Source organism: Malania oleifera, chromosome 1 (assembly GCF_029873635.1).
Source record: "Malania oleifera isolate guangnan ecotype guangnan chromosome 1, ASM2987363v1, whole genome shotgun sequence".
Classification (NCBI taxonomy): domain Eukaryota; kingdom Viridiplantae; phylum Streptophyta; class Magnoliopsida; order Santalales; family Ximeniaceae; genus Malania; species Malania oleifera.
This window is the reverse complement of record NC_080417.1, coordinates 24,988,841-25,060,929: the sequence shown is the minus strand read 5'-3', so window position 1 is coordinate 25,060,929 and position 72,089 is coordinate 24,988,841. Positions and strand designations below refer to the sequence as shown.

General features: G+C 34.7%; 2 protein-coding genes across 5 annotated transcripts in view; one reads left to right on the top strand and one right to left on the bottom strand.

Moving 5' to 3' along the window:
* Positions 1–25,871: 25,871 nt before the first annotated feature.
* Positions 25,872–32,975, bottom strand: LOC131159381 (wall-associated receptor kinase-like 14). 2 transcript variants are annotated; one of them, XM_058114260.1, is made up of 4 exons: positions 32,601–32,975; positions 31,494–32,358; positions 28,256–28,330; positions 25,872–27,324 (listed from the first exon to the last, which is right to left on the bottom strand). In XM_058114260.1, the coding sequence occupies exons 2-4, from the start codon at positions 32,206–32,208 to the stop codon at positions 26,036–26,038; spliced, it is 2,079 nt and encodes a 692-aa protein (XP_057970243.1). In that variant the 5' UTR covers positions 32,209–32,358; positions 32,601–32,975; the 3' UTR covers positions 25,872–26,035. The 2 variants fall into 2 exon arrangements, with proteins under 2 accessions (XP_057970243.1, XP_057970251.1); XM_058114268.1 differs by having other exon boundaries at positions 31,494–32,921.
* Positions 32,976–71,969: 38,994 nt separating this feature from the next.
* The window catches only part of LOC131157612 (uncharacterized), a 5,584-nt gene continuing 5,464 nt past the window's right edge, over positions 71,970–72,089 (top strand). For 2 of the 3 annotated variants that reach the window (XM_058111909.1, XM_058111901.1), the window contains exon 1: positions 71,995–72,089. This exon is cut by the window's right edge and continues 44 nt beyond it. In XM_058111909.1, the coding sequence (XP_057967892.1) occupies positions 72,080–72,089 (10 nt within the window). In that variant the 5' untranslated portion in view covers positions 71,995–72,079. The other variant, XM_058111919.1, reaches the window with a different exon arrangement.

Below are 72,089 nucleotides of genomic sequence, written 5' to 3'. Positions count from 1 at the left end.
TGATAGTTGTGAAATTTAAAAACCTTTACAGTCATTCCATTAAGACCTGGGGCTTTTTCTCCATTCAGATATAGAATGGCTTCATGTATTTCCTTTAGTCCAAAGGATTTCTTGTCTCAACCTATTATGTGTTGAGAGGATTCTATATTTAAAGGTTGGCAATTCACTAATTAATAAGCTATTTGCATGAAAACATGAATATATAATTAATTTGAAGATGTTAATTTGAAAACGAACAATTGTATTTCTTCAAATTGCCTAACTAAGATGAAGCTCATACCCTTCAATGAAATTCCAAGATAGGTTGCGGGGGGGTTTCAATATTTAAAAGTTGTTAATTTACTAAGTAATAAGTTAATTGCATGAAAACTAATTGGAAGGAGGACATTTGTTTTCGTCAAATTGCCTAGGTGAGAGGAAGCTCATACCATTGAACGGAATTTCGAATAAGATGTGGGGTGGATTAACTAAAGGTCGGTAATTTGTTAACTAATAAGATAATTACATCAAATCATCGATAATTGATTTGATAATGGTAAGAGATTATGTTTCTTTAAATTGCTTCAACTCTGGTGAGATGAAGTTGCTTGTACCTTTGAATAGAATTCTAGATAAGGTGTGGGCAATAATAGTTATGATTTAATTGCATATCATTTGATTCAACCCGAAACAACCCAAGGTTAAATTTGGTATAGTTTGAAAAAAGAGTGTGTATAGATCCTCATACCTTCTCCTTAAATAACCGCACTCCCAAACTTAGATATGACACATAGATCTTAACTATCAACTTCATTGGATTTAAGTATAGCTTAGAAATTAATAAACTTGTAACACCCCAAAAAATAATATGCATAGAAGTGTTAAAAAAAAAATTAATAATTAATTAAATTAAATTAAAGTGAATAATTAATTAATTAATACTAATTAATAGAATATAATATTATAATATTATAATAATAATTTATTTTATATATATATATATATATATATGTTATCATCCTGAATCAAATTGAAATTGAATTCAAAGCCTCCCCAAAGCTGAATGCTCTCTCTCTCTCTCTCTCTCTCTCTCTCTCTCTCTCTCTCTCTCTCTCTCTTCAATTTCTCTCCATTTGTAAGTCAAAACGAAAAACAAACATCATATCTGGATCTCAGCTCCACTCATGAACGTTTTAACCGGAGTGAATTCATCATTTGGACGTTGTAGGCACCACTCCAGGGTTAAGGTAAGGGGAATAGATTATGTTAGTTTATTTTAAAATACTTCCAATTAAATTTAAGTAAGTGAATTTAATTAGCTCTATGTTAATTAAAATATGTCTGAGTTAAATTAAATTGTCGGAATTTGATTATATCATTTTTTTTTTTTTTTGGAATATTTTGGAATTAAATCAAACTGTGGGAATTTGATTATATCGATTTTTTTGAATTATTCAGGCATATGGAAACAATGTTTTTTTTTATAGTTATTATATATGTATTTGGAGGAAAATCAAAGTAAGTAGGGAAATCATCTCCCGTTTTCCTAAAAAATATATATTGTGAGTTAAATAAAATTATGGAGATGATCAGACATTTGTTTCCTGCAAAATATATTTTCCTCGAACAGTTTATTATATTATGGTATAAGCATTTAAATTGTGTGACATGAGAAAAATTTGTTATAATTGCATAATTAAATCTGTTGGAATCTCTTTTATGATATTATACAGTGAAATTGTGATTTAATACATAAATGTGATTTTATGCTGAGCGTGAATTTTATAATGAGTTATGAACATATATAGAGTTGTGATTTTATAATGGGTTATGATTGTATACAGAGAATGTGGTTTTATATTGATCAATGGAATTATTAAGAATACTGTGGAATTGTGAGAAATGAATGTTTTATACCGAGTTGTGAAATTGAGATCATGATACTGTGTTTATCATGAAAATTGCAATATAACATTGGCGAGAGATGAGGAGGTCATTATATTGTTATTATATACTATTATGAAAATTGTAATATGACATTGGCAGGATATTAGAAGGTCATTATGTTGTTATTATATCATATTACATAAATTGCATTATATGGTTTAAGAACCCTGATGGACCAGAGATAAGCTCGGTACCGAAGCTATAGAGATATGTCAGTGCAATCACACTACTTAGAAAGAGTGTTGGTAATGGAAGTCAATTTGGCCTACAAAGTGTTGTGGACCACCCCTGGAGTTTGGACCAAGCTGTGGTAGCCAAATTGTATTGCAAATAAGGAATTTGACTTAGTTTGGGGGTAGGTTAGTCAAGACTAAGTCCCGCATTTAGGCCGCACAACCTAATCATGTGGGGTGATTACATGATGTTATATGATTATCCATTTCGAGAGGTTCTTTTATGCATATATGTGAATTTACGTATACAAGGAAATTTATTAAGTCATAGCATGTTTTGAGAAGAAAGTAAGTATTTTTAAATATATAGGTGTGAGTGCAATTTTACAAGATTTCTCAATTAAAGTTAAGTTAAATATTGGATATATTTTGACTACACTAAAACTCATGTTGTCACACACTGATAATAATCTATTCCATCTTACTCAAAGGTGTCTCACCCCATGATTATCCAATATTTTTCAGATGCCATGTGGAGTATAACAGTGACCAGAGTAGCGCAATAAAGCGTGAGTGGGATAGAAGGTCGTGTGTAGAATTGTATTATTTTATTTACGTTTTTTAATGAGTTCAGATTTTTATTGTGATAATGGGATTGATATTGTTATATTGGAATAGTTTAATACTCTGGTAATTTGCATTTAAGGTTTTCCGCTGTCTGTATTAGTGATTATTATAATATGAAATATTCAGGTTATTACAAGTGATATCAGAGAAATTGAGTGAATTTTTACGGGTCGCTACAGTTGGTATTAGAGCTTAGGAAATATGTTCAGTAGACTCTAGGGATGATTATTACCAACGTATAGGTATGAAGTAGGATGAGGATAGAAATAGGTAGTGTAACCACCTGCTATTTAACTTGGGTTTTTTTTTTTTTTTATATACTATAACATTTATAATGCTCTGATACCAAACTGAATTAAACCCAGCCATCAACCTAACCAGCGAGAAGCAAAAATCAAATAAACATAACCATATATAATTATACGCAATACCAGTAATATAAACCATCACCTTTCTCCTGTTGCTTAACATTTCTGAAATTTAGGTTTCTACTCAGAATACTTCTAATATATATATATTATGTCTCTGTAAATCTATATAAATATAGTAATAACTATAAACTTCCCTATGGATAACCGTGTGTCATGATTTATCCCCTCATGATAGGGTTGTGCGGCCCGTAGGCGGGATCTACCCTGGCTGGCCAATCAGGATAAATCACTATACTTCATAGGTTTGATCAGCCCTCCTCAACCCATATCTGATGGGGAGCCTGTCCACTTGTGGGTTCTATACAATCGACCTTTATACCACGTATTATTTGAATAAGTGGTTGCACTCTATATACTGTATGTAGCTATGGTACCGTGCTCTGTAAACTATATGGTCCAGCAGGGTCTGATACTATATAATACATCTCTATATACAACTATCTGTTTTACCATAATTCTGTAATAATTGTATAAACCATGACGATGTAGAAAACGGTATCTATATCAACTGTGTTTTTGTAATTAATTGTAAATCTGTATGTCATGGTATTGTAAAATTGTATAATCATGGTATTTCTATAATTGCTGTAAAATATATTCACTATTTGTATATTCTGAAAACATAACATTGAAAAATATTGTGGAACATGTCTCTGTACTATATCTATATTCTCAAACTACACAGTAATTTTAAAACATATTAAACAAACTTAATAAACTGTTTAAATTTCTGATGTGAATAATAATATGGTAGTAACGTATAATTCATATTGAAAACATACTAAGATTACCTAGCATAGCATATTTCACTTACCTTACTATTAAAAAGCCTTTATCGTATACTGGTCCTACCCCCGCAGGGCTTCCTACATGACACCCTGAAAAAAATATTTTTCAAAACAAAATATTAATATTTCTTTGCCTGCATCATTTCCTACAACTGCCAAAAGGCCAAAAAAAGACTAAAAGGTCTTAACCTGATTTCGGGAAGAAATTCGACTTGATCCCACCGATGATCCGCCCCAACAAACTTGAAGAAAACTTCTCCAGGAGCGTCATGGTGGCCTCAGATTGTTGATCTAGTGAATGAAGGGGCCGAAATCGAAGAGAGAAGGGGAAAGGGCAGTAGAGGAGAGAGAAGAGAGAGTCTTCACTGAAATTTCTGCGTAAAACTGAGTTTAAGCATTATTTATACTGCGGGATTCGTCGACGAGCCACGTCACCTCGTTGACGAGTCTTGTAGAAAGTTCGTTGACGAACCTACACCCTCGTCAACAAATTTCAGACTTCCAAATATCCTCTCTCGGTATCTTCTCGTTAACGAAACTTGCCCTCATCAACGAGACCCTCTTGTACCCTCGTCAACGAATCCCCTATGTTCATCGACGAGGCCATGATGATTCGTCGATGAGGTCATGAGAAAATCCCCTGGGTTATTATATTCAAAATGCAATGTCGTCGATTGCCTCCTTCTATTACTGTTTCCATTTCCCTCCTTTTTTATTATTTAAATACTATTATTCTTCGGGTTGTTACAGGTAGGCTGGGTGTTGTAGGAGCAATTGGATATAGGATGCATTGTGGAATAAAATACAACGAGCAAATTAGAATTTTGAAGTTTTATCTCGCAAGCCGAAAGCAAAAATTCATCATGGGTTTTCTAGGATTTTTTTTGAAACAGTCGACAGTTCCAGAAAATTCACGGCAAACCATTGACTTTTTTTTCTCAGAATGCTGCACTATGATCTTGTCTTGTGTAAATAGTCACTGCAAAGAATGAGCTACATTTGTAATACTGGAATATCTGAAATAGAATTTTGTACATATTTTTGGAATGTGTGCATCTATGCACATTAGAGTAGACTCTTAGTTTCCTATGGTTTCCTTATGATTTAGTGTGCATTAATATGAGAGCAATCGAAAGAATGTTAATGGTTACCCTCAAATTTAGTTGTTTAGAAATCTCAGGAGTTCCTTAATGATAAAGTTCTTAGGGATACTGGTTATCCTAAGGTTTTACGAAAAGTTATAGTCATTTGGTGTATGTTATTCTCTCTCGTATTTCTTGTGCTTAAATAAAATATTCAATCTTTCCATAAGTCAGCCATGGGTCTTTAGATCACTTTCTAAGGAGAGCATAGGGTCAAAATTCAATTCCAGACCGCAATAAAAATGTCACGGAAGTAAATGTAGATTTTATTCGAGCAAAAGAGGGATAGAAAATATTCTTTTAGCGCATGAGTCAAGCATCCAATGACTTTAGATTTTCAATGAGTGAGGATGTAGTGATTTCAAAAAAAAAATTATTTAACTAATTAATTAATAATATTTATTAATTAAATAAAATAAATAATATATTAATATGATATAATATAACAATATTATAATATAATATTATATATATATATATATATATATATATATATATATATATGTTTAGGTAACCTAAGGATCAAAAGATCCTTCAAGTTCAACATTCCAGAGAACCCCCCAGAACGTAATTTGCTCTCTCTCTCTCTCTCTCTCTCTCTCTCTCTCCTCTGCTCAACTCTCTCTCTCCTCAATTTCTCTCAATTTTTTTTCCAAATCAACGATCGGACACCACCACGAGGTCCCAGCTTCAATCCTTAGCAAGTTAATCGAAGCGGATTTTAGGCTTGCGCTTCCAAGACACCACTTTAGGGTCAAGGTAAGGGGAATAAATTATGTAAGTTATTTTAGAAATTCACCCAGTTAAATCATGATATGTGATTACTAGAATATTGTATATGATTTTCTGAGTAATTTTATGAGTATGAAAATTAAGGTTTATTTATTGAATTGTATGATTTGATTAAATTAGATTTTGGGAATATTTTGAAATTAAATCAAACTGCAAGAATTTGATTTAGTGAGATTTTTGAGAATATTTTTGAATTAAGTTAAATATAGGGATTTGATTAAATTAGATTTCAAGGAATATTTTGGAATTAAGTTAAACCGCAGAGATTTAATTATATCAAAATTTGGGAATATTTTGGAATTAAATCAAACTGTAGGGATTTGATTAAATTAGATTTTGGAAAATATTTTGAAATTAAGTTAAACTGCAAGGATATGATCAAAATGAGTTTTTGGGAATCTTTTGGAATTAAGTTAAATTGCAGGGATTTGATTATATCAGATTTTAGGAATATTTTGAAATTAAATCAAATTGCAAGGATTTGATTAAATTAAATTTTTGAGAATATTTTGGAATTAAGTTAAATTGCAGGGATTTGATTAAATTAGATTTCAGAGAATATTTTGGAATTAAGTTAAACTATAGGGATTTGATTAAATTAGATTTCGAGGAATATTTTGGAATTAAGTTAAATTGCAGGAATATGATCAGAGTGGATTTTTGGGAATATTTAGTAATTAAGTTAAACTACAGGGATTTGATTATATCATATTTGGGGAATATTTTAAAATTAAATCAAACTGCAGGGATTTGATTATATTGGGTTCTTGAAATATAATGAGATTTAAATTAAATAGGTGAAATTGATCATACACTTGTTTTCAGTAAAAATATATTTTTCCTGAGCAGTTATTAAATTATGATTTATCAGTCAAATCGTGTGACATGAGAATAATTATTGTTGTATGATTAAACATGATGATTTTTATATCATTATGAAATGATAGTTATGATATGGTAATTTAATAATGAGTTGTGAATTTATACTAAAATCATGAAATGTTGGGAATAATGTGCTTTATAAAAAGACAGTGTTAAACCAATATGATTTGTTGTTATGAAATGCACAGTGATTTGCAGATCATACAATTATTGAGAAATACGAATTGATGAAATTATTACTATATCATGACTTGTGTGAAGGGTCACGAAAGGGGTGAATTGGTCATATTATGTGTGAAGGGCCACAAAAGGAGTGAATTGACCATGTTATATATGAAGGGCCACGAAAGGGGTGATTTGGCCATGTAATGTGTGTAAGGTCACAAAAGTGGTCAATAGACAATGTTATGTGTATAGGCCCACAAAATGGGTGAATTGGTCATGTTATGTGTGAAGAGTCACAAAAGGGGTAAATTAGTTACGTAATGTGTGTAGGGCCACAAAAGGGGTGAATTGGACATGTTATGTGTGTAGGGCCACGAAAGGGGTGAATTGATCATGTTATGTGTGAAGGGTCATGAAAGAGGTGAATTGGTCATATTATGATGTGATATGTCGATTTTATACCGAGATAGTTATGATATGACAGTTTTATACCGAAATAGTTATGATACGACAGTGAAAACACACTTTATATAGATTTATGAAATGATGATTAAGAAATGATATTACGTTATTAGTTTGTTATATAAATTGTACTATATGATATCAGAACCCTGATGGACTAGATATGTTCAGAGCATGGTACCGTAACTAGCTAATAAGATCAGATAGTGTAATTCCCCTGTGTACCGACCCGAGAAGTGTTGAGAGGAGTAGGATGGGTAGACCAGGTTGGGTGTATAGCCGGCAGTACTACCACACTATACAGAAAGTGTCGGTGTTGGAGCCTATCAGCCCTAAAGTGTTAAGAAGCGTAGGATGGGTGGGCAATCGTGCGTAGTTATGTTATGTTTGACTTAGCCTAATAGGCCAGTCATGGTTAAGTCCAGCCCTCGGACCGCATAACCCGATCATGTGAGATTAATTCATGATGTTATGCTAGAACCATCAAGGGGTAGAAAAGGAAGTATCTTGTATTGTATATATGTAATTTTATGAAAACAAAATTATCTATTACGTTAGAGTATGTTTGAGAAGAAAATATGTACCTTGAAATGCATAGGTGTGAGGTATGATTGTTATACAGATGCTTTTCAATAACAGTTTAATTAATAGCTATGTTTAAAAATGTAAAACTCATCCGCCATGCACTGACAATAATTTATTCGGTCTTACTGAGAAGTGTCTCACCACAATAAATATTTCAACATTTCAGGACCACGATAGGATCGAGTCTAAAGCTATAGGACATGACATAGATAGTATTATTTAAAGTAAGTGCTAGTGAGATTAGTTATGCATATAATGATATTTTTTATACATCTAGGAGTCGTATTGTAGTATTATTTTTGGAAAGTAACCTATGTAATTATGATGACATTAGTGTTATAGTATTGTATCTGGGATATTATGTGTATGATTCCGTTGTATGGTAGATATATGTGATGAGTGGGTCAGCTTGGTACCCACTTAGGGTTCAGAATATTATAGCATGGTATCAGAGTTTAACATGTGGGAAAAGAAATATAGCAGAATTTGCGAGTCGTCACAGTGTGGTATCAGAGCTTAGGTTGCTAGGTTCTATTAACCCAAAGGGTCATACCCTGTTTTGATTATGACAAATATTAAGGTATTTAATGGTTGTCAAGTTTTTGTACAGGCTCTTATTGGCAAATACTCATATAATGGCATGTGACAACTTGAAGTGAAGTTTGAAAATCCTGAAGATTCTATTTCATATTGTAAAGTCAATTAATGTAATATGGGTCTGTAATAGTAACTAGGGATATGGTCTGTAATAATCTCCGCATGTCATGCATGTAGGTTTATAAGCTCAGAAATGTCATAGAATGACCATAGGGACCGAATGACCTTAGGGCACCTTTCGGTCGACTGACGTCGGATTTTTGGGACTATCTCAAAACGGCCTCAGTAAGACCCTAGTATAACTTTAGGTCCCAACACTCATGCACATATATCATACAAAATACAAAAGTGTTAAAAATGCACTAAATTGAATAATATTAGGGAAATTAGGAGAACTGGGGCGACCCACCCCAGGAGTTCAAAACTCCTCGGATGCCCGAACTGTTGAAAAGTCAACAGTTGACTTAGGCTCTCGGGCGACCGACCGATATTGTGCACACCTTCCACGGGCGCCCGAACCCTTCAAAAGGGACATTCCACCAACTCGGGCTACTGAGAGATATAGCTCAAACAGAGCCTCGAGCGACCGAACATACGAGTTTGGGCTATCGAACCTATGACCGGGCACCCGAAGTTACGAAGCAAAATTTTTGACTTTGATTTGAGCACTGAACTTGAACTCGAGCTGCTGAACTGAATTTAATAACTTTTATTAATGTGTCTTTTTAGGCGACCGAACCACGGTTCAGCCACCTGAACCTCGGCGGGTTAAAATTAATTTAACTGTGGTCAAAATGGGTTAAGTTGGGTTAATGGTGTTTTAACTATTTGAAACTTTTTTAATAATTCCCAACAAGTTCCAAACGGTTATATTTTTTACCTTGCCTATAAATATAGGCTCATTTGTGAGGATTAGCAAGAATTAGCAAGTTGATTAGACAAAAAATCCTCTCTTTTCAAAATACACTTTTTGTCCAAGTACTCTCGAATCTTCACTTCATTGATATATTTTGAGTTTGTGAGAACATATTTTGAGTGCTAGTGATTGCTACACCTTACTAGAAACTCTCATTTGATTGATTGATTGTGATATTATTTATGGGGAGTTTAGCTTAGGTTTATCCCACAGATTTTTATATTATAAATCTTATGCTGGGATAAATTGAGTGAGCTTGGGATATTTGCATTATTATTGCAAGTGTCCAATAGCTTGGATTTTTTTTTGTGCAAAGCTTTTTCAAACCAGCAAAATATTTTCAAACTAGTATTGTGCTTATTTCATTGAGAAAAATCTTCTTGAACTAATTTGATTATCTGATTCATATCTTTGGAATATTGATTTGCTACTGAACTGTGCTTTGCTTAGATTCCAAGATATTGCTTGTATTGAACACTTTTGAGCATCTCACCGATTATACCATATTGAGTGTTGTTAGCACAACTATTTGCATCACTAAGCTTACATGACCTATATTGTTAATGTCTATGTGATTGCGCATATTGGGTACATCACTGCACTAATTGATTGAGAAAAATACTATTGTATTTCCAAGCGTGGCCTGAGGGGGCTTGATCTAGCCCAGAAGGATTAGATTAGGGTCAGCCCTGTGAATTTGACCTATGGCCTTCTTCGCCCTGTATGTAGAATTTGTAAATGTTGAGGTCAGCCCTGAGCTAATTGACCTGATTGTAATCAGTGTCCACCTGTTAAGTGAACATTAGTGGAATCCTCGGGCTTGCAAGTTAGAGGCGGGGACGTATGCACAGTTGGCCGAACCCCAATAATATTTCTTGTGCGTGCTTTTAATTTTTGCTTTTTAAATTTCAGCATATGAATGTTTATATTTTACTATTATGAATGATTGGGTTTATAATTGCATAGACAGACCCTAGGTTGAGTAATACTACTATTAAATTGATTGACCCAGGAATTAATTTTTTAAATACCCAATTCACACCCCCCCCCTTTCGGAATACAGCAAAGCTAACAGGTTCTGTAGACTTTAGTGCACAGTGGAAAACAATACCAGAGTGTAGGAATGGATCTTGGTGAAGGTAGAAAATGGGTAGATTAGGATTTTAGTAAGTCATTACTGGAGGATAAGATTGAAATTTAGGATTCTATCTCGCAGCTTGGAGGTAGGAACTTCGTGGTGGTTCTTGTGATTTTCCTAAAAAAATGGTTTCAAGAAATTCATGGTAAACGATCATCGGTTTTTGTTTCTGAGTCGTAAGACTAAACCATAAATTAGGGAATAAGGACGTTAAGTTGATTGGTTGTATAAGGATATCTTATGGTTCTTAGTTAGATAAATGCGTTAGTTGTGTTATGAAGTTAGGAATCTCATACTATTCTGTTCTATCTTTAGGATGGACCCTAGGAATATAAATGGACACACTGGTGGTGGTAATGATGCGGGGCCTTCTCGTATGAGCGGTAATGATTCTGATGCAGTATTGCGTACTGTCGCCCGACAAGTTATGGCAGAGATATCAAGAAATTTAGGGGAACATGGCTAACCAAAAGCTCACCAAGGCTACACGATTGAGTAGTTTACTCATATAAATCCCCTATTGTTCTCGGGAGGAGCCAACCCATTCATGGCAAAGAACTATGTCCAGGAGATTGAGGAGACATTGGTAGTTCTCCCTTGCACTGAGGAGTAGAGAGTGTCATTTGCTACTTTTAAGATGACAGGGGAGGCTAAACGCTAGTGGAGATTAGTGAGGTACTGTAAGAATAGAGACCAGTACCTATAGCTTTAACTTGGAGCTGCTTCAAGGAAACATTCTTTAAATGGTACTTCCCCACTACTACCAGGAATGCTAAAGCAGCGAAATTTCTAAATTTGACCCAAGGGCACTTGACAGTTCAACAGTACGCAGCTAGATTCATTGAGCTCCCCCGTTTTGCCCAGTATATGGTACCAGATGATGAAAAGAATGCAAGGAGATTTGAGGGAGACCTAAGACAGAGTATGTATAAGCAGGTGGTCGCATTCCAGGTCCAAGCCTTCTCGAAGTTAGTAGATAAAGTCATAGTAATAGAGACTAGCCTACAAAGAGGTGCTGGGATGTAGAGTCAGAGAAAGAGGCCTACACCTCCTGAATACCGAGCAAGAACTAGTCGAAGCCCATGGACGAGAGTCAGAGAAAGGAGATGGGGAATCGAGCTTATCAGGATGATCCATCATGCCCTCTTTGTCATAGGTGTAATATGTGACATTGGGGTGCCGGGTTGAAGAAGTTATTTGCTATCGGCGGGGTAAGCACGACCACTTTGCATGAAAATGTCATGGGCCATTGGATAATGCACTCACTCCTGACCATTACCAGGGAAACAATCAGGCATCCCAATAAATATTTTTACATTTCAAAACCTTTAGAGGATCGAGCTTAGCACTTCGACGCAGGACTTATTGCGTAACTTGGTAATGTCTATATATATGTGTGTGTGTGTGTGTGTGTGTGTGTGTGTGTGTATTTTGTTACTAGGTGATGTAATAATGATACTGGGATGTACTTGTGTATTTTGTGGAAATCTAGTACTCTGGTATAGTAACTGATGATTTATGGTTCCCCCATGTGTGTTGATCTTTGAGTTCCTACCTTTATCCCTTTTAGAGGAAACTATCGCTTTTATTCCAAAATCATAAGTTACCAACATAGAGAAACAAATGAGGGTGTGTGAATGATGAAAAGTAGGCACAGACAACACTGCCATCAATACCATCATGTTTTTCTTTTTCCTTTCACTGTTATGATTTTTGCTTCCAAAGAACCATCCCAGTGTGACTGGATTTGCTTCCTTGCAAGGAGATTGTTTAAGTCATTAAGTATATACTATGACAATTCTCTATGAAATGAAGAATAGATGGATTGGTTACTAAGAAGTTTACCCAAGCATGCGTTGTAGATTATTTTTTGGCTTCCTCTCCTGTTGCTTAATTAAGTTATGTTAATACATTCATGTTAATCTTGTTGACAGTTAATTTCGATTGGGGCTTTCTAGTGGAATTTTATGCTAGGAGCTTTTAAAGGAATATCCAAAACATATAGTCTGCTGAGAGATAAAGGTTAAGTCTATGATAGATTTTGCGAAACTGAAAATGAGAATTGAAGTTGTTGGATGTTGATGTTGTAGTAGGGGGTATTAGAGTAGGATGACTAATCCATCGGATCATGTTAATTACGAGTTTTAATAGGGTTGTTTGCGAGTTTAACTTAAACTTGTTGGGTTAAAGATGAATTTTATTTGGAGTTATATTTAGTAAATTTCGAGGACGAAATTTTTATTCCCATAACGTAATTTGCTCTCTCTCTCTCTCTCTCTCTCTCTCTCTCTCTCTCTCTCTCTCTCTCTCTCTCTCTCTCTCTCTCTCCTCTCCTCAACTCTCTCTCCTCTCAAATCTTCGGCCAAATCGATGATCGGACACTAGCATAAGATCCCGGCTTTGATCCTTAGCAAGTTAATTGAAGTAGATTTTAGGTTTGGACTTCCTAGATACCACTTCAGGGCTGAGGTAAAGGGAATAAATAATGTCAGTTATTTTAGAAATTCACCTGATTAGATCATGGTATGTGATTACTGGAATATTGTATATGATTTTCTAAGTAATTTTATGGGTATGAAATTTATGGTTTATTTATTAAATTGTAGGATTTGATTAAATTAGATTTTGGAAATATTTTGGAATTAAATCAAACTGCAGGGATTTGATTAAATTAGATTTCGATGAATATTTTGGAATTAAGCTAAACTGCAAATATATGATCAAAATGGGGTTTTGGGAATTTTTGGGAATTAAGTTAAACTGCAATGATTTGATTATATCGGATTTTGGGAATATTCTGGATATAAATCAAACTACAGGGATTTGATTAAATTAGATTTCGGGGAACATTTTTGGAATTAAGTTAAACTGCAGGGATTTGATTATATCAGATTTTGGGAATATTTTGGAATTAAATCAAACGGCTAGAATTTGATTAAATTACATTTTTGAGAATATTTTGGAATTAAGTTCAACTACAGGGATTTGATTAAATTAGATTTCGGGGAATATTTTAGAATTAAGTTAAACTGTAGGGATTTGATTAAATTAGATTTCAGGGAATATTTTGGAATTAAGTGAAACTACACTGATATGATCAGAATAGGTTTTTGGGAATCTTTTGGAATTAAGTTAAACTGCAAGGATTTGATTATATTAGATTTTGGAAATATTTTGGAATTAAATCAAACTACAAGGATTTGATTATATCGGGTTCTTGAAATATAATGGGATTTAAATTAAATAGGTGAAATTGATCATACGCTTGTTTTCAGCAAAAATATATTTTTCCCGTACAGTTATTATATTATGATTTATCAGTCAAATCGTGTGGCATGAGAATAATTATTGTTGTATGATTAAACATAATGGTTTTTATATAGTTATGAAATGACTGTTATGATATGGCAATTTAATAATGAGTTGTGAATTTATATTGAAATCATGAAATGTTGGGAATAATGTGATTTATAAAAAGACAGTGTTATACCAATATGATTTGTTGTTATGAAATGCACGATGATTTACAGAGTATATAATTATTGAGAAATATGAATTGATGAAATTATTACTATATCATGACTTGTGTGAAGGGCCACGAAAGGGGTGAATTGGTCATATTATGTATGTAGGATCACGAAAGGGGTGAATTGGCCATGTTATGTGTGAAGGGCCACGGAAGGGGTGAATTGGTCATGTTATGTGTGTAAGGCCACGAAAGGGGTGAATTGGTCATGTTATGTGTGAAAGGCCATGAAATGGGTGAATTGGTCATATTATGATGTGATATGCTAGTTTTATATCGAGATAGTTATGACATGACCGTTTTATACCGATTATGATATGATAGATATGATATGACAGTGAAAACACATTTTATATAGATTTATGAAATGATGATTATGAAATAAGATTACGTTATCAGTTATGTTATATAAATTGTACTATATGATATAGAACCCTGATGGACTAGGTATGTTGAGAGCACGGTACCATAACTAGCTAGTAAGATCAGATAGTGTAATTCCCCTGTGTGCCAACCCGAGAATTTTTTAGTAGAGTAGAAAGGGCGGACCAGGTTGGGTTTATAGCCAGCAGTGCTACCACACTATTAGAAAGTGTCAGTATCAAAGCCGATCAACCCCGAAGTGTTGAGAAGCGTAGGACAAGTGAACCAGGTTGGGTGGGCAATCGTGCGTAGTTATGTTATGTTTGACTTAGCTTGACAGGCCAGCCATGGTTAAGTCCAGCCCTTAGACCGCATAACCCGATCATGCTGGGTTAATTCATGATGTTATGCTAGAATCACCAAGGGGAAGAAAAGGAAGTATCTTATATTGTATATATGTAGTTTTATGAAAACAGAATTATCTATTACGTTAGAGTATGTTTGAGTAGAAAATATGTACCTTGGAATGTATAGATGTGAGTTATGATTGTTATACAGATGCTTTTCAATGACAGTTTAATTAATAGTTACATTTAAATATGTAAAACTCATCTGCCACACACTAACAATAATTTATTCCATCTTACTGAGAGGTGTCTTACTGCAATAAATATTTCAACATTCAGGACCACGAGGGGATCGAGCTTAGAGTTACAGGACTGGACATAGATAATATTATTTAAAGTAAGTGCTGGTGAGATCGGTTATGTATATAGTGATATTTTTCATACATCTAGGGGTCGTATTGTAGTATTTTTTTTTTTGGAAAGTAACCTATGTAATTATGATGACATTAGTGCTCTGGTATTGTATCTAGGATATTATGTGTATGATTCTGCTACATGGAAGATATATGTGATGAACAGGTCAGCCCGGTACCCACTTAGGGTTCGGGATATTATAACACGGTATCAGAGTTTAATATGTGGAAAAAAAAAATATAGCAGAATTTTTGGGTCATCATAGAGGATTTTTTTTAATTAGTTAAAGAAAACGAGGCAAAAATAATGGGATAAATTTAAATTAAATGGGGCCACACACAAAAGGATAGAGAAATAATTAATTCAGGTGAGTGTGAGAAGATCTTGCAATAAGAAATCATATTACTAGCCCATAGAAATGCGTGCAATACCTAAGGAAATATCAACATGTAAAAGAGACTATGATGCATAAGATGTCTCAAGACTCGTCCCATGATCAATCAGGCTAGTCATCTCAAATTTCGAAGTTACAATTCTTTCATCTGTTTAATAAGATAATCTAGTATATCAAGTTGATAAGTTAAGAAAAAATTTGGTTGGAAACCATCAAAATTCTTTAATGTATGGAATTAGGATTCAAATAAACGAGCACACATATATAGTATAGAAGCAAAACTTCCACAAAATAGTGTCAAATTGAAAGAGAACCCTTTAATTTGCATGTAGAAAAGTTTGGATAAGGTGTTTTTTTTTCACTTGGAAGAGAAAACCCAAATTTGTAGCTAATGGAGTTAGATTCCCTTATTTGGTGGTTAGATGGATTAGAGAATGTTTGCCTTCGCTCTTGAAAATTTAAGAAAAGTACTCATTACAAAAAGTTAACGAGATAAAGAGTTGGATGGGGATAAAAGAAAATTAGAATGGTAAGTTTATAGAGTTGGGTTTACAAATGAATAGTAAAGATTCTTGCAAGAGTTGTTGGTGATTGTGGGTTTGGAGAAGACGAGTATAGTTGTGGTTCAATTTGCAAACGTTCGTCCCGAGGATGGAAGGGGGTCACATCCGGTTGTTCAGATTTTGTGAACAGTGGGGGGTAATGTGGAAATTTTGGTGGTTCTGAATGAGTATCGTTCTTTGTGTTGGAGCAGTGTTAATTAGAAAAAAAAAAAAAAAAAAAAAGCCTTCCTTTTGGGTTCATTCAAAAAGAGGTTAACCAGTAAGAAGATCGAAGTTGAGGAAGTTGCTATTGAAATTGTTGAACCACTGCATTTGGGGTTCAACCCACAACATGTTGAGTTAGTTGAAAAAGAGAAATAGTTGTGGTCTTTTTCAAGTTATTTGTGGTCGTTGTTCTTCATCTTTTGCATTTTAAAGTTTGAGGTTGAATTCTTTTTTATAGTGGAAAAATAATGCAATTTGTTACCAAGAGATTATTATTAACTTTCCTAATGTTAACGGTATATTCGGTTATTTATTTATGGTGATATCATTGGGGGCAAATCTTTAGAATTCTAGGATACTATTGCTTAGGAAGCAAGAATTTAGATTATTTAGGAAATTGATATTTTTGTTTAATTGGGTATCTTAATTTAGTTTCCTTATCTTCCAAGCATAATTCTATGAAGACCCGCATACATTAGTTTTGAGGGATTGTAATGAAGAATTAAAGTTGTTGGATATTGATCTTGTATCACTACATGTAGGAAAGTTTCTTTGTCTTATAGTTATGTTTCCATACCAGGGGTTTCCAAAATCTTTAGTGAGGTGATGCAAGATAACGAAGGCTTCGGATACCTTAGTTTTGGTAAGTTTTCTTTTCATATATCCTTAAATCTAATGTTACAAATTGAAGCATCTATTATAAGGGTCATGGAGGTGCACCATTTCCTTGTGTTTTAGAAGTTGAACTGGAAGTCGATGATAAGGTTTTGGTTAAGAGTTATTTTACAGATAAACCAATCGTATTGGGGAAGACTATAAATGTGGACAGAATATGCAGACATGCATTTTAAATATTGGTGGAAATGACTTCCCAGTTGACTTATTAACATAGATATTATGGATTATGATGTAATCCTATAAATGGATTGGTTATCTATTTATCATACACTTAGTTGATTGTTTCCAAAAGAAAGTAGTAATCGGAGATCCAAATGGAGTAACGGTTTCTTTCCAACTAACAAGCTCTCATATTTGATATCTTGAGTGCTTGTGAAAGGATGGACATTGGGAACATGTTTGGGGTTTGTAACAGCAATGAAATAAAATGCACAAGTTAATGAAACCCAAACTTCTTTACCCATAGGTGATGAATTTCTAGATATTTTTCCATATGGTTTTATCGGGGCTACCTCCAAAAGGAGATTGAATTTAATATTGATTTGGTACTAGGAACAGAGTCTATATCAACTATTTTATATAGAATGACATTAGCTAAACTAACGCAACCTAGAGTGCAACTAGAAGATCTCCTCGACAAAGAATTTATTCAATCTAGTGTATCACCATGGGTTGCACTTGTGTTATTTCCTAAGAAACATAATGGGTCATCGAGGTTATGCATTGATTATTGAAAGTTGAATCAATTACATTAAGAATTGGTATCGACTTCCAAGAATTGGTGGATTAATTGACCAAATGGCAAAATCCCAAATTTTTTGAAGATTGATTTGCAATCAAATTATCACCAATTGAGATTTGGGAATTAAACATCCCAAAGGCGGAGTTTAGTACATAGTATGATCACTATAAGTTTCTTGTGTTACCATTTGGGATTACTAATGCACCTTACATTTTCATGGATAAGATGAATCAAGTTATTCAACCATACTGGGATCAATTTATTATAGTTTTTATAGATGATTTTTGATATATTTAAAGACTCAAGAAAAGCATGAACAACATTTATGATTAATTTTACAAACATTATGGGAGCATCAGTTATATGCTAAATGGGAAATGTGAGTTCTGGACAACTAGTGCTAAATTTTTGGGTCATGTCATAATCAAATAATGGTTATCTATTGATTCTTCAAGGTTGATGTTGTATTGAGTTAGGAAACCCTCAAAATGTGGTTTCAATCCATAGCTTTCTAGGTTTGACAACGTATTATCACAAGTTTGTGTGGAACATTTTTCTAGATGTCTGTGACCCTGATCAAGTTGACAAGGAAAAGGTGGTTGCCTAAGGATCATGACACTTAAAGCCCCATAAGTGCAATTATCTGACCCCATGACTTGGAATTAGCTGCTATTATATTTGCATTAAAATTATACGTTCATACTTATATGGAAACAAATTTGAACTATATTCGGATGATAAAAGCCTTAAATGTAGCGACCCAGAGAAATTATAATATTTAAGTAATAAAAGAGGGAGAAAAGGAAATTAAAAGGGGGGAACAGACGCGATATATTGAGCTCGTCGACAAGGGTGTTCTTCGTCAATGAGAAAATACCGAGAGAGGGTTTTGGGTGATTCTAAATTTCGTTGATGAAGAGAGAGTTCATCGACGATTTGTCTTCATGACCTCGTCGACGAGGTGATGTGGCTTGTTATCACCTCGTCGACGAGGGCCAATGTATAAATAGTGTTTAACTCCATTTTCGGCAGAATTTCTTGCGTAAAACCTTTCTCTCTCTCCCATTTCAGTTTCCATCCCTTCTCTCTTAATTTCTAGGTCCGTTCTTCGTCGGATTGACGATCCAAAGCCACCACGAAACTCCTAGGGAAGTTCTTTGCATATCTGCTGGAGTGGATCATCGGTGGGTCAAGTTTGGAAATTCATCCCAAATTCAGAGTAAGGTTTTCTACTCAGTACTTGACTTCTTGACAGTTGTAGAAAGCGTAGTATACGTAGAAATACTAAAGTTTAGTTCTGAAAAATATCATTTTCACAATGTTGAACGGGGAATCCTGCAGGTGCAGGACTATTTATCTTATGAGCTTTTTAAGAATCAGGTAAGGGGATAAACTAAACTAGATGCTTTATGAAAATAAGTATAAATTTTATAGAATTTGATTTCAAGGAAATATATATATATATATATATATATATATAATTATGCATTATTTTGGGAAATACTGCTGAAACTGATGAGATATTATGAAATTATGAAAAACCCATTTTGCGTGGCATGAGTAAAATTTATGATAAAATATTGTTTTCTAGGAGTATGATAATGATGTGGATTTTTATAATAAAATAGGCCTACAAGCCGAGAGTTTTTATATGTTTTGTTGGCGTATGGGCCGTGCTATGGATATGTTTTGCCAGCGTACGGGCCGAGCTATGGATATGTTTTGCCGGCGTATGGGTGTGCAATGGATATGTTTTGCTGGCGTATAGGCTGAGCTAAGGATATGTTTTGCCGGCGTATGGGTCATGCTATAGATATGTTTTGCCAGCATATAGGTCGAGCTATGGATATGTTTTTCCGGCATACAGGTCATGCTATAGATATGATTTGCCGGCATACGAACCAAGCTATGTTAAATATGAAATGTCGGCGTACAGACCGATGATTTTCATGATGTATATAAATATGCAAATTGATGTGATGATATTGATTTGGTAACTAATAGTATGAAATATCCATGTATCACAGTTTGATCATATGCTATATGTTATCAGAACCTGATTGGCTTAGTTTAGGCTAGCACTTGCATGGTACCGCTGCTATGTGTTCATGATCATCATGATATTGCGTTAATGCTGCTGTACGGAGTAGCGTGGGGACGGATAGTCGATGTGGTTTTATAAAGTGTGAGCGCCCCTAGTGTACGGACTAGGTCTGGCAGACCCATCAGACTTATAGACTGTATTTTTGACTTGACAGTGGTCAGTCAACCATTGTCAAGTCCCGCCTTCGGACCACACAACCCAGTCATGTGGGGGTAATACATGACAACAGTCAGCTAACCTATTAGTGTTGTTTTCGTATTATTTATGATATGAGATGAATTATGCTTGTAGAAATCCAGTATGTTCTGCTATGCTATGATTAAATATGTTTTTCCCAGAAATGATTAATACAGTTACTGAATATGTTTACGTATATGATTCTATGTATAACACAACATTACTTATGTTACCACACACTAATCTTAGTTTATTTCCCTTATTGAGAGGTGTCTCACCCCGAATTACATGAAATTTTTAGGAGCCCCTGATAGGAGAATGAATAAAGCTCCGCTGGGATAGATTCAGCTGACCTGCCCTTTTTGAATGGTAAGTATTTTGTTAGGGCTAGATGGTTTTGGTGAGAAGTGGTTCTAGAATTCTTTTTGGGATGTATATAAAAACACAATGAATGTAGTAACTCTGGTACTGAATTGAATAGTGTTACGTTTATGATTATGTTTCTTGTTGCTTAGGCTTCCGTATTGTGTTTCTGGTATGTCCCTAGTACCCTCGGGTTCGGGTTGATTATGACTTACTGGATTTAATATGTTGATATTGTATTTTATTATTAAAAAGGAAAAAAAATATGTGGAAATTAAGCAGGTCATTACATTAAATACCTCTTTATTCAGAAAGAATTTTATTTTGGAGCTAAAGGATGATAAGAGGATGGTTACTAGAGATCCTAACTGTATTGCATTTTGGTTACTGAATTCTTGTAGGTACCATTTCTAAAGAAGGATCCAGAATATATTATCTATTGAGAGAGAGAAAGGTTGTGTTGGTGTTAGATCTTTAGGAACTTGAAATGAGAATTAAAGTTGTTAAGTGTTGGTTAGCAAATTTGAGAGCGAAATTTTTATAAGAGGAGGAGAATATAACGCCTCAGAAAATAATAAGCATGGAAGTGTTAAAAAAAAATTTAAAAATTAATTAAATTAAATTAATTAATAAGTTATTTAATTAATAATAATTATTAATTAATAATATAATATTATATATATGTTATTAGGATGCTTCTCAAGGAAGCATTTTGAATCAAATTGAAATTGAATTCAAAGCCCCCCTGGAACCGAATGCTCTCTCTCTCTCTCTCTCTCTCTCTCTCTCTCTCTCTCTCTCTCTCTCTCTCTCTCTCTCTCTCTCTCTCTTCAATTTCTCTCCGTCTGTAAGTCAAAATGAAAAACAAACACCATATCCGGATACCAGCTTCGCTCTTGAACGTTTTAACCGGAGTGGATTCGTCATTTGGACATTATAGGCACCACTCCAGGACTAAGGTAAGGGGAGTAGATTATGTCAATTTATTTTAAAATACTTCCGATTCAATTTAAGTACGTGAATTTAATTAGTTTTATGTTAATTAAAATATGTCTAAGTTAAATTAAATTGCCAGAATTTGATTGTATCATATTTTTTTGGAATATTTTGGAATTAAATCAAACTGCAGGAATTTGATTATATCGAGTTTTCTGAATTATTCAGGCATATGAAAACGATGTTTTTTTTTATAACTATTATATATGTATTTGGGGGAAAACCAAAGTGAGTAGGGTAATCATCTCCCATTTTCCTAAAAAATGTATATTGTGAATTAAATAAAATTATGGAGATTATCAAACCTTTGTTTCCTGCAAAATATATTTTCCTTAGGCAGTTTATTATATTATGGTATAAGCATTTAAATTGTGTGGCATGGGAATAATTTGTTATAATTACATAATTAAATCGGTTGGAATCCCTTTTATGATATTATACAGTGAAATTTTGATTTTATACATAAATGTGTTTTTATGCTGAGTATGAATTTTATAATAAGTTATGAACATATACAGAGTTGTGATTTTATACTGAGTTATGATTGTATACAGAGAATGTGGTTTAATACTGATAAATGGAGATAATGAGAATACTGTGGAATTGTAAGAAATGACGGTTTTATAACGAGTTGTGAAATTGAGAACATGCTACTGTGTTTATCATGAAAATTGCAATATAACGTTGGCAGGATATAAGGAGGTCGTTATATTGTTATTATATAATATTACATAAATTGCATTATATGGTTTAAGAACCCTGATGAAATAGAGATAAGTTCGGTACCGTAACTATAGAGATATGTCAGTGCAATCACACTACTCAGAAAAAGTGTTGGTAATGGAAGTTGATTTCGCCTGCGAAGTGTTGTGGACCACCCCTGAAGTCCGGACCAAGCTCCAGTAGGCAAATTATACTGCAGATAAGGAATTTTGACTTAATTTGGTGGTAGGCCAGTCAAGGCTAAGTCCCGCATTCAGGCCGCACAACCCTATCATGTGGGGTGATTACATGATGTTATATGATTATCCATTCAGGGAGGTTCTTTTATGCATATATGTGAATTTACGTATACAGAGAAATTTATTAAGTCGGAGCATATTTTGAGAAGAAAGTAAGTATTTTTAAATATATAGGTATGAGTACAGTTTTACATGATTTCTTAATTAAAGTTAAATTAATTATTGGATGTGTTTTTACTATACTAAAACTCATGTTGTCACATACTGATAATAATCTATTCCATGTTACTCAGAAGTATCTCATCCCATGATTATCCAATATTTTTCAAATGTCATGTGGAATATAACAGTGATTAGAGTAGCACAGTAAAGCGTGGGTGGGATAGAAGGTCGTGTGTAGAATTGTATTATTTTATTTATATTTTTTAATGAGTTTAGATCTTTGTTATGATAATAGGATTAATATTGTTATATTGGGATAGTTTAGTACTGTGATAATTTGTATTTAATGTCTTCCGCTGTCTGTATCAGTGGTTATTATAATATGAAATATTCAGGTTATTACAAGTAATATCAGAGAAATTGAGAGAAATTTTACGGGTCGCTACAAAACTTGTAGTTATTTATTTGATATTCTAACCTCATCTAAGATGAAGATAGGTTAGTGACGACTTTATGGATTATGTGTTGCCAAATTTCATCTTGTTTTTGGCTTTTTCATATGGAGATTGCCTCCTGAAGGTGATTCAAAATTCACCCCCTTCAATAGAATGTGAACCTAACGTTGCGAAAATATCCCACCCAAATTTTGGATGTGATACCAGAAACTTGAACAATGTATTAGTCATAAAATATCCCTACTATAGACAAAAATCCTTAAAATAACATATTAGAACTATGTGCATGGCATATATATGAGCAATAGTGTAAAGAAGATAAGCCTCCAATAAGCATCCTACAAATTAATTTACTTTAAAGGACCTACATGATATTATTTTATTGGAATTCGGTTATATTATTAAATATTTTTAGGTAAATTAAGTACTAATTTAATGGTTTTGTATATATTATTTAATAAGTGTTTGTGATAAACATAAAAAGAAGGTTGTACGTATATACATTCCTACATTAAAAAGGCAACGGGGGTGAAGAGGGAAGGCTTGGACATTCAATTTTGGGTTTGGGACATATGCAAAATTTCAATTTTCATGAAATAGATAGTTAAAGGTATTATTTTTATTGCATTTTTTGTCACTTTGAGCACAATCAAAATGTTCCCTTTAGTCTTTTAGGAATAGTTTAAAAACTTAAAATTAATTATAAATAAAAATAGATAAAATGTCTAACATGTTAAAGTTTTAATGAATCGCACTTTATTCTAATTGCAATATTTCGACTATAAATTTTGGTACTGACATTAATTTATATCTTCATTCAGGCATTTTATCAAAGTTTAACAAATTAAATTATTACATTAAAACTTTGCATAATTTTGTATTACATTTTATCTAAGCCTCTCTAATTCAAATCTAAGGCCTCACCCAAACACAAGGTTAGAGGAAAATCTTATGTTTGGAAGAGATTGTGGATTTGGATTTGTTTAGATTAACAAGAAAAAAAATACAATACAATACAAAGTGGATTAGAGTCAGGAAGTGCTCATTGTAGTTTTTGTGGGATTTTTGCGAGCAACTTATTGGTTTATTGGAGGGAGTGGATTTTTTGATAAATCATTCGTATAGAGAAGGGAATAAAGTGGCGGATGCCTTGACTCGATAAGGTGCTATGGGAAGGAATAGTTTGTTTACAAATAGTAGTCAACTCCCTAAAGTTAGCAATGGTTTGTATAAATTGGAGAATATGGGTACAGTTTATATGAGATATGTTTAGCTGATTTCCTTTTAGTTTTTGCTTATGTTTTTTGCTGTTTATCTTTTGTTTTGTTTTGTTGTGTGAGGTTTGTTTTGTAGGTCCTGATTTGTTTCGTTTTGTTTAGACTTGTAACCTAATTTTGGATGGATGTTAGTGTTGTTCTTTATGAGGTTTTTAATGTTTGTCTTTTGTTATCTCCCATTGACTGTCTTGTAACCACGATATTTATCCGTCAAAAGTGAGGGGTTATCAATAAATAAATGGAGGTGCCGCCCTTCTTAATAAACAAAAAAACAAAACAAAAACAAAAACAAAAATGTGTTGAATTTTGTTTAAATTCACCTAAATCCAAATCAGGATTCCAAATTTATGATTTCAAATGTAGCGCTAAATGTAATATAGAAAATTTTCAAACACTTTTATTGTAATCTATTCCAAAAAAAAAAAAAAAACTACAACGGTTGCAAGCACAAAGCAGTAAAGCTAAAATTGGCTTGAACTGCAGAGAATTATTGTAGCAGCAACCCCTTCAAAAATAAAAGTTAAAAAAAAAAAAACAAATGAGTGTAGGAACGCTAGTGATCTAAGTTTGGAAACTAATTGAAGGACACGAACTTACAAAAATATTTGGACTTTAATATATGATGCTAACCTTAATTTGAGGATAATGTCATGGTAATGCATCAATATAGAAAAGACAATAGTGCGGCTGATTTTCTTAAGAAAGAAAGAGAAATAGGAAATAATGTAATTTATGAAGAATACCACCTTCTATCACGTTATCTGAAAGGTATTTTTTGGATAAATAGGTGGGATTTTGTTTCCATTCGTCGTTAGTTCAACTCTAAAGTTGCATTTGGTGTATTTTGATTTGATTTTGGTTGTATTTATGTTTTTATCTTCTTTGTTAGTTATATTTAGTTTTGTTGTCCTGATTTGGTTGGTTGCTAGTGTTATTTTTGTTTGTGAGGGTTTTTCTACAATTTCCCTTTTACTTATCTTGTAATCATGGTATTTCTCTGTCAAAAGTAAAGGTATATTAATAAATAAATGAACGTACCGCCCTCTTTTAATAAAAATATATATATATATATATATTAAATTCAGATAAATCTAAATCTAAGACCAAAAATTTATCCTCTTAAATGCATCCTAAAGATAAAAGGGAACATGTATACTCTATCCATGTGTTCTAAAAGTTTGGGATTTGGATTTTTAACTTATTTGGATAAAACTTGATACAAAATTACATTGTTTTGCCCTAATGTAAATATGAAAACTTGAGACTGAAATTCATGCTTCCAAATACAAATGTCTGGAGAGTGGTTTTATGGTTTTTTTTGGGGGGTGGGGTTGGGGGGGGGGGGGGGGTGGAGAGAGAAATAGAGAGAGAGGGGAACGGAGTAGAATTAAATTCTTGCAGCATATACATGTAATTAGTCTAACAGTGCTTCTGGATCTTTTACTTACTACATCCTCTGAATTTCTGGAGGAATCATTAAAGGATCGTAACTTCAAGCATACAGAATAGCTATAAAAGAATTATAAGCAGTAGTGAGTTTCTTTTTTTATTATCTTTTTTCTTGGGCTGAGCTACAAGGAGTATAGCAGTAATGAGAACCAAGAAGCGTAAAGATAGATACCGCTACTATTCACAAGAGTTACATGAAGCCTAACGCCCAAAAGGCGGAGGGGCGGTCACTGACTCACTGGACTGCATTACCCAACAAGCTACTTGTTGAAGGCGAGCTCTGTTCACTTAACCAGGGGTCATGCACAGACACGGGGGAGTTATCCTTCACCTCCTTCATTGAAGTAAGACAATCGGCAGCCCTGTGTGGAACTAATAATCTCTGGCTCGCTGCCTCTGCCTTCACTCTCATACTACCTGTTGGCTTCTCGCTCTCATCATTATATGGCAACGAACAAGCGGATGCCACAGAAGATGCCATGGACATGTTCTCCTCCAGAGGTGCCCACCCGCTGAGCCTGATGTGCTCTAGCTCCTCTGCCACTTCCATCATCGAAGGCCTCATGTCTCTATGAAAAGCAAGGCATCTAAATGCAAGCTCAGCCACCTTGTGAACGGATGAAAGTGTCCAAGCATCCCTATGCAGGTCAAGGAACGGATCTATTATCTCATCCACACATCCTCTCCCAATCCTGTCAATAGCAAGTGCAGCCAAATTTACCTCACTATGAGGTCGAGAGAAGTCAACCACTTTCAAAGCTGTTATGATCTCTACAAGAACTACCCCAAAACTGTAAACATCACTTTTATCAGAGAGGTGGAAATTCTGATGGTATTGAGGATCAAGATAACCAGGAGTCCCTTGTGGAGCGGTTGAGATGTGGGACGATTCAGTCATGCCAAGTCTAGAAAGGCCAAAATCTGCAACTTTTGAGTTGAAGTTGTAGTCCAAAAGTATATTGCTGGATTTGATGTCTCTGTGATATATTGGTGGACTTATGGTCGAGTGGAGATGTGCAATAGCATGAGCAGTTTCAGTGGCAATGGTGAGCCTTATTGTCCATGGAAGATCTTGACCCCTTTCTCTTTGTAGATGCTGAGACAAAGTCCCGTTGGCCATGAATTCATAGACAAGGACCTGTTCACCCTCCTCTATACAGCAACCTAAGAGGCGGACTAGATTTGGGTGGCTCACGGAAGAAAGGAGCTTGATTTCATTCATGACCTGCTCAATACTATCAGTGTCTCTATGCTTGATCCTTTTTATGGCAACCCAGTCACCATTATGGAGTTTCCCAGCATAAACTGTGCCATAAGCCCCAGTTCCCAGCCTTTGTTTTTCAGAGAAGCTATTAGTAGCTTTTTCGATTTCCTTGTAGGGTAACGAAGGAACACAAGAATTGCCTGCAGCAGCACACAAAAGTTGCTTTGCGCACATTCGATTTTTCAAAGAAATGCACCGTCGTCTGATGCAGAAGCAGATAAAAGCCAAACCAGCCATTAGAGAAGCTCCAGCAATGATGCCTAAGGAAAGAACAAAGCAGATTGGGTTGAGAAGTCCAAGGAAGCATAATCTGTGTAATCTTCGTAAATCAATGAGAAAATTCAAATATAATTCCACCTATATGTATGAATAAATGCATTGTATGCATTTCAACCAAGAAATAAGTTTAGGTCATATGGAAGTGCCCATTAGATTTGGGTTTAAATTCAGAGCACAAATGCAATCATGATAGAGAGCAAAAGGAAACAGAATTCAGAATAATCTGTAGTCTTTTGATGCTCCTTTGAAATAGTGAAACTTAAAAATTTCTTCAGTTAGATCCATTAAAAGCAATTGTCCATCAAATATTTCCTTCTCATTCCACTTGGCTAGTTAGCTTTGATGGAGTTGTCTTAAAATACAGATTGAGGGATCATTTGTAGTGAATCTAGGGATCAAGAATTTCTTTAAGTAACAAGCAGGAGGGTAACAAGTATCATATTAAAACAGCTGTCCATAAATACAGCAAAAAGGCAAAAAATAAAATATATAGACACGGAACTTCTAGAAAATCAAATGCACAACACAGCCATACCAGCTTCTTCTAGTTTAGGAATAGTACCTGTTGCCTACAATCCTAGACTCTAGAGCAGTAAAAGCTTTCCAAGGGTCGCTACCAAATGCAAGCGAAAATCAGTTAGGTTTTGCGAATCACAAAATTATCATTGTTTCACAGCAAGGGCTTCAAAAACAGTAAATATTCCATTAAATTAATAAAAAAGAAGCTTCAAATTAGATAATGAATCCCTTACTAGGTCAAGAAGCGCTGCAAAATTAGGACATGTACTTCAAAACATGATAGCATCTTATATCTCATGTTCCCAATCTGTCTCAAAAAGTGTGCAAGTCGCAACTACGAAAATACAGAAATAATTATATGCAATTCTTCCCCATTTGAAGAAAGAAAATTACCTCCAATGAGAACACCGATTTTGGCAGGTTTTCCACATCCGCCAGAGATGTACTTCGATGCATTGCAATCAGAAACTGATAAATGCGAACAAAAAGGAAAGTGATCAGCAAGGTTGATACATTTTATAGCTGAAAAGCTATAAGCGTTTTAGTGAAGCAAAGTAGGTGGTCATGAATGTTTCCTGCCTGTTTAGCTTGCACACTGAAAAAGTTAAAAATATTCCACCTTATGTTTGTTTCCACCTCCACTCTCCATATTTCATGCAATTTTCACCACCTAAAACATGCATCTATGAACAATAACAAGCAGAGATAGCCCAACCAAATGGCCCAACGACACAGTACTTTCTCTTTTCTCTCTTTTTCAATCTTGAACACAATCATGTTATGGTTGGCCACCTCTGCCTGATTGGAGCCAAGTCTGTTTCATAGGAAATCTTCTGCACATTATGACATATCCTCATGTATTAGTAAACTAAAGGAGAATTTCCTTCGAAAATTTACCCATTTTTTGAGTTGAGTTAAATTCCATATTTCATAACATAACAACTCAGACAAAATTAGAAAAATTGGCTACTCGGTCAAGAAATTAATATAAGTTTGAATTGTATTTTTATCCATTAAGGATTTACATTTTAGATACAAAAAAAAAACTAACATTCAACTATACAACTTTAATTTATGAAGATGAACTTTGAAATCTTAACTTACATTTTTTATCACTATGTTTGATAAGTTATTTAAATTTAAAACTATCGAATTATGTTTTATTTGTTTTAAGATGTGTTTAGTCATTCAATTTGCATGAAAAGTATATAGAACAAATATTTTGTATTGTTTATAATTATCTAGGCATTTTTTCTGTTTTATTAATAATTTAATTTTGTTCATATATTTAAAATTATTTTTTAAAATGACAATATAATGATGTTGTCTAGTAGTAAGAACAATTGGACCAATCAACCTGAAACCTTCCATTGGCTTACTGATTCCAATTTCAAAGCATTTCACTTAACTGATTTTTTTAAGTTGGTTTATTAATTGATGTCATTCTCCTAATTCAACTTATTGCAATCCAAGAAAAAGACAAAAATGTAATTTTTATCAAGAATGAATTTTATTTTTCACTGCAAATTGACGCAGCATTCTTTTACTCAATAAAATTAAATTTTAGAAAAAAAAATTATATTTTTTAAGAAAATTAGTATGACGTTCAAAAAATTCAAAGGGCAATGATGGTCTCTAACCAAAATGGAAATGTTGAGGGCCGTCCTGGTAGCTAGATGAAATTGTCCTAATCAAACGACTCATACTAAGCAACAGACTAGCCACAATCGTCTTTAGCATCACTCACAGTTGAAAAATCACCAAGCCTTCTCTCTCCTATGACTTGGGAAATTAGTAGGAAAGTAGGGAATCCCACAGCCTGACACAACTGTACTTCGTCCGATTGAATATTCTGAATATTCCTTCACATTCCACTTAAATTTAAATAAATCTAAGAAGTTTAGTCTTCCATCTCAAAAAAATCATGCATCTCCTATGACTTTTGCCCAGTTGAATTATGGGTGCTCCTTTCAGCGATAGCTATAAATAAAGTGAAAAAATAAATAAATAAATAAATACAGGTCTTTGAATAATGGAGGCGTATGACTATTTGTTCGGCATGTTGCCATTCCAGACAATGACATTAAGACTTTTAAAAGATTCTAAGGTTTATCCTACATGCCTGCTCCTGCACTCCCAGAAAATAAAATCGGTTAACACCTCCCAAACTTTTAAAACATGACTCTTCATTCCTAGTGTCTTTAAAAATAATTTAAAAAATTACTGAAATTTAATTTTATTAATAAAATAAATTTTTTATTAGTTGATTATTAGTCAATCATTATGTACATGTGAAAAACCTAATTGATTTTCAAATTAGCTAGTATATGTAGTTTAATTGTTTTAGATCAACTAATTGGCATCATCATAACAAAATATATATATATATATATATATATATATACACATATATCATTATTTTAATTTTTAAAAAAATTATATAAAACATAAAAATTACTAATAAATCATAAAAATACCTACTAATTATATTACTACAAAATATTTATTAGATGTAATTTTAATTAAAAAAAAAATAGTGAGTAAACATATGACAAAACATATAAAACATAATTCAATATTTTTAAATTCAAGTAACTTATCAAACATAGTGTTAAAAAAAGATAAAATAAACTATTTATTTTAAGTATTTTTTGAATTATTTACAATATTTGTTTATTCTTATAATTTTTAATTTTTTAAAATAATAATTTAATCATGTTGTGATGCTTATGTCAACTAATTGACTCGACTTAGTTACTAAGTGTTCGATTGACTTGTAAGTATTACAAAAAAATTGAGAAGAAAGGTAAAATTATTATTTTATTGAGAATAAAATTTAATTTTTTTATTAAACTTAATGATCGACTAATAATCAACTAATGAAAGGTTCATTTTGTCAAGAACATTAAATTTGAGGGAGGGTTAGTCATAATGTTTTGAGAAGTGAGTGACTTACATTTTACCCACATATAATTATTTACCGCCTGTGGTCAAAATAAAAGCAGCAAAACTCATCCCCTTGGCCATTGTTGTTGACCACCAGATCATCCATCCACCAAATTCCCCAAGCCCCACCTTCGTTTCCTTCTCATATAATATAAACTAGTAGCCTCCCATTGAAGGCATCTCAATTCCGATTTTTGGAACCCCCAATTATGAAAGAGATCTATTATCTATTCATCTCAAATGGATTATCCTATCCATGCAAGCTTCCCCTCCAGACCCATGCGCATGGCTCCCCACAGCAGTCGGCCACACTGCTTTTGATGTCATGGGTTTCCATAATTATTGGTGCTTAATGCCGTGTTAATGTGGAAAATACATTTTTTTAATTGCAAAATCAAAGACCCATTACTAGGTATCCACCAAAAAAGCAAATGCAACACTGCTATAAACTGTGATGGTTCTCCAGTCATTTCAGAACAGCGATTTTGATGACTGCGTTTGTCAACTTTTCCATGAAATGACCAAAGTTTTCCGTGTGGTGGCGCCATGTGATTGGAATCACAAAAGTCACAATTAGGCCATCGCCCAATATGTTCAAGTAAAATCACAGATGCACATATAGTATAATAATTATAATGGGAATAGAAATAAATCAATAAATTATCATCGGCGACGGGAAACTGACCTCTCCGGCAGCCGGTGCCGTGGTGGAACCCGTCTCCCCGGAACCCCTTGTTGCAGTGGCACCGGAAACCCGATGTGCCGTTGGTAAGATTAACTGTCGTGCAGGTTGCGTTTTCGGCGCATCGGCAAGGCCCTCCCAACCACCACGCCAACTGTACCGTCTGAAACTCGAGCGAAACGCTCGAGTTCCTGTCCGACTCTACGGCGATCGATGAGAACAAGCTCTTGCACCCGCTTCCCTTCACGGTCTCGTAACTCAGCAACTCAACTCCTTCATCGTAATCTCCCGAGAAGCAGCTCAAATTGTCCTGCCTCGCGCCGCAGTTCTGTGAGCCGAATTGTTTATGAATTAGAACCGGCGGTAGGACGCAGTTGGTGCGCAGCGAGGAACAGTTGTGTACAACAAGGCCGTTTTGCATTGTGAGAGCGTAATTCTTGCTGAACAGAGGGAAGATGCTTTCGATCGGACGGCTACAACTCGCCGGCAGATCGATCAAGATGTTATCTGAGGTCACATTCTGAACCAGAAATTCGCCGATGCGGATGGTGCCGTCGTGGGAGCAGTTCAGGCGGATTCCACTACCGTCCGAGAACCCAAAGGGGTACTGGAGGATGCCTCCGCACGATTGATCACGGTGAGTCGAGTTATCGGCGGTACTCGACGAGATGATCGAAATTGCGAAGATTAGAGCGACGGTTGTGTGGTGAAGAATCATCTTCAACAGGAGTTGAGCTATCGATTCTAAACAGAGTACTTCTCATCACATGTCCACATAACTAGAGTAGATGATGTAGATCGATCGAACAATTCTTCCCGCTTCACAATATGTTTGTGCTGATTACAGTGGAAAAAGGATATTTCGACGCTGCGATGTATAAAGTATCTCAAATTAGCCCCGATTCGAAAGCAAATTCAAATGCCACGCACCATTAATCGAGAAATTAAAGCAAAAGATTTACGCGTCGTTGGGAAGCTATCAATATCATTAAATGTTCATAGAAGAGAGAACCATGTACAGAAATTTAATTCTGAAAAAGCGATGAAAGAAAAAACGAAACTACTGTTTCCTCGCTCAGATGGAACCCCCAGGCCTTACGTTTCAGTTACCTTAATGGGGCGCAGTAATTGCGTGAGACGACTTGGGAATCAGTGTGCAATCAAAGTCAAAGCAAGAGGTAGCTTGAAAACTCGAGTTTGAAACCCCCGACGTTCTTCTCCAACGCACCTTAAATTGAGACCTTCTGTAACTAAGGGTTTGATGTTTGGCCTGTTGATGATTAGAAGGAAGACGGAACAGAGTAGAGGAACTGAGGAAGGCAGGAAGCAGCTTTCTCCCTTCTCGTGCCTTTCAGCGAATCCCTCCACCCCGCTCACCCCGAAAGCATAAATTACGCGTCAACCCATCGCTTTTTCCTCGAATGACTGGACTGCCCTTCCTCCGCGAAATCGTGAGGAAACGAGTGCCTCCCCCGGCTGTGACGCGAGGACAGTGTATAATTAAAAAGTAATAAAAAAGACCCACCTACGTGCGAACGCCATCTCTCGGCCGTTACCATTTGATGAACGTCTCAACCATCAACAGCTTATAGGTTGATAGAGAACCGACACGCACATAAATTAATTCACATGATTTTAACCTATTTGCCTAAGACATTCCTCTTATTCAATGAATTACGTTACTATTTTTCTGTTATTTACTTTCAATAATTACTTGTTATTTTCACTTACATTCCATTCAACTGCTATAAATGTATTCATTTAGTATATAATTAGTTGATTTTTTATATACATGTCAAAATTATGTTAGATCTAGTACTACACCTACTTCACTTAATATTTTTTCATGAAAATATCAACAAGGATGAAGTAGAATGGGACTCATTCAGCTTGATCATGTCACATAAGCTTGTAATGGTCGCAGGCTTAGGGAAATAACATTTAACGCTTAACTAGTTAAGATAAAAGACATCGTCGACTTAATCTCGAACTTGTCTAATCTTTCATACTATGTTCACATATACGTTCAAATTGTCTCCCTTATATCCCTTAACCCACCTACTCAACTGTTCTTTCCACTGCGCTCTTCAAGTTCAAATTATTATAGATTTATTGATTGTCATTTTTTACCCAAAAATAATAACATAACCTATTTTGATATATGAAAAATAGGCTAAAAATCAAAAAGAAGAAATAGTGTTGCACACATAGTCGATCAAACCTTTGTAGACTGTTGATCGATCTAGTAAAAATTCAAATTTTGAGTTGTTCCAGTTTATTTGGTTTTGGCCTTTAGCATGTCGAGTGTCCTGATTATTGTTACGTATCAAGTAACAACTAGGGCAGTTGGTAGTTTTGATTGGTAATTTTTAGTTTGAATTTAAATTTTTTAAATTTAAAATTCAAGAGTTGTTCCCTTTATTTTTAAGTGGTCTATAAATAGACAAGATGGGGAACGTTTTTTTTTTTGTATGTTCAAGTGAGGGTAAGAGAGAGGAATTTAGAAGAATTCAAACATCTTTAAAAAGGTTTGAAAGATGAACGTGTTTTTAAATTTGTGAAGGGAATAACATTTCATTCTCTGTTTGTTAATAAATTCTTTGGGGTATGTGTAGTCTAGAGTGTATCCCCACTTGGTCTACTCTTGTTGCAATAATACAAGGTCTTATCTTGTGTTTTCAAATGTATGTTTTGAAAATTGCAAAAAATTATCCTTGTTTGTAATGTAGATTGTGTGATTTATTCTTGCATATGATAAATTACATTTTGTGATAAAAAGATGTCATTTAGGATTTGCCTAAAGTGAAGTCATAGTTCGATTCGTGAAAAAAAAAAAAAGTTTGCATAAAATCACATTCAATTTGCATTTTTCAATATTATAGGTCATACAAATGATCGACTAGCTTGCAAGCACGGTTAACCACCCCCTGAGTTTTCAAAAAAGTAGGCATTGGCTACAATAAATTATCAGCTTCTTGCAGGCAATTCACTAACTTGTGTAGAGGCCATATTTTGATCATCTTATCTAAACTTTTCTATTTTTCCATGATGTTAATGAGTCTAAACACTTCCCGGAGTGTATGGTCGAGTATGTTTGCTAAGTTGATGTGATTTCATGGTGTTTTCATTAAAAAAAAAAAACATCGAGAATTCATTCACTAAAGTATTTTCAAGAGGTTTCAACTTTTTTGAAGTTTTCAAACTAAAATTTTATAATGAATGTACATGATGTGACTTTTGAACATTTTTCAAAGATTTCAAGTTTTTTCAAACAAGACTTTTCAAGACCGATTTGTGGTTCTCTCACATAATAATTAAAAAAAAAAAAAAAAACCAAACTTTTTTTAAAGATTAAGGAAGAAAGACATTTAAAAAAAAATCAAGTACATATAAAGTGACTTGAGGGTGGAAAAGTGGCTCATTTATAACTTAAACTTGGTTCAAAGTCTCTACTTTGGTAAAATGTTAATTGGAAAGTCAAAGTTTATCAAGTAAATAAAATTTTTCAAACAAAGGTTGCAAGTGTTTTTATGGATTTCAAAAAATCATCAAAATGTTTTCCATACTTAGATTTGAAATATTTTGATGAACTACGAATGACTTGATTCATCTTTAGAGGATATGAAGCCAACTACAATTATAAACTCAGTCATGCGAAAAGGAAAAAAAAAAAAAACACTTTATTTGTTTTCAAGTTGTACATCAATGTGTGTTGGTTTTGAAAATACACAAAGTAGTGGGGGCCTCCATGAAGTTAAGTTCTTTGTATAGACCCTATGAAAGGATTTTTTTCAAAAAGGATTTTAGTTGTACATGAATGTGTGCTAGTTTTGGAAATACACAAAGTAATGGGGCCTCCATGAGGTTAAGTCTTTTGTATAGACCCTACAAAAGTCTTTTTTCAAAAAGGATTTGGTATAAAGAGTTATCTACCAAAAAACAAAAATCTAGTTAAATGTTGCAACAAGCAATCAACTAGCCTCTACAAGCAATTGTCCAACCATTTTTGCAACCTATTTTTCTAAGATTAATAGGGTACACTAATAAGAAGCAGAAATCAAGGTACCACAAATATTTTTCAATAAATATCCTTAAATTAACTTGTGTTAGTATCGGAGGAGCACATAGGTGGGCTTGATATATATGGGTGAACACCAACTTAACCCAAAAGTTTAAGCACATTAGGTCTTGGGCCCAACCATGTATATAAGCACCCATCATCCACTCAAATTTTCCAATGTGGGATAAACTCACATGTGGAATTCTCAACAATCTCTCCCTGATTTCCAACTACTCCCCTTGAACGAAAACAGTCTCCCTTATGGGAGTAAGCTCAATTCCCCAATAGTTGCTTAAGTGGGTCTTACCATTGGTGTCTTACATGTGTCAGATTGCATTCCACGTGCCTCCGAACCAATCCTACCTCTCACATATTGACCCTATTTGGATCCATCCTCAGCATAGATGATCCTTATTGGCCTCAGCCACACATTTAATCCTTCAACTATTAGCACGTCAGGAGAATTAGTTTCACATCTCGACTTTTACGATGTCGCTTACCCAAAGTCACGAACCATCAACTCTAATACTAATTGTTAGGGATCTAGGAACAACAATCACAAAATAATAAAAATAAACAAGAAAAATAGGAACACTAGATTCAACGTGGTTCGTTCCAATCTGACTTACGTCCACGAACATCGAATTTCACTATAACTTGGGAGAAAATACAAGAGGATGAGGAGACACCATTCAACTCAACTCACCTTTTCTCACACCTTTCTCTCTCTCTCTCTCTCTCTCTCTCTCTCTCTCTCTCTCTCTCTCTCTCCCCCCCCCCCTTTAGCACAATTACTCTCGCACTCACACACACCACATTCACACACACACTTATCCATTATATAGTTGAATAGGATGGATAGTAAAGGAAGGCGTTTAATGGGATTCAATTACTCTCTCTCTCTCTCTCACCTTTAGCACAATTACTCTCTAGCACATCAAATTTGGCTTCTTAGCTGCTCATCCTCATTCGTAGTTCATCCCCATCAACACTCATTAAGACTCATCAACACTTTCCGTTTCCATTTTAGCTCAACAGTCTCCCACTTGGAGATGGAGACACCATCTTAACCAGTATATAGATAAATGATGTGCTTAAATCTGTCTTTAAGCATGAAGACCAACTAAAGTTGAGCATAACTTAAACTTCTCTATAGTCACCACCTTTGTCAACATATTTGCTGTATTTCTGCTACCTTGGATTTTTTTCAAGGATCAACACTACGTCCTCTAATAGAGATCTAACAAAATGATAACGTAATCCAATGTGTTTGGTTCTAGAATGAAATGCAAAGTTCTTTGCCAGATGTATCGCACTTTGACTATTGCTATGCAAAATATTTCTCTCTAGCTTTATTTCGAGCTCCATCAACGAACCTTGAAGTCAAATCATCTCTTTACTAACTTCTATCACTGTTATGTACTCAGATTCTATAGTGGATAGGACAACAATCTTCTGTATCTGTGACATCCAACTAACAGTTGTTGTGCCAATAGTGAACACATATCCGGTGGTGCTTCTGCGGAGATCAATTTCACCATTAAAATCGGCATTAACATACTCTTTAATTTTTAAATCTCCTTTGCCGAAACATATGTACTTATCAATAATGCCACGTAGGTACCTCAAGATCCACTTTACTATTTCCCAATAAGTTTTCCCTAGATTTGACATAACCTACTGATGGCTCCCATTGCTTGGCCAATGTCTGGTCCGGTACTAAGCATGGCGTACATAACACTACCAATGGCTAAGGCGTAACGTACCTTAGCCATGAAGTCCTTCTCTTCATCTGTCTTAAGAGCCTGATACTTGGAGAGGCGGAAGTGACCGATCAATGATGTATTTACCTGTTTTATGCTGCTCATGTTGAATCTCTATAAAACACGATTAATATACTTCGACTGAGATAACCGCAATGTTTCCTATTTCTTATCTTTGGAGTCCGCATCCCAAGTATCTACTTTTATGAACCTGGCTAAGTCTTTTATGTCAAACTCCTCTGACAATTGCTGCTTTAATTTCCCAATCTCTTCTATATCTGGTCCTGCGCCTAGCATGTCATCAACATATAGCAATATAATCATATAGCTAGTCTGATACCTCTTGAAGTAGCAATAGTGGTCAGTATTCCACTTCTGAAAAACCTTTCCTACGCATAAAGTTGTCAAATTTTTTGTGCCATTGTTTTGGAGCTTGTATGAGACCATACAAGATCTTCTTCAATCTGCACATAAGATCCTCTTTACCTTTTACTAACAATTCTTCTGACTGTTGCATGTAAATCTCCTCATCAAGATCACCATGAAGAAATGTCATATTCACATCCAACTTGTGAATTCAAATGTAATCCCAAGAAGGGGGGTGAATTGGGTATTTTAAAAATTATGTCCTTTAATTTCTAATTTTGAAACTTTCACTTACCCAACTGCAAGCAACTTGACTATTACCTCAGTGTTTTTTCAATTTATTATTTTAATGTGTCACTTTATCAAACATACAATTTTATCTAATTACTCACAAAATGAAACTACCTTTTAACTCATACACAATAAACAAATAATGTAAGTGCAATGCCGAAATTAAAAGAGTTAAGGGTAAGAGAGATGCAAACACGATTTTACGAGATTCAGCCAACCCGACCTAGATCCTTGCCTTGAGCAACCCACTCAAGGATTCCACTAATCCCTACTCCTTTAACTAGGATGAAGCTTCCCTTTACAGTCCGCTGCTTACAAGAGGCGTAACTTCCTCCTCAACCCCGGTTCACAACCCGAACCGTGAATATAATATAATGATTACAATTTCTGCAAAACTCAAATTGTTTTTAACCAAACTAGTGAGTACAATAGAAATCCTAGTACATACTCATATAATAAAACATGAAGTTCAATATGTATGTAAAGATTAATGAGACTTTTTGCAATAATGATGAATGATCGTTGTATAAAGTATGTAAAACAAATATGCTCCACTGATCTATTCAACTATATGATCTTTATAAATAAAGAATATATATATATATATATATTTATATATATATATATATATATATCTTTGTGTGTGTGTGTGTGTGTGTGTGTGCTCCAAAGATCAAAAACTTTATTCAATATTTTTCAAAAAATATCCCTCAAGAATATGTATTTAGGAGCTCTTAGAATTTGCAATCAAATAGTTTTTACAATAACAAAAGATCAAATCTTTGAATGAAAAATATAGCATTAAATATCTCAAAGATTTTAGTTTTAGAAAAATTTTCTCAAGTGTCTAATTGTTAGCTTTGGTGTATTCCCAAGAGGGGAGTGAATAGGAATTTTAAAATTTATTCCTAGGTTTAGCTTATCTAACAGCAGTATATTCGCAACCTAGGGTCTATCTATACAGTTCCAAATGCGCAGATAAATATAACGTGCCGAAATTAAAATCATGTGCATCATTCACCAACTATAACATACATGTGCAGAAACGTAAGTTGTAGAAAGATAATCAGTGCACACAAGATATGTTATCGAGGTTCGGCCAACTGCGCCTACGTCCTCGCCTCTAGCTCGCAAGCCCGAGGATTTCACTAAAGGCTCACTTAACGGGTGGAGTGGCACCGATTACAACCAGGTCAATTAGCACAGGGCTGACCTCAACCTTTACAAATTCTCCTTGCGGTGCGAAAAAGGCCCTAATAATCCTTACAGGCTGGATTACTGCCCTCTCAGGCCACGCCTAGAAATACAACAGTATTTTTCTCAATCAAGTTGGTACAGTGATTGTGCTTTCATGTAAAGCAAATATGTACCCAATACGCACAAGTAATAATCAATCCACACCAAACATGTAGGATATGTAAGCTTAGTAGTGTATGTGTGCAATCTACACTCAATATAATGATTATACTCAGTCAAGCACAAAAGTGTTCTGTACAAGTTGTATATTTGAAACAAGCTAAATAAAATCTCAATAGCAAATCAGGGTTTCAAAGATGTTAACCAAGTATTCAAACTAGCTCAAAAGATTTCCTTCAATGAAATAAGTACGAGAGTAGTTTGGAAAATATTTTAGCTTGTAGAAAAAATTTTGCACAACCAAAATCAAAGCTATGGGACACTTGCAATGACAATGCAAATATCCTAAGCTTTCTAATTTATCCCAACATAAGATTTATAATATTAAAATATGTGAGATAAACTTAACTAAACTCCCCCAAAATCATTCAATCAAACAAGAACAAAGAGAGTATTAGTAATATATAATAAACACAAGAACACTCGATAAACTCTCACAATATCAATATGTATCAAGGGAATAAATATTTGAGAGTATTTTGGGCAAAATAAGATTTTGAGATAGAGAGGATTTTTGCTAATTTTTTTGGCTAATCTCTATATAATTTTTGTAAATGAAGGGGTATATATTGACATGAGAAGAATTATAACATTAGGGACATGAAGGGTATTATCAGGATTGTTTTAAAACATTTAAGAATAATTAACCCTATTTAAAAAAGTTAATCACGGTAAAAAATCATGTCCAACCCGAGAGCACCGGTTGACCAAGGTAAGTTCGGTTGACCAAGTTGCTTGAAGTTCGGTCAACCGGGTATTAAATGAACTATAAGTTCGGTCGATCGGACTTATAAGTCCAAGGACGATTTTTCCTTTTTGCGTGGTTCAGTCGACCGGGAGCTTTTGAACTGAATAGTTCGGTCAACCGGACAGTTAAGTTCTCACACGTGGGAACTCGGTCGACCAGGTGATTGACATGCAATTTTGGCACGGTCGACCAGATGGTCAAAGTGTTGACTCCTAGGGAGTTCGGTCGACCGGGTGAAAATGAATTGGACAAGTTCGATCGATAGGGCAGTGGTCAAACTATTGACCCAGCACTGGTTCGGTCGATTGAGAGATATTATATTGTGAAAGCTTGGTCGACCGAACATGCATTTTTAATGCATTTTGGTTCCAATCCCTTTGTATATAAATCCTATTCATATGATGATTAAATTTAATAAGATAGGGCATATTTTCATGTAGTATGGGGAGTTCTAAGGTCAGTCTAGGTCATTTGAGGACATCGAAAAAATCCGGTGTCGGTCGACCGAAGGGTGTTCCCTAAGGTCTCTCAAAGGTCATGATTTTTTGTAAGGACCTAGAGTCGTTCTAAGGTCTTTGAGCTTGTAATTCCTACATGCATGAAATGTAGATTATTACAAACATTTTCTTAATTAAGATTACAGACCCAAATAAAAATTACAACAAATAAATTATAGCAAGGGTCTTCATTTTCCTCCGGGTCTCAGAGTGTCATCATATGATATTGTCAAGATAAACCTGCACATCAACTTAGCAGACATTAAATACCTGAGTATTTGTCATAATTAAAACAGGGTATGACCCATAGGGTTAATAGTCTCCCCCTTTTTGATGATGACAAATACTTGTCTACTTCTCCCCTTTTGGCAACAGTAAAAAGGGCCTAAATAAACATTTGAGCATATAGGCGAATAATCATCTGAATACAAGATATGTTTGGGAAAAAATTTTTAGAAAATTCGGCAGCATGCCGTTTGAAAACAGAACATTTTTCCCAAAAATACCTATATACAAATGACCTAATTGAGTAATATATTTACAAGATATCCACAACTACTTACTCAACCAATTCAGTATTCTCAAAAATATAAATATAACTATCTATCATGCAAGAGATATGATAGTCATGCATTTTATATCACAAACAAATTCATATAGTATATAAAACAATGACAGATTTAGCAATTTAGCACACAAACTATATAACTAGTTATTAAAATGATTTAAATGAGATGAAAACCAGGTTAGACCATATGCATACACAAACCATTGCCATTGAAACATATCATACGACCCGTGGAAAATTTAAAGTAAAGGCACACGGCATATGATACCAAAAAGAAGGTTTGAGCATAAAACAGCATAACTAGTTCGCATGCATTTTTATATGAAGTTACTGAACTAGTTATGCAATTTTGAAAAAATATATGTATATAATAATAATGAGACAAGAGGAAAAAGAGTTTGTTTTGAAATTTGATCTTGCCAAAAGTATTACAATAAGTATATATATATATATATATATATATATATATATATATGTGTGTGTGTGTGTGTGTGTGTGTGTGTGTGTGTGTGTATCCCCCATATGATATTTGCTTAAAGTATTGGGGGGTTGCTTGCTGAAAAAGAAGCTTTAATTTAAAACAAGCAAGCAACATTTTTTGGTTTGTTAATTACGCACACAAACTGAAATATAACCAAAAAACCACAACCATAATAATCATAAAAATTCAACAATCACATGCAAGATCATATAGAAAATCAAGTAACATATGACAAAGAAATATATATCAACTTAAGTTTTTCACAAAGGTCATTTCGGTTAAGCACATGCTACAGTGAGTTCACAATAGATCTAAACTAAAAGGTGTTGGTAAGCATAACATGATAGACATTTTAATTTAAGATGTTCCCCCTATTGCTTTGAATTATAGCTTAGATGCAACAAACTGCTTATACCATATAGAGAATTATTTCATTATGCTAAGTAGTATAAGTCATCAATCCAAATCTTTAAAATCAACTATAATGAGTATTTGTCAATTACATTTTCCAGTTGATTAGTATAGTTGTCCCTATAGATCATAGATGCATCAAAGAGTATATATTGAGGCGTGCAATAATGTTCATGACCCAAGAACATTCCATATCAAATCATAAAACTTCAAGTACAAGATATAATGTTCAAGGGATTTCATAAGAGCCTTAATAATTCAATAAATGAAAGTGATGCATATAGATCATTTATGTGCTTCCTATAGTGATGGTTTTGAGCCTTTCTAAAAAGTTGATGATTATGTTAGGATGAAGTTTAATTATCTATTTGGTTTCACTCATCCTTTCAAAAATGTTTTAATATTAATTTTATCATCATCGTCTTTAGCACAAGGTTTTATATGAGAAAATCCTGGTGAAATTTCGGCAGCATGCCGTTTGTATATAGGACATTTTCCCGTAAAACTCGTACCTGATAGTGAGTTGTTTTCAACAAATAACTCATGTAAAGCAAGCAACAACCTAATATCCACAACTAGCATGCAAATTATTATATCATTGCATCTGCCATGCAGGAGGTTTTCAACACAAGCATGCAATCCAGTAGTAATCAACAATTCATAAAATATAATATATCCATTAAAGAATATAAAGAGCAGAGGATAGATTTGAGTTTAGTACAGTGCGGTTATTCATTAAGGCATAAAGACATAAATGATATAAGAATATGAGAGCATTTTCATTTATATGGATATGAAGAATAAACACTCCCCCTGAGTTATGCACACAACTAAATCATGCCTTTTCTATTCTTCAAATTCTTTAGCCAAGTGTTTTAAGATTTTCAGTTATTTTATCTTGGCGGTAGATGCATAGGCTTTAAAGGGTCAAAGTGTCACAATCAATATTTCTTCAATGAATAAAGCCTATAGCTGCCTCTTTTCTTATGATCTTCAAAATGTGAGAGGCCCAAGTTCAAATGGCTTTCCATTTTTAAAGTTCGTGCATAGGTTTGTTAATCATTTGCATTTCCATGTATGTTGAAACCTATAACAATTTTATTAGCCATTCAACTTCATTTCTAAGTACATAAAGCTCTAAAGGATATGTCATGTTGTCTACTTTACATTCAAGTTTTGCAATGAGAAGATCTTTATTATTATCACTTGAGGTTTGAGATCTTACTACATTCAATTCTTTTTCCAACTTTTCTTTCTTGTTTACTAACTGTTTGATTTTGAAATCATTCTCCTTTTCAACAAAAACTTTTGACTCATATTCTTTTAAAGATGCTTCATACTTGTTTTTCAATGCAGTATATCTTTTGTTAACTTTAACAAGAGACTTGTGAATTCTAACATATTCAACTTGCAATTCTTCATAAGTAGGCATGCTTTCACTACCAGAACTATCACATGATTCAATATCAGATGCATCATTAGAATTATCACATGAATCATTACCAGGATTATTTGATAGAGTGGAAGGAGACGAATTTACCTCATCGTCGGTTAAGGCTATAAAGCACCATTTTTCTCCTTCAAGATCCTTTGAGCTTGAGTCACAAGGAGTGATCACCTTTTCATGCTCAATTGTTCCATATCTCTTGTCAAGTTCCTCTCATATCTCTTTAGCACTATTATATGTCATAACTTCACAAAGAATGTTACAATCTAGAGCATGCAGCAAGGTGCTCATGGCATCAAAATTTATTTGCATTAAGTTCTTATCATCATCATTCAGCTCAATTTTAGACTTGGGAACATAACCACAATCAATGACTTTTACTAGTATACTATCTCCCTGGGCAATAACTTTCCAGAACCTCCAATTCAAGGCTTTAACAAATATAGTCATTCTAAATCTCCGTTCGAAGAAATTTTCACCACAAAACACTGGAGTGTTCGTAACTAACCTTCCCTCACACGAAGGGGATGCACCAACACGAACCATCATGATCTTTTTACAAACTAACGATTAAGTCTAGGTAACAAGGCTCTGATACCAATTGTTGACTTTGGTGCAATCTCGAGAGTGGGGTGAATTGGAGATTTTAAAATTTCTTCCTAGGTCAACCAGTCTAGCAACAGTATTACGCAACCTAGGGGCAGTCTAAGTATATATGAAATTGCAGATATGATATATTAATCAACTTTCAGTACATGCAACACAATTTCAGTATTTCTCAACCAAATGCAATACCATGTAACTCAGATATGCAATATATTCAACAAGGAAATTAAATCAAACACAACGCATAATATAATGTGTTGTGATATGGATCGTATAATGAAGATGCATAGCGGAATAAACAACAAGTAAATGTAAATAACACATACACAACCAGGACAATATCAACCCAAATATTTATGTGGTTTAGTAAAACCTACATCCATGGAAGCAATGACACACAAATTTCACTAAGGAAATCAAAATGTACACAATACACTTCTTTAATGATCATCCTCCTTCTCAAAATATGTCTAGATGACGTATATAGAAGTTCCTCTGAGGTTTCTCCCGGTTTGCCCAACCACTCAATGTTCAAAAATCCAAAACTCATAAAAACTGCCATAGCCCAAGCGCCTCTCGTCGATGAACACAAGGCCTCGTCGCCGATACCAAGAATACCCTTCATTGAAAAATACAAGGCTCTCGTCGACGATGCCAGAAATCTGAAAAATTCCTACTTTCGGTAATTATTCGTCGATGAGCTTCAGAGCCTTCGTCGACAAACCTCTGTTGTTCCCTTGTCGACGAGCATGCCCCTCGTCGACGAGTCCTGCTGTGCTGTCCCCTTCATGTTTTTCCTCCTTCCTTATTTGCATATAAAAATAGAAGTATAAGAGCCATAAATATCAATCTCCACCTTGGCGATTATACACCCCTTAGGAGAATCTCAAAAAGATGAACTCTTTCTCTTTGAACTTAAAAATGCTTGGTTGAGTATGTCTCCCTTCTATCACTTGGAGACATGGAGTAAGTCCAAGCAATGCTTGAACTTCTCTGTATTAACTAATTTGGTCAGAATATATGCAGCATTATCAGATGTGTGAACTTTCTCCAACACAAGTTCACCTGAAGCAATCAATTCCAGAACTCTGTGGAACCTCACAGCAATGTGCTTGGTCCTAAGATGGTATACCTAATTCTTCGCCAAGTAAATGGCACTCTAACTATCACAATGCAGCACCACACCATCTTATTGTAACCCCAACTCTCTGACTAAACCAATAAGTTATAAGGCTTCCTTTGCAGCTTCAACAACTGTTATATACTCTGCCTCAATCGTGGACAATGCAACCAGAGACTGTACCATGGATCTCCAACATACCGATCCTCCTACAAGGGTAAACACATATCCCGTTATAGACATTCTGTCATCCATATCTCCAGCATATTCTGCATCAATAAACCACATAACTTAAGGACAACCCTGTTGCTTGCCAAATATGATGCCATATCCCGATGTACCCTGTAAGTATCTAAGTATCCATTTGATGGCTTCCCAATGCTGCCTTCCTGGATTAGAGAGGAACTTGCTCACCACGCTTACCACATGATTAAAATATGTCCTCGTACATACCATGGCATACATTAAACTCCCCATAGCACTAGCATAAGGGACCTTTGACGTGTCCTGGATTTCCTCATTCAAACTTGGGAAATCTGCAGTAGACAACTTGAAATGATTCACTAAAGGTGTACACACCAGTCTTACATCAGCAATGCTAAACCTCTCCAACACCTTCTGCACATAACCACCCTGAGATAACCATAATCTTCCTACAGTCCTCTCTCGGTGAATCTCCATCCCAAGTATTTTCTTGGCTGAACCAAGATCCTTCATGTCAAATTCCTTATGCAATAGGTCCTTTCACTAATTCACCTCAGTTAAATCTCTTGCAGCCATCAACATGTCATCGATGTGCAATAACAAAAAATACGAGAGAACCATCCTCAAGTTTATTCACATAAACACAGCAATCATACTCACACCATTTGTAGCCAATCTTTATCATGTACGAATCAAACTGTTTATACCATTTCCTTAGAGATTGTTTCAGCCCATAAATAGATTTCTTCAACCTGCAAACAAAATTTTATTTTCTTGGTTCAATGAATCCGTCCGACTGTACCATGTAGATTTGTTCCTCCAAGTCACCATGAAGAAACTTCGTCTTCACATCCATTTGTTCCAAATGAAAATCGTAATAAGCTACCAACCCCAACACAACTCTGATAGAAGTATGTCAGACTACTGGAGAAAGATCTCATCATAATCTATCCCCTTCTTTTGTGAGTATCCTTTGGCCACCAATCGTGCCTTAAATTTTTCTCCTTCCTTTTCTGAAATTGCCTCCTTCTTTCTATACAACCATTTGCAACCTATCTGTCTCTTCCCATCTAGAAGCTCCACAAAATCCCAAGTTAGGTTCTTATGTAATGATTTCATCTCCTCAATCATCGCTCTCATCCACCTATCTTTCTCCTAGTCATGCACTACCTTTTGAAAAGAAGTTGGATCGTTTGCAACAAGTAAGGAAAGCATAAGATACTAACTCATCAAAACCATACCTTGGCAGAGACCGAATAGTACGCCTGATCTTCTTAACAGAATATTATTGACTTGTTGGCTTTCCAAGCTAGAGCTCCCTACAATCACGGGACCATGATCATTTTCGTTGCCCTGAACTTCCAACTCCACCTACACAACATATTCATCACTACCCCATCTTTCTGGCTCCTATTTATGTTCATCAAACTTTTGAGTACGCTTCACCATAGCCTTCTTATCAAAGACTACATCTCTACTGATCACCACCATGTTTGTCATTGGGTCCCACATCTTATACCCCTTCACACCCTCTGGATATCCCAAGAAGATGCAACAACGAGACTTCAAGTCAAGCTTAGACCTCTCCTCACTAGACACGTGGATATAGGCTGGACACCTAAATACCTTCAATTCGGAGTAGGCTACTGTATTTCCTGTCCAAACCTCTTCCGCCACTTTACCCGCTAGTGATGCCCTTGGTGATTGGTTAACTAGAAAACAAGTCATATTAATTGCTTCGGCCCAGAAGTTCTTTGGCAGCCCTGCATTCAATATGAGACACCGAGCCTTATCAACAAGAGTTTGGTTCATCCGTTCTGCCACACCATTTTGCTAAGGTGTCCGGCGAACTATAAAATGCCTCTTGATGCCCAGCTCCGCACAAAACTCCATAAACCAAGAATCATCGTAGTCGGTCCCATTATCCGACTTTAAATATTTGATTCTCCTTCCTGTCAGTCTTTCCACTTCAGCCTTCCAAATCTTAAACTTGGAAAACGTACTAGATTTGTGACGGATGAAGTAAACCCAAACCTTACGTGAGTAATCATCAATGAAACTCATGTAGTACACATGTCCACCCTTTGATGCAACTCTAATTGGGCCCCAAACATCTGAATGTAGATAGTCAAGAATTCCTTTCATCTTCTGAGTAGCTGATCTGAATTTTTTCCTATTCTGTTTTCCAAGAACACAAAATTTGTGCAGAATTCCAATTGACATGATTTTAAACCTTTTAACAATTTTCTCTTGTGTAGTTATTTCATGTCATGTTCTTCCATATGCCCAAGACGCATATGCCACAAAATAGTCTCACCTAATTCAACATCCATGGTTGCAACTTCACTTACAACGGTAGTTCCCAAAAACATGTAAATATTTTTATCTAGTTTCCATCCTTTCATCACATTCAGATTACCTTTCCATACCATCAAGACTCCATCTTTGGACTTAGCCATTACAATCCAAAGTACCAAGAGATATCAGACTCTTTCTTAACTCAAGTATATGTCTTACATTACACAATGTTCTTATTGCACCATCAAACATCTTTATCTTTACATTTCCTATACCAACGATCTTACAAGAAGCGTCATTACCCATAAGAACTGATCCAAAATTTACTAACATGTAAGTGCTGAACCACTCCTTGATTGAAGTCATGTGATGAGAACATACCGAGTCAAGTATCCAAGAGTCTGTTAGATTATCCAACTCAGCTGAAACTGATAGAACATCACCATCTGTTGAATCCTCTTCTTGAACAACATTCACAGATTTAGAAATCCCCTCGTGCTTATTAGTATTTCTCTTCTTCCAGTCTGGACACTCCGGTTTCACATGCCCCTTTTTACCACATTTATAACACAGAATTTCCTTCTTCTTCTTGGATTGATTCCGAGATTTCTGATTAGACCCAATTTTAAACTTTCCTTTGCCTCGCTCATTACTGCCCTTTATCACAAGTCTTTCTCCTTCATCACATATTTTCAATCTTTGATGAAAATTTAACAAAGCACTTGTTACTTCTTCGAAATCAAGTGTTTCTTTTCCCCACATAAGAGTGGTCACAAGATTTTCGTAGGTATGAGTTGAGGGCAAAAAATTTAATAGCATCAAAGCATTATCGTCCTCATCAAACTTCACATCAACTCTCATAAGATCACTTATGATTTGATTATACGCATTGATGTGTTGATCTAGACTAGATCCTTCTACCATTTTAAGCCAATATAAAAGCTACTTAAGAAAAAAAATTTTAATGAGGGATTTAGACATGTACTGACTTTCTAACTTTCGCCAGATAGCCATTGGAGAATCCTCCTTCATCACCCGATAGAGAACTTCGTTGGCCAAACACAAGCGTATTGTCAACGCTGCCTTTGCTTTCAAATTTACCCATGTTGTCTCATCTATTCCTTCCGGTTGAGTATTAAGCAATGCTTTAGTCATTCCTTGTTGCACTAGAATATCTTTCACTCTCCTCTACCATAAACCAAAATTTTTGGTTCCATCAAATTTAACAACGTCAAATCTTGTAGAAGACAATCCCGATGCCATAACAACTACGCTCTGATACCAATTTGTTATGATATGGATCGTATAATGAAGATGCACAGTGGAATAAACAACAAGTAAATGTAAATAACACATACACAACCAAAACAAGATTAACACAAAGATTTATGTGGTTCGGCAAATCCTACATCCACAGAAGCAATGGCACACAAATTTCACTAAGGAAATCAAAATGTACACAATACACTTCTTTAATGATCATCCTCCTTCTCAAAATATGCCCAGATGACATATATAGAAGCTCCTTGGAGGCTTCCCCCCATTTTCCCAACCACTCAACATTCAAAAATTCAAAATTCATAAAAACACTCGCAGCCCAGGTGCCTCTCGTCAACGAACATAGGGCCTTATCGACGAGACCAAGAAGACCCTTCATTGACAAATATAGGGCTCTCGTCGACGATGGCAAAAATTTGAAAAATTCCTGATCTCGGTAATTATTCGTCGACGAGCTTCAGAACCTTCGTCGACAAACCTCTATAGTTCCCTCGTCGACGAGCATACCCCTCGTCGATGAGTTCTATTGTGCTGCCCCCTTCATGTTTTTCCTCCTTCCTTCTTTGCTTATAAAAATATAAGTATAAAATCCATAAAAAACATAATCCAAGAAATATAAAAATGACACCGAATATGTTATCGAGATTTGGCAAAAGTGCCTACGTCCCTGCCTTGGCTCACAAGCACAAGGATTCCACTAAGGCTCACTTCATGGGTGGAGTGGCACCGATTACAACATCTTACCAAGATGGTGCACCTAACTTTCCTAACAGGGTCAAAGCCAATCCGGGACTTTTCACAGGGCAAGTCTCCCTCTAAAGGCCCACGCCTGGGATACAATTAATCAACTTAAATTTTGCGTACAAATAAAATACTTCTACACAAGCATATCTATACCACAATATGGTCTAGATAAATATGCACTCATAGATGATAGTAATTATGCTCAGTGCCAATGAAGTGAGCTAAACACTCAATCTAATGTTAATATGCAATTAAGTTCTAGAGTGTATTTCCAAACAATTTTTGAAACAAAGTATTAATATTAATCAATCACAACAGGTTTCAAAGAGTTCCAACAAGATTATTCAAAATATCCCAAAAATGATTTTCTCAAAAAATATTTGCTCAAGAGATATTTGAAAAATAAGTAAGCTTGTGAAAAAGATTTTACACAATCAAAAAACACAAGCTTAATGAGTATTGTAATAATGATGTAAAGACTCGCTAGTTATAAAGGTTTTCCCACACAAAGAATATTAGATAAATCGGGGGAAAAACTTTGGCTAAAACTCTCAATTAAAAACAAACAATCAATCTAGAATAAGGAGAGTTTGAGCTAATGGAATCACTTAAGAACACTCTTTAGAAGCTTGATTTATCAAAGGGAATAGCAAAGGACGAGTGTATTTGGGTTTGTATAAGAAAAATGAGCTCTCAAAATTTCAGAGAAATTTTCTCTTAATGATAATGCTAATCACCCTTAATCTGAGCAAATGAACTCATATATATAGAGAAGACCAAAATTATAACCGTTGGGGACACTACGAGATTTATTAAAATTGTTTTAAATGTGTTTAAGAAAATTAACCCAATTTAACCCCAATTAACAGTGGTAAAAATTTGGCCAACTCGAGAGTTTCGGTTGACTGAGCCATAGGTTTGGTCGCTTGAACAGACACATGGGAAAAAGCAAGTTTTCCATGTTCAAGTGCCTGAATAAATACTCTGTTTGCTATCCAAGGCAATTTTCCAAAATGTCCGAGGTTTGGTCACTTGAAACCAAGTTCAGCCTATCGAATTGCCAAGTTCGGTCACCCGAGGTGAAAATGAAGTACAAGTTCGAGTGCCCGAGGACTTTGGAAAAAGTAAGGGTATGAGTTCGGTCGACCGTGGACACTCAAGTCGTTTGAGTTTGGTCGCCCGAAGTCAGGTCAACTATTTGAACAGTCAATAGTTCGGTTGACCAAGGCAATCTGACTTGCCCGGTTCAGTCACCCAAAGCCCTTATGAATTTTAGCCTAAGGTCCATACTTTAATTTAAATTTACCCCTGATGACATGTGAACTTAGAGGGGTCCTGTGCACTAAGTGTGTAGGAACCTAAAGGTCAATCTAAATTCTTTGAGCATTAAACCCTATTATATGCATGAGATGCAGTTATTACAGACCATATATACATTACGGTCCAAAATGAAGCATATATAAAACTTACAAATACAATTTAAGCACAATATTCTTCATTCTTCCTTGGAGTCACCATACGCAATCATGATATAGAATTCTTTTCAACTTCATGCGTAGAGTGAACCTGTATGAGGGCAAACATCAATACCAAGGTATTTGTTATTATCAAAACGGGATATGACCAATTAGGTCAACAACTTGGCACAGTTCTTTCCATCATAATATCATGCTCATAGCATAATTTCTTAAATATGGTGTTCCTATTTTGCTTGTTTATTTTAATTGTTGTGTGATTGTTGTTCCTAGATCTCTAATAATTGGTATCAGAGCAATGTGGAACAAACTCACAAGTAGAATTCTCAACAACCCCCTCCCACCATCAAAATAATTGATTAATAAATATTAAGTTTAATAGAGGTATGCGACACATAACTATAAAAGGAGTACTCTGGGAAGAGGTAAAGCATCTCACTTTCATGTATTCTTATTGTCACAATAAACCAATATCTTCATATTTCCTAATTTAGGTATCACAATGATTCCTCTAAGCATATTCCAGATCTTCTAAGTTTCTCTTGTTTAATTCTTTGCATAATGGACAATGTGAAGATTAATCCACATTTTTCGACCAATTTTTGACAGTAGCGATTGTTAAATTTTTTTAAAATATATATTAAACTTTATTAAGAATTATAGAAATATTTTTCATAATAATATTTATACAATTTATGTGACACATGTACTAATTTATTAAAAAGAAAGCAAAAAAGGAAAACAATCAAATTAAAGGAAAGGTCAAAAATACACAAAAGCAATGCAAAAAATTAATCTTTAGCTTCCAAAAACCAAAAGAAACAACAGTACTATTTGTACCGTTCTCCAATGGTGCAAAGCATGTTAATGCTTGATATACATTATTGACCCACTACCTAACAGTTTAAACTTTTAAGTAAAGTGGTGATCTAACATGATATCGGAGTTTTGGTTATCGGGAGGTCTTGGGTTCTAATCTTGTCACTCGCATTTATTCTATGGCATTATTTGTTATTTGTTTATCTCTCCAAGTGCTATCAGGCTGCACATGCAAGGGAGTGTTAATGTTTGATATATATTGTTGACCCACAACTTAACAATTTAAACTTTTAGGTAAAGTGGTAATCTAACAAAGCACTCTTAACAATATTAATTTGCTAAACTAATAATTTAAGTTATGTTTCTGCCAAGAATCGTACGCTTTTGTTAAATCATCCTTCGATCGTGAGCACCTGAAAGGAATCAAATAATAATGGCTTGGAGGATTCAGAGTGTACTCTGAGGGATCACTCTGATGCCTAAGTTAGGGAATAAGAGGTTCAAATTGTAACAGTAAATGAAAATTTGAGTGAGAATGAGATGCTTACCTTTTCTTGAGATCTTCTTTTTATAGTGGTAAATGCAGATTCCTCTTCAACTTGATATTTATGAATGTGTCATTATATTTGGGGAGGATTATGGGTGACTTGCTATTATGCTTAAGCAGGTTATGAGTGACTCAAGACGGCTATACATGACATCAATAATAGCTCCTGTAATCATATCGAGAATTATGGATAACCTGAAGGCGACTATGTGATCTATCAAATGTTATCCAATATTGACTTTACTACTATAGGAATATATCTGTCAATTTGAGTGTATTAATTTTGGTTGTTTCAAGTTATATTCAATTAAATATCTGTACATACAATGTTTGGAGCATAAGTGACCACATATCCCACCAATTTTTCTTTTATGGCTTTCTTCCTTTCTCACTCCAAACTGGCGGAGTCCCCTTCTTTTTTCCTTTTAATGTGCTCTCTTTCTCTTCAACCACCTTCCTCTTAATGCCTTTGCAGCCTTTACATTTATATAAATTAAAATTATAAAACTAACCCAAAATATTGGCCCACTCATCTCTTTATCCTCTATCTACGTTAACCTACATTACCTTTACATTTACATAAAGTAAAACTATAAAGTTATATAAGTTATTAACCTCCACTTTTTGTTATCCTTTATTCATATTTACATACATTAAAACTAATAAATTAAATTAAAATTTTAAAAAATATAAAATATATATATAGCATGCGTGTATATACTCATTGAGTTTTAAGAAGATGCAACGTGCATCCCTATTCTATTTCCTAAACATAAAAGTCAAAAAATAAAATATTCTATGTGAATATTTACTCTCATCTTGCATATTGATAGTGTATGAATTCATATTTATACCTTAATTTAACTAAAACTTCAATAGTATTTATAAAAAAAAAAAAAATTAATTAGAATTTGTAAACCACTTTCTAAACTTTATATCTTACGATTGAGATTCACAATACTTAATAAACATTTATATTAGAATGCTAATTTAGTCATATTTTTTGTTTCCTTCTATTTTAAATTTATTTTTATTACGATCTATTTTTTTAGATACATCTCTTAATGGTTTAATATCAAATCACTATATATATATATATATATATATATACAATTATTTTTTGATAATACATATTATTAAGATATTATATTTATTTTAAAATATTTCAATAAAATGTATATAATTAATTTATTAAAAATTTATATTTTAAATTCTCCTGAAATGTAGCACGGCCCATTTCACTAGTATTAGAATTATAATCCTTCAGAAAATTATAATTTTCTAATCAATATATATATATATATATGTCTCTATAGACGTGGGGCTGTGTAGAAATTTCTCTGTAAACAAGTGGAGCAGTATAATTTGACCGTTGAGAGGAGGGGAAGTTTGAATCCCGTATTTGAAAATGATATGCTTCACCCCTCATTCGGGTCAGTTTATCAGTTTAGGTCTTCGTTGAGATTATCACTATTATTATTATTATTATTATTATTATTATAACAACATCACTGGCTGCGATCTTCCAAAATCTCTACCACGTACAGTTGACTCGTTTATACCCAGCAAAAACGCAAATCGACTCGTCAATTATTGGTTGAAGATCAATTACTTGTAATCTTTATAATAAAAAATTAAGATATTGTTTGGACACATAAGTTTTAATTATTGATTGAAGAATAATTACAGAAACCTTTTAATAAAAAAGTAAGATAGTATTTTATGGTATAAATTTGAAGATTAGATTCGATACAATGTATACAATTTTTATTCAAAATTCATGAACTTTAAATTCAAGATTTAAAATACATGCTTCTCATTATAAGGTAAAATAATGTTTGAAAATATGAATTTTACATTCAAATTCAAATTTAAGTGAAAATTAGTATAATTTTAGGTAAATTTATACAAATTCATATATGGTCACTAATAGTCAATAAATTATTGTTAATATTTTTGCGCAATAGTTTGAGTAGGAAGCCTACTTTTACTGACGAAATTAAAATCGTCACTAATACTGTATTTTTTATGGCGGTTAGTAATTTCGTCACTAATGCCCTAACTATTAGTGAAGAATTTTATTTTCGTCACTAATGACTCATTATTAGTGACATTTTTTGTTCCGTTACTAATACTTTCGTCACTAAAAATACATTTTTTTGTAGTGCTGCTAAAACCCGAATCTTAATCTCTATCCTCAGATTAAAAAAAAAAAATTTTGATATGTTAACTCATCACTTGTGGTGCAATGTAGTCAGGGCTAACATTTAACATTTGGTAGAAAGAAGTTGTATAATGTACAGGAATTCATTGTTTATCTAAACTTAATAAAATTAATGTTAAAAAATGAATAAGTTTAATTGTTATATATTTATAGATAAAAATATAGATAATCATGTACAATGAGCATGTAATTTTTCTTTTTTTTTTTCTCCTAAAATGATTCTAAATAAAACCAAAATAAATATTTGCTAAAGAGCATTATCTATTACTAAACATGCATAAAAATTAGGTTTTTACTTATAGATAAGAAAAGAAATCAACTCTAAACTCTTACAATGCAAAAAAGTTAAATGAGCATGTTGATAATTTAGGGTCTGTTGACACTCACACGACATCCCCTATTCATAGATATGCACTCGCGCTTATCCAATTACAGATGAAACACTTCCTTCAGTGGTTTGAATTGAGGGCATGAGTAAAAAGTTGACTACGAGAGTATCAATATTGGTATTATGGTGCCTCTTAGTCTTCCCAAACAGGCCTTTTGTTTGGTAGGTAACATCAATGAAGCTACCACAAAAACAATGAACTTAGATATTTTACTTTTGGTATAGTATATAAATACAGTAATGTATGAATTCTATAATATTATTATATCATATGATAAGTGTTTTTTTTTTAAATTGTATCAATAAATATTTTATCAAAATATATAGGCATTTTAGATTAAAAATAATATCAATTAAAAGATTTACAACTTCAAATTCAAAATAGTTTTAATTAATTAGTAGTTGTGCTTGTGTTTCTTCTTTTCAATGTTATTCCTCTTTGTTTTTAAAAGTAGTACATTTACAAATTTAACATGAAAGCAATTAAAAAAAATGTGTGGTTCGATTTATTTACGTTAAATTCAAATTTACTAGAAACGAAGATGAACTTTTTTAGGTTAAATAAGGCAATAAATCATCATAACACACCCACACAAAAATAAGTAAAATCATCAAAAAAGTATCTTTGAAAATATTTCCAGATTTTTCAAAATCTTTGTAAAATTTTTCTAGAATTCTTCAATATTTTTCTTAAATTTTATAGGATTTTTAAAGATTTTTCCTCATTTTTTAGTATTTTATTTTCATTTTTAAAATTTTGAGTCAAAATAACTCAAAATATTTTTCCGGATTTCAAAAATATTTTTTTCCATTTTTTCTCTATTTTTCCTAATTTGTTATGAGTTTTTCTGCTATTTTTCTCTAATTTTTAAAATTAAAAAATTTAAATAAAATAGTAAATAAAATAAAATAAATAAAAGGGAAAAAATAAGATAGAAAAATTAGTTCAGGTTTGAACCGGGTCAAATATTGACCTAGTGGGTGCCAAGTGTTCACCCACAGCGATGACATGTGACCCATTTTTTTTATTTTCTTTTTTTTTATAAATCACTATAGCAGGGTGACGTAGTGAAGATCTGACTGTCAAGAGGAAACACAGATCAAACGGCTGAAATTGAGCCACACCACCCCCTTGAATACTCTATCTAGTATGCACCACGTGTCACCATGCGGTAGTGACATGTGACCCACTTTCTCCACATAAAAACCATTTTTTTTTTGTTTTCTCTCTCTCTCTCTCTCTCTCTCTCTCTCTCTCTCTCTCCCTCTCGATCTTTCTTCTCCCTTTTCTATTCTCTCCTCTCAATCTCTTTCTTTCTCTCAATCTCTCTTCTTCTTCTTCTTCTTCCAATCTCTCGAATCTGTTTTTGCTCTTCTTTTTCTCTTTTATTATTATTTTTTTATATTTTCCCATTGAATATGGTTTTTTCTTGTAGATATGATCTATGATGCGCTCCTCAAATCTGTACTAAAATAAATACCCAAGCTAAGTATCCCCCCTTTTCTCTTTATTTTCTTGCAAAACCAAGTATCTTTTATATTTTGTTTTTCTTGCTATTTTTTTGGGATTCAACTAAACTCAGCTGGTTGAGTTTGGACCGACTCTGTAAGAACCCAAAATATGAAAAATGGGTTTAAATATTAAGAGAGGGGCAAAATTGGAAATTTTCGGGTCAATGGCTATAAAAGGAAATTTCTATTACTTCTTCATTAAGTAAACTCAATCCTATCTCTCTCTCTCTCTCTCTCTCTCTCTCTCTCTCTCTCTCTCTCTCTCTAAACTCTCTCTACTCTCTCCTTCTCTCTAGAATTCTTCGCGGATCGTTGACGGAATCGGAAAACGGAAGCTACCATGAGGATCGTGGAAGGATTCTCTACAACTTCTTCGGATCGGAATCTCGTTTCAGAGATTTTCGGGTTTCGACGTAAAATCGAGGTAAGGCTCGATTTTTAATTCTGATCCGGTAGTTTTGTAGGTATCAGTCTTGTGAGTATATTCTGTACTATGATTTGTAGGTTTTGAAACTCGATTTGCTATTTAGGGACCTTGGAGTTCGGGATTTGCTTACGGGGTTAAGGTAAGGGGAACTATGTTTATATTGGTTATTTTTTAAATCGGACTCGGTGGAACTATGGTCCACGGTCCTGTGTATGTTTTGGCTACTCATTTGGGGGGATCTAATAGGGAAAACTATGGGTTTTTCATTATTACAGTTTTGGAAAAAAGGGGGCGATGGGCTGAATCTCGGGTTTTGTTGAAAACCGAGTATATGTATGATTTATACTGTGATATTGGGATGACCATGCCTTGACTTTGTTTAAACTGTATTCATTTGGAAAACCATGATTTAGATTACTAAATGAGTGTGGTTTGTTTGGTTATATGAGCATACATATGTGTGTGATATGTTGAAGTGCTAGTAGGAACATGGTTCCAAAATTATTCCAGGTACTGAGAGTGGCCGGCTTTATATCCGAGGGCGTGTGTATCGCTAGCCACGTTGGCAAGAGTGGCCGACTTTATATCCGAGGGCGTGATCCTATTCCGGCAGATCAGAACGAAGGGTGTGTATCCACCAGTTAGCGCCGATACGATGCCATGGGAGTCGAGGACTAGCCATGTGCCGGTGGCGCCGTGCTTCGCGGGTTGGCTACGGGCTAACGCCGAAATGTCAGACCAGCTTCGGGTCAATGGGTGTGACGACACCGGGTTACTGATCATGTGTGTGTATTATTACGAGGCTGCGTATAAATGGCCGTCATGTGTGTGCGTGTGTGCACTATGTAAATTTGTACTGGATTGCATTCAACTGCTTGTATGTTGTGTCATGATAATACTCAAATGCCACACACCGATATAACATGTATTCTTCCTTATTGAGAGGTGTCTCACCCCCACTGTACGTACATTTTTACAGGTCCTTCGAGTAACCGAAACTAGCGTCCTGGTGTAGGGAGCGTAGTGGCCGATGTCCTGTGTTAGCGCTTGGGTAAGTGTTAGGACTGTAGTTTTGTTGGGTTGCCATTTTGAGTTGTATTTGGACACCATGTTTGTACGTTTTGTTTGAGTCATGTTCTGCTCTTGTATAGACTCTGGTATGGTACTGCATATGTTGATATAGAATGACTTTTTCTGCTATGTATATGATTATGATTGAATGTGTTTAGGGTGCCTGGAAACCCCACGAGGTCGGACCCTCATCCAGTGTACTGTATCTGTGATGATTTATATCATACAGGGACAGGTTAGGTTACAATTTTCACCCCCGGGTCCCATTTCCGGGTTCGGGGCGTGACAGACTCGGTGGGTCAACTCACCTAGTTCGTTCTGGGTTGATTTGGTGGGTTAACCCACTAAGTCCTATAAGGATGGCTAGCCTATTGTTTGGGCTCTAATTAGGTTTTGGGCTTCGGCCTAGCCCATAGTTGGCCTTTTAAATCATGTTGGGCTTAAACCTATTATTGGTTCTTAAATAGAGTTGGACTCAGACCCAACGTAAATTTTGAAATAGAACTCAAGCTTAGGCCCATTAAGATTTTAAAACAAAATTGGGCTCAAATTTAAACAAGTGGGCTGAGCCCACTTCTAGGTCCAAGTATTAATAGACCCAGATCCAATTTAGGTGTGGGTATCAAGTCTGCATGTTCCCGAGTCAAACGGGCCACCCCGGCCAAATGGGTCAGGTACTGTGTAACAACCTCAAAAATAATATGCATAGAAGTGTAAAAAAAATTATTAATTAATTAATTAATTAATTAGGTGATTGGTTAAACAAAATAACAAGTAGTATTGTATATATATAGGGCGATATTTGTGTGAGAGATAAGATGTACTTATATACATATAACTAAAAAGGTATGTTGACTTTTTTAGTCTGATCCTTATTTTGATTATGAAAAATCACAGTATCTCATCTAGGTGTTAAGTGTATGAACAAGTTTAATTTTCTTAGCACAGATGACAGATGAGAAATGGAAGTCGAGAAACACTTAAATGCGCACACCATTTTGCGCAATCCATGAAATGTAAAGGAGCGGAGCTTGAAGATTTTTATTTATTCTTTCAAGTTGAATTGTAATGCATTTATTATTTTTGGGTCTATAATAATGATATATATGGTCGTAATAACTATGTATCATGCATGATAAGGGTCGTATACTCAAAAGACCATAGATTGACCATTAGGACCCAAAACCTTTGGTACAAAATGTTATAAACTTATTCACACATAGTTGAATAAGTTCAAGGACAAAAACAGGGCAAAACTTGCACTTTCAAAGAGCCTTGATCGATGAACCTTGACCATTTAAAACACGACGGTCGACCGGCCCCTCTGGCAGACCAAAGTCAAAACCTTGACCACGGCTCAGCCGACCGACTCATTTTTGAACTGGGTGTCCACAATCAATCGACATTCGCATTACCTTCCTTAACCGACCTTTCATTTAGTTCAAAATGACCACGGTTGACCGAATCCTTCATCATGGTCGACCGAATTCATGAAGGGTTCTGGTTCGCCTTAAGTCAAGTCGACTGACCCAATCCCTAGTCAACCAAGCCATGCCTGAAAATATTATTTTTGCCTTGGATGGTTGATTGACCCGAGCTTAGGTCGACCAAACCTCTTGGGCTTGTTATTTTTAACAACACTAATCAGGGGTTAATTTTTATTAATCTTTTTCCAAAATGACCACCGTACCCCCAACGGTTATATTTTGTGGAAAAACTATGTAAACCCCTTCATTTGTCCATATTAAGTTGTGATTAGCAACTTGATTAAGCAAAATTCTCTCTAAATTTTTATACTCTTGTTGCTTACATTCTATCAATTTTCAAGCATATTATACATACTCTTTCTTGCTTGATTATTTTTTAAAGAAGAGAGTCCTTATTTCATACTCCTCTTCTTGCAAATCAATTGTAATTTGAAAGGAGTTTGTTCTTCATTTGTTTGGCATATACTCTCACATAACTATACATACTTGAAAAACCTTCTTGAGAGTTAGCTTTTGTGATTTTTCCCATACTATTTCATATTGATAAATATTGATTGGGAAAATCTCATCTTTGCTTCGGAGTCTTGGCAGTCTCATTACAAGACTCAAAAGCTAGCACATTATTTTTTTTTTTTTATAAAAGTTTTAGCAAGCTTAAAACCTAAATATTAATGGTGCTTAATATATGATAAAATATTTTTGAGATAATTGATTAGGGTTTCTAAATTCCTTTGATTATTCATTTATTAAATATACTATATTGAATCAAATGTCTCACTCTCACATATATATATATATACACACATTCTTGAGAGTTGACATATAACTTGACAAATCTCACTTGAGCATAAATTCTTGTCATCTGTGAGTTCATTGGTTGTATTGTGCTTATTGGTCCATATTTGCTTAGTTGAGAAGCATATGTATTGTACATGAAAATCTTTGTGATTACTGATTGTTTTCCCGACGTGTTGGTTGGAAGAGGATTGCATTGGCTTGTAACGTGCATCAGATATTTCAGACCCAATTAAGAGGACCAATTGTAAAGGTTGGGGTCAACCCTACAAATTTGACCAGGGGTACTCCCTCACCTAGTAAGGAGAGGTGATTGTAATTGGTGACGCTCCACCTATAAGTGGGTATTAGTGGTGAATCATCTTGCTTGTTAGCCTGAGGCGGGGATGTAGGCAGTATTGGCCGAACCCCGATAACATATCTTGTGACGCCCAAACCCGGAAATGGGACCTAGGGGTGAAAATGTAAACTAACCAGTCCCTGTACCATACAAAACATCCAAAGATACAGGACAATGGATGAGGGTCCGACCCCGTGGGGTTCCCAGGCACCCTATACACATCCAAACATAACAGAACATACCCAATGAAATAAGGTCTTACTATATACATACAGTACCATACCAGAATCTACACAAGGACAGAATCAAGGTTCCATCAAATAGCATACAAACGGGTGCCCAACATATCTCAAAACGGCAACCCACAAAATACAAGTCCTAGCACTTACCCAAGCGCTACCTGCAGTACACCGGCCACTACGCTCCTTACACCAAGACACTAGTTCCGATTACTCAAAGGACCTGTAAAAATGTACGTACAGTAGGTGTGAGACACCTCTCAGTAAGGAAGAACAAAGGTTATATCGGTGTGTGGCATTTAAGTGTTATCATAATGCAACATACACGCAGTTAAATGCATTTCCATTACTAATTTCACAACAATGCACACACGCACACACACACATGATCAGCAATCCGGGTGTCGTCACACCCATTGGCCAGAAGCCAGCCAGCGACATACGGCATTGGCCCGTAGCCAACCCGCGAACACGACGCCACCGACACATGGCTAGTCCCCGACTCCCATGGCATCGTACCAGCTTTAAAACTGGTGGATCCACACCCTTTGGCCTGATCTATCAGAATAAGCTCACGCCCTCGAATATAGAGCCAGACACACTGCCAATCTATGGCCAACGATTTCATATGCCCTCAGATATAGAGTTGGACAATCTCAGTACCTGAAACAATTCAGAACGGCGTTCCTACTAGCATTTCAACCAATCACACACACATGCATGCTCATATAACCAAACAAACCACACTCATTTGGTAATCTAAAATCATGGTTTTCCAAACACATACAGTTTAAAACAAGTCAAGGCACGACCATCCCTATAACATAGTATAAATCAACATATACATTCGGTTTTCAACAAAACTAGGGACGCAGCCCATCGCCCCCTTTTTCCCAAAACTGTAATCGTAAAAAACCCATAGTTTTTCCTATTAGATCCCCCCGAATGAGTATCCAAAACACACACAGGACCATGAACCACAGTTCTACCGAGTCCGATTTCAAAAATAACCGATATAAACACAATTCCCCTTACCTTTTCCCCAAATAGCAAATTCGAACTCTAAAACCCCTAAACAGTGAACCGAATTCCAAAACCTACAACCAACAGTACAGAATATACTCACAACACTATTCTATACCAAACTACCAGATTAGAAAAGAAAACCGAGTCGTACCTCGATTTTAAGCTGAAACTCGAAAATCTCCAAAATAGGATTCCGATCCATAGAACTGGTAGAGAAACCTTCCACGATCTTCGCGGTAACTTCAAATTTACGATCCTCATGATGAATGGCGAAGAAATCTAGAGAGAGGATAAGTAGGGAGAGTTTTAGAGAGAGAGAGAGAGAGAGAGAGAGAGAGAGAGAGAGATAGGATTTAGTTTTTCTTAGTTGAGAAGTAAAGAGAATTGATATTTATAGCCCTTTGACTCGGGCATCCTGGTCGACGAAATGGTGTCCTCGTCGACGAGGTCATATAGACAGCTCGTCGACGAGACGATGGATTCATCAACGAATCCTAATATCACCGGTTTCCCAAAATCTCTCGGACGAGCCTCTGAACTTTGTCAACGAGACTTATATGAACTTCGTCGACAAACTCTGGCTTCATTAACGAATCCTGCTAAATCCCTGATTTGCCCCTCTCTTATTTATTTAAACTCATATATCACGGTTTGGGTTCTTACATATCTAGTGTTAGTTTCATTTTTCTGCAATTTACTTTCCACACCTATATGTTTTTATTTATTGCTCTGATTATTTTACATATATGCATTAAATGATTGATCATACTGTGATAGCTTTATTTGTTTAAATATTTGCTCAGTAGAATATCTGTGATATTGGGAAATACTTAGACAAGTTCTAGGTTGTGTATTACTGCTACTGGTTAATTTAACTTAGGAAGAAATTTTTATAAATACCCAATTCACCCCCTCTCTTGGGAATACACCAATTCCAACAAGGTAAAATAATATATTAGGTTCTTTGTCTTCTTCTCTTTTTTACATTTCCAAAAGCAAGATAATAATAATAATAATAATAATAATAATAATAATAATAATAATAATAGTTAAAAGGATGATACTAGGATGCTTCATCAAGAAATTAATTTTCCCACCCCTTGGGCCGAATGCATGCTCTCTCTCTCTCTCTCTCTCTCTCTCTCTCTCTCTCTCTCTCTCTCTCTCTCTCTCTCTCTCTCTCTCTCTCTCTCTCTCTCTCTCTCTCTTCAATTTCTCTCCTTTTGTAAGCCAAATCGAAAAACGAACATCATATCTGGGTCCTAACTCTGCTCCTGAACGTTTTAACCATAGTGGATTCATCGTTTGGACTTCGTAGGCACCACTCCGGGGCTAATGTAAGGGGAATAGATTATGTCAGTTATTTTCAAAAATTTAACCGATTAAATTTTAGTATGTGACTACAGAAATAATATATATGTTTTTTTTCAGCATTTAGGCATACGGAAATGAAAATTTTGAATTATTATATTATTATTTTGAGAAAAACCGGGTAATTGAGTTTAAATAAAACCATAGAGATGATTATACCATTATTTTTTTAAGAGAAAAATATAGTTATCCCAGGAAGATTATTAGATGATTATACTATTATTTTTCAGCGAAAGAATATAGTTATCCAAACAGATTATTATATTATGAACTATCACTCAAATTGTGTGGCATGAATAATGAATATATTACTGCATAAATAAACTTGTTAGAATATTATATGAAAATATACAGCAAAGTATATTTTTATACAAAATTATGATATGATAGCTCAACTGGCTTTATGCCGAGTTCAATATGAAATGAAAATTCAGACGGCTTTATGCCGAGTTCAGACAGCTTTATGTCAAGTTATGAAATGACAATTTTATGATCGATTTTATACAGAAGTGTGAACAGGTCATATTTTAAACAAACTTATGAAAATGAGATCTTGTTACAATTTTATTATATGAATTGTATTATATGATATCAAAACCCTAATGGACTAATTATGATTCAGAGCACGGTACCGTAGCTAGCATAACATGCAGTGTAGCCATACTTTCAGATAAAATGTAGCCAGATGGCAGTCGATTGGCCCATGGAGTGATGTATTGCAGGAGCAAGTTTACCCACTGGGTTCGGACTAGGTTGGGTGGGTAATCGTACTACAGACATAATAGTTTTGACTTAACCTGGTAGGCCAGTCATGGCTAAGTCCAGCCTTCGAGCTGCATAACCCAATCATGGAGGGATTATACATGATATTATATGATAGTCCAACCAGAGGAGATTCTTTTATGTATATACGTAGATTTACGAAAACATAATTATTTATTTAGCTAAAAATATGTTTGAGTAGAAAATGTTTATTTTAAATTGTATTGGTGTGGATCACGATTTATACAAATGCCTTTTCAGTTAAAGTTAAATTAATAATTATGTTTTGCTTATGTAAATGGGCTATATTGAGCTGAAAGCATGTTATCCAGAAACTTAGGTATTTTCAGTTATATAGGTAAGTACAGTTTTCAAATATCATTTCATGTATAGTTAAATAAACAAGAGTATTATGTTCACTCTTAAAACTCATTTGTCACACACTGATGATAATCTATTTCATTGTACTGAGCAGTGTCTCACCCCATCATTATCTAATACTTTTCAGATACCATGAGGAGTAAGTAATCAAAGTAGCATAATAAAAGTGTGGGTAGGACGGAAGGTCTTGTTAAGATTTGTTAATATTTTATTTGTGTTGTGATAAGTTTAGAGCTTTATTGTGATATCCATTATTCGATAAATTTATATCTTTAATGCATGTGATATTGAGATAGTTTAGTACTCTAGTAATTAGCATTTAAGGACTTTTGTTATCTTTATCAGTGATTATTATAATCTGAAATATTCAAGTTATTACAGGTGGTATCAGAAAAATTGAACGGAATTTTTTGGGTCTATGACATACTAGGCCCTCAAAGTGGGTCGGGTCAATGGGTCAAGCCAAATGGATCCACAGATTAGGTCAGAATCTTGATCCTTTTTAGTACATTTCCATACCAAATTAAACATCGAAAAATTTAATTAAAATTAGGACCTACCTCTTGTCTTCAAACTCCTCCAACTTTGAGCTCTCCTTTTCTGCAATTCCGAGGCCCAAACTCTGACCTTTGAATCTTATGAATTCAGCAATTCTCCTAAAACGAGTATGTAAACTCACTGTATTTGAAATGCTCTTTGTCTGAATGCTTCTCTTTGTCAATGTGTGTGAATCACCTTCTGAACTGCTCTTGTCTGAACTCTTCTCAAAACTCCCACACTGTTTGTGTGCAAATCTCTCTGCCCTTCTCACCGCAACTCTCACACTATGAATTTCTCACACACTATATCTATCTCCTCTGCTATGTGAATGTTGTCTTGCTTATGAAATGCTCTCCTATTTATAAGCTTTTGAGAAAGTTGGAACTTAATTGTGATTGATTTTGATTGTATCTAATTTGATCAATTAGTTTCCCATTTCATCAATCATCAATTTAATCTGTGCTATCACATTAACTTTTGATTTTCAGCACATGCTTTTAATCTTTTTTCCTTTCCTCGCAGGTTTGCAAATTTGAAGACTTTGCTGGCTCACTTCATTTTTCTTTTTCTATCTTTTTGTATTCTTATTTTTTAAATTTTTTTTTTTTGTTGTATTTGTATTTGAGGAAATAATAAAATTTCTTTAATCCCTTATTTTTGCAATATAAGACCCAAACAAATCGGGGTGTCTACATTCAACATGTATTTTTTTTTTTTATATTCTTCCTAAAAGTGACCCAAATCTCACAAGTTACTTTTAATTATGATATTTTTAAATAGTGAGTGTATGATTAATTTTTAAAAATAATTTCCATTAAAAAATATTTGAAACTTTCCATTATGCCCACAAGTCTAATTATCTCCTCAAATATAGTAAATTCAAAATGTGAAAAATTAACACCTAAAAAAGCCATTAAATTTAATGAACTTTGAAAACTCAACTAGTTTCATTTAAATTTATTATTTTCTTGAAGGCAAAAATGATGTCTAGACTCTTGAATACTTTTTATTTTCCTAACCAAAATCTTTGATCCAAATGGACTTTGAGGAAATCAGTAATGTTTTTTTTAAAAAAAAACAAGTATCATGTTGGGAAAAGATTGATATAAATAGAAATTTTAAGAAAAATATTTTTCTTATCTTTTTCTTCTCTTTTTTCCCCTCAAACAAAATTCTTGATTAAGCTATAAGAATAGAATTAGAAAAAACTTAGGACCCGCTTAACTGTGGAAAATATTTTTTATTTTTTATTTTTAGTAAAGAATTAAAAGAATTAAGGTTGTTTTTCTAGTTTTTCAAAATTAAATTAAAAGATAAAAAAATAAAGAGTTTATTTAGGTGGCAAAATAATTTTTATTTTTTATTTCTAGATTTGGAAATAATTACAATAAAGAAGACTTCTTTTCCAAATGTTTTAAAAATTCTATAAGATAATATTTATGATCATGAATTTTTGAGGCTTGAATTTAAACTTATGAGATTTGAAAGAAACTTACTCCGTGTTTGGGAGATATCTTAAATTTGGATTTATGTGAATTTAATTAAAACACAACACAAAATTATATTGAGTTTTATCTAAATTCACACACTCAAATTCAACACCTGAAACTCATGTTCCCAAACACAAAGTCAATACAAATTTAAATTATATTTTGTCACCATCTACACAAATCAAAATCCAAATCCAAATCCAAAATCCAAATTTCATGCAGAATTGAGAAATCAAGAAAATAATGAGAAAATATTTTCCAAGTTTTTAATGTAAATAAATTTAGAAAATTAAAAAATCAGGTGATATTTTTGTAATTATTTAAAAATTAAAAATTAAAAATTAAACTATTTATGCAAGTAAATATTATCAAGAGCTCTGCTTTCTTGCTTTATAGCTTCTACACCAAAAGAATTAAGGAGATATTGTTTTATATATGTTTATGTTGACATGAAGATTAAGTCATCAATTTATACTAATCTATGTGTTAGGACCCTATGAGCATCCAGAAGAAAATGACACCAAGAATTTTACGTGGTTCGGTCAAGAATGACCTACGTCCACGGAGCACACACCAACTATTCAATAACTCGCCGGAAAAATGTTACAATTCTCTCTCTCTCTCTCTCTCTTCCTTCCTTCTTCCTCTCAGCTCTCTTTGCACTCTCTGTGCTCTCTCTGCACTGCTGTGCTATTCTGAGCTACTGTACTTCAATATAATACATCTTCCACAGCCCTCCTTTTATAGTGGCTTGGAATAAATTACATTTAAGATAAAAATTAATCACAAATGAGAGTTACAATGGGGATGATAATGAAAAGATAATTCCACGCGTTTTCTTGACTCAGCAATGCATCATCTCTAGCTGTCTCTGACTCCATCTCTAACAATCTCCCACTTGGAGACAGAGACTCCTTCTCAACCAAAGTATCATGAATAAATGATGTGCTCATAATATGTGTCTTCAAGCATGAAGACCAACTAAAGTTGAACACAACTTCAGTTTCTCTATAGTCGCCACCTTTCTGTCTGCTCGATTTCGGCGGACTAATCTGATGGCTGTCAACTTCACAACTGGTGTAAAAAAATCAGTGTCGTCAATCCCTTTCTTCTGCTCAAAGCCTTTGACTACCAACTGAGGCTTGTACCTTTTGGAGCCGTCATGCTCCTCTTAAATTTTGTACACCCACTTGTTATGAAGGCCTTTGGGCAACTTCCACATTCTATTGGAGGTGAGGGATTTCATCTCATCCTTTATCGCAAGCTCCCACTTGCTCGTATCTGCCACTTGACATGCTTCATCGTAGCATTCGGGCACTCCTCCATCTGTAGGAAGTAAGTAATCAATATACCTTCTGTCTGGTATATGAGACCGAGTAGATCTCCTAAGCTCCGGAGCTGGAGTAGGAGATGGTGGTACGACAATCTGCTCCACTGGTTCCTCCACTTAAGGATTCTCGGTATTCTGCTGATGTGTCCCAACACATTCATGGGTGTTTATCTGGAAACTAACCCTCTTCTGTTTCCTAACTATACAATCCTCACACATGTCAACCTGCACTGACTGTAGACCACTCAATTTTTCCTTTGAGTGCATCACCCTGAGTCCCTTCTCGCTCATGTGACCAAGTCGTTGGTGCCAGATGTTGCTGTCGTCATTTCCTGCAGCAACTGAAATAGACATGGAGGCATTGGAGGTTAGAAAAAGTGTTCCGCTTTTCTTACCTCGCACAATCGTTAGTACACCCTTTGAGACTTTCCATTCATCACCAATGAATTTCGTCGTGTATCCCTCATCTGCCAGCTGACCAACTAAGATCAAATTCTTTCTCAAGTCTGGAATATACCTGACATCTTTCAACTTCCATACTGACCCGTTTATATTGATCTTCACAACTCCCTTGCCGGTTATGTCGCAAGGTTGATCATTGCCAAGGTACACCTTACCAAAATTACCTGGTGTGTACTCCTCTAGGCAATCTCTGCAGCATGTGGCATGAAATGAGGCTCCGAAGTCTAAGACCCAAGACTCCTGCTTGCTCTCCGAAGAGCAAATCAACATCTCATCATTCTCAGAAGCAATATTTGCTTCTGTCTTTGCCCTCGTCTCGAATTCCTTCTTCTGACTCCTGCACTGGTTCTTGTAATGACCAGTCTTTTCACAGTTCCAGCACTCAATAGCTTTAGTGCTCTAAGAACTTGTGTCCTGAGTACCTCTGGGATTTCTGGATTGAGACCGCTTGGGCCTAGATCTGCCGCGGTTGTTTGATCGTCCATGCCTGTTTCCTCTGCCTCGATTATCCATGTTCAAGGCTGAACTCGAATTGGAGCTATGGTTCGGCTGCATTCTTATTTCCTCCGTCAAAATCATGCTGACGACCTCATCGTATACAAGTTTCAATTTTCCTGCGGAGCTACTGATGGCAGTGACAACACCATTCCAATTTTCAGGCAGCTGATTGAGAATCAGTAGAGCCCGAATCTCATCATCAAACGTTATCCCGACTGAGGCGAGTTGATCAGACAACTCATTGAAGTTATTCAGATGCCTGCTGAAACTCTCACCTGCAAACATATTCATGGTAAATAGTCTTTTTATGAGATGTACCTTGTTTACAGCTGAAGGCTGCTTGTACATATTTGAGAGCGCATCCATCAGAGACTTGGTAGATGTTATATGCTTGATATTGAACGTCACAGATTTTGACAACGTCATTCTGATGGCTCCGAGGGCTTTTCGATCAAGCAACTCCCACTCGTCCTCATTCATGGATGTTGGCTTACCCTTCAACAGTAAGTGCAATTCCTTCCCAAAAAAATAGTCTTCTATCTGCATCTTCCATAAACCGAAATTGTTCCTGTTGAACATTTCGATTTTTGAGCTCTTTTCATTTGACATCACGATTCACTAATCTAGAGATGGAATTAGCTCAAATGGATAGCACGAATGGATCCAGAATAATCGAAAACCCAAGAAATGATTCGAGTCGCTCGAAAAACGGACCCAAAACGACCCCGAAAAGCTTAGTCAAAGTTTTCAATCAAACCTGGTCAAACCGATGACGTGGCACTGACGTGGCTTCTACTAACGTGGCACTGCGATGTGCTGCTGACGTGGCAGTGGGGTCTACCTGCCAAAGTGGACAAATCGATGACGTGGCATTTGCTGACGTGGCACTGCAACGTGCTGCTGACGTGGCAGTGGGGTCCATCTGCTGACGTGGCGGTGGGGTCCACCTGCTGACGTGGCAATAGGACCCACTTGATAACGTGGTAGCGCCTGCTGACGTGACGCCTCTGACACGTGGCACTCCTGCTGACGTGGCCCTGCTGGCGCGTGCGCATGACGTGGCGCTGACGACAGACTCGGGTCAGGAGCCGGATCTCGGGTTCACCTGAATCTGAGTCACCTGCAGGGTCGAGTTGGGTTCTCTTCGGGTCTAGTCGAGGCTGAATGGGCGAAGAAGATGTGTACGGTGTGTGCAGCGCGTGAGGAGATGTTCGCCGGCGCGTGGAAGGAGTGTGAAGAAACGTCTTGCTCAGGCAAGGCGCGTGCGGGCTTGTCTGAACTCCATTCGAGCTCCGGCGGGTACCCTTCTCTTCGTCTCGGCGAGAAGAATACGATGGTGGCCTCAAAACACACTTTCGATCTACTGGACAGAGCTCTGAATTTCGGGATCACTTCCGATCTGGATTTTCTGCTCCAACCGGGCTCTGATACCACTTGTTAAGACCTTGTGAGCATCCAGAAGAAAATGACACCAAGAATTTTACGTGGTTCGGTCAAGAATGACCTACGTCCACGGAGCACACACCAACTATTCAATAACTCGCCAGAAAAATGTTACAATTCTCTCTCTCTCTCTCTCTCTCTCTCTTCCTCCCTTCTTCCTCTCAGCTCTTTCTGCACTCTCTGTGCTCTCTCTGCACTGCTGTGCTATTCTGAGCTACTGTACTTCAATATAATACATCTTCCACAGCCCTCCTTTTATAGTGGCTTGGAATAAATTACATTTAAGATAAAAATTAATCACAAATGAGAGTTACAATGGGGATGATAATGAAGAGATAATTCCATGCGTTTTCTTGACTCAGTAGCGCATCATCTCCAGCTGTCTCTGGCTCCATCTCTAACACTATGATCATTGTTAAGTTCATAAATATTTTATATGGGCAAGCATAGACTATTAAAATGTCGACTAATTTGCCCGATTAAGCTTAGGATTAAAGCTTGTGATGCAACTATTGCTATAACAAGCATACATTTAGTCATGTGATGAGATAATCACGATGACTAAAGATCTCATAAAATAAAAAATTTGAAAATTAATTATGTTCAATTACTACTTTACCTAAAAGTTTAAGTTTTAAGGTAAAGTGATAATCTAACATGGTATCAGAGTTGACTATTAAGAGGTCATGAGTTCTAGTATTGTTACCCGTGGTATTTTTAAAAAGAAAAAATTATTATATTCCCTACCATCGGCGGGAGAGTGTTAAAACTTGATATAGATTGTTGATAACTTTGAATGACAAATATATTTATTAATTTAATTTCACTCATTTCATTAAATAGTATTGCTTAAGGTATGTTTGGTATCATTACCTTTTTTTTTTTTTTTTTTTTTTTGTCATATTTTTTTTGTTTCTATTGTTGGTTTTCAACTATTTGTAGAAAAATATTGAAAATAAAATTTTATGATTTTCAATTTTTTTTAGCAAATTGTTGCTAGAAATATCAATATCTAAAAATAGTTCTTTTAAATTAAATCATTCAGCTCATACACTTTTAAATTAAAATTAACATACAATGATAATATGAATTTAAATATAATTAAAATAAAAATATACATAAATTTAAAAAAAAAATAATAAAGCCAATTACAATATAATTTTACTATTTTTCAATTGTTATGTCCAATAAATTTTTTATTGTAAAGTAAAATTTGAAAGTATAACAATTAAATAAAATAATTATAATATTTATAATATTTATTATAGAATTTTAAAAAAATGTGTATTATTTTGTAATTTTATTATTTTAATCATATTTTAAATAATATTATTTGATTTAAAGGCAAAAATAAACATTTTTAAATTAAAATTTTAATTTGTTTTGATTTTACAAATCTTAACAAAACAAATTGTTAGTTTTAAATTTTTAGTTTCTATTTTTCAGTGTTTTTGATTTTCATCTTCATAATTTTTGACAGTAATATCAATTATAATTTTTGGCAGTAATATCGCCTAAATGTCCATAAATTGGTGCCATTTTGTTTTTTAATATAAACGACGTCGTTCCTTACCAAACATATAAGCGTCCGCAAGGCGCACGCTAAACCCTAGACGCGAAAGCCCTGGAGCTTCACAAATAGGGAGGGTTTTGGAATCGAATCCATGTCGGAAA

Coding starts and splice junctions, on each gene's coding strand:
- LOC131159381 (XM_058114260.1), bottom strand. CDS start 32,208: ATGATTCTTCACCACACAACCGTCGCTCTAATCTTCGCAATTTCGATC. Junction 28,331..31,493: donor CGGCACCGGCTGCCGGAGAG/GTCAGTTTCCCG, acceptor CGCATTTATCAG/TTTCTGATTGCAATGCATCG. Junction 27,325..28,255: donor AATCGGTGTTCTCATTGGAG/GTAATTTTCTTT, acceptor TTCTTTCCTTAG/GCATCATTGCTGGAGCTTCT.